Raw genomic sequence first — 71,415 nt, forward strand, 5'->3', positions numbered from 1 at the left:
TGCAACTTTTAAATATAGAAACAATTCAAGTTTAAAAATAAAACCCAAGACTAACTTGTGACCTGCAATGGAGTCCAATTCCACCCCCTTTTTATAGATGAGGTAACTGAGGCCCAGGGGAGTGGCCCATCAGAGGCCACACAGAGACCACCATCCAGTGCCATTGAGTGGTTTCTGGGGCACCTGTGCTGTCAGCTCTGATCAGGAGATGGCGTCCGTGACAGCCCGCCCGCAAGCCCCTGGACCCCAGCCCAGCTCCTCGGGTCTCATGCAATTCGCCTCATGGGACTCTGCCCTTGGCCTTCTATCATGTCCTCTCTGGGGTCCACGTTCCCCAAATCTCCCTGAGTATCTGTTCCCTGACATGACCCTTGCGGACTCCAGAGTGGGCCAGAACATTCTGAGCCCCTGCTGGAAGTTGGGAAAGGCTGCCTGCCCTGATGTTGCCAAGCCCTTCCCACATGCCATTCCCCCTGCCTCTGGACATTCTGCCCTTCGCGGCCCAGCTCCACACAGCACAGCTGACACTCCAGAAAAATCTCATAACACCGAATTAGGAACATGTCAGCGAAAGGGGAAAATGAGATCATGGCCACCCTGCCACCTTCCCCGGCTGGCTAAATCTGTCAGCAGGCCGTCAGTCGTCAAGCCCTCCCTGACCCCTCCTGCGTGTCCAATCGAGTGTCCGAGACAGGGGCATGGGACGGTTAAGTGAGGAGATGACACACAGCCTTGTCAAACCAGAGGAGAAAGTCGGGTGCCAAGATGAGCATTGCAGACACTACGGGTTTGGTGAGCGCCGAGAAAGGGGTGGCCAAAATAAACGATGGCTAGCCGAGAAAACGGGCCTAGAGCTATCTTGAAGACTGGATAGAATTTGTATGGATGGCGAGGAGGGGAGAGGACGTTCAAGGCACAGAGGTGGGGCAGGGTGTGGCATGTTGGGAGACAGCAGTGGCTCGGTGGCTCTTGGGTGAGGCCCTCGGTCGCTCTGACTGCTTCCTCATCTGCAGACCGGGGCTTGGGCTGGATGAGGCCGCCGTTTTCTTTCCCCTTCAGCAGAAAACCTGTGCTTTATTCTTTCAGCACCTGGCTTATGCCTAACATCTACACTCGGAATGAATGAATGATTGACCGAACAATTTAACTAAACATCAAGCCAATGAGAAAAGGAGAACAGATACCTGAATAAGATAATTTAGTATTTTAAAGTTTTCAGGGCGCTTTCCTGTCACCACTGGTGTCTTCCCTGTGACAGCCCTGGAGGCGGAGAGTGTGGGTTTCATTGGTCCCACCTGACAAGTAAGGAAACCGAGGCGTGGAGTGTGCTCGGTGGATCAGCGACGTCCCCGAATGGCGAGTTTGGGAAGGAACTGAGCCCGATGGCTCTGCCCTGCTGGGTTCCCCATCTCGGGCACCTGTCGCCTGCAGTGAGGGTGCCCTCGGTCCTGCTACTGAGGTGGTGGGGACGGTGCCTGGAGCACTTACCAGAATGAACTGGTGTTTGAGGTCCCTGTGAGCGGCCTGTGGTGGTCTCTCACTGTGTTCTGAACTCGAGCTGGGGAAGAGGAGTGCTGTTTATTGTCTCTCCAAAACCCCAGCAGAGATGTTAAGCAACTTGCTCAGGTAACCTCAGGCTTTACCTGGGGTCCCCTGGCAATCAGCCGCCTACTCTTTCCAACTGGAGGAACCCTGTCAGAGAGGAATGGGAGAAGTGGGAGAGGGGGCCTGTGGGCTAGATGCACAAGATTGTTCTCTGGTCATGTAAGTTTGGGAAACGACAATGGTTTAAAGTTCTGTCAGGTTCTGTTCTGCAGGACTTATCAGAGCCATCAATCACAACTACACTCTGGATCTCCAAGTGGAGATAGATGGAACAGGCATCATCTTCCAGACTTGTTGGGCCACATGGGTGAATGTGAGGGTCTCAATGCCACTGTTGCCCGTTTGGGGAAATGTTGCTGCAGACGCCCACTTGATTCTGGGAGGTGGCATGGTGGAGTGGGAAGACGGAAGGCTTAGCTTCACCACAAAGGGCTCAGGTGCCTGTGGAGGAATTCCTAAGCCTCTGTTCTTGCATCTTTCAAAAAGAAATAGTACGTTGATCTCATCGTGTTGATGAGGATAAAGTGGGATAACAGATGCCACAACAGATCCTTCATTACACAGGTACCCAAAGAGGTGCAGGCACTGAGAGATTTACAAGAAAAGATCAATGGAGAAGTAACCATTCAGTTGACTACAGGATTCTCTGAGCTGCAAAATGACCCACCAGGTTTCTTTAAGTTGCAAGCCCCTGCTGGTCTCTCTCCTTCAGGCTGATTTAAACTAAGGTACAATTTAAACTATTCTGACTTATCAGAAATGCGTCTATTTATAAAACAAAGCTGAGGTGTGTAATTCACCCCATGTTCCTCAAAGGCTCCTTATAACCTCCGGGGCTCCAGTCGAGGTGCCCGGGGAGCCCCACCCGGGAACTCAAGCCCTCTGCCTCTAGCTTCTCCGTTAGTTTTCCTGCCCCGGTTCCCCTAAATGAGTTCCTCACAGACTCAGCCCCTCATCCCCACGTGCCCAGGCAAGTTCACGCCCATCTCCTGCTGCCTGGGATTGGCTCCTCCTTGTGACAAAGATGGCTGGTTCCTGGTTCCTCTGGGGATCTTTCTCCCCATGGCCCTTAGTGATAGAACTGAAGACTCTATTCCCCAGGCAGGCTTGCTGGAGGCGGGTGTGGCCACGAGTCCAAGTTCTGCCAGCGAGATACAAGGGGAAGTGGCGTGTACACGTTCTGGGTCATGCCTGTCCTTGATGGAAATGGCGTTTCCTCAGCTTCCACTTTTCTCCTTTCCATAGGCCGAACTCACGATATGATGGCAGGTGCTGGAGCAGCTATCTTGGACCGTGTGATAAAAGTTACTGATTGAGAATGGCAGAGCAATAAGACGGATGGAATCTGGGGCTTCAAAACCATGAAACTGCCATGTTAGCCCTGGACTGCTTAAGTTATTATTGTCACATGGAGGAGAAATAAACTTCCAGTGGGTTTAAGCCATTGTTATTTTGATCTTTAGTTACAGCAACTGAACTGCTTCACTTTGCATAGCTACTTCTAACCATCCTTCAAAAGCTACCTGAGGGCCACTTCTCCCAGGAAGCATCCCTTGATTGTACCAACGATAGCCTGCCTCACGTACCACATTACCCATCCCAGAGCATGTTGCCTCAACCAAATCTTGATGCGCCGAATTCTATTTTATTTAATGTTATCACTCCAATATAGGGCATGGCACACATCAGGAGGCATGGAAAGACGGTGATTGAGTTGGGTTGTGACTGTCCTTTGTTCATGGTTGGTTTGATGTCCCTTTCACAGCATAGTACCTTCCAGACAGCCCCATATGCCACTGTAGGGCGGGGCCGGGTCACCGACCTCTGTCGCCAGCGTCTATGCCATATAACACTCAACTGAGACTTACATGTTACCAAAAGAAAGTGCTGGGGAAATAAGGCCAGCCAAGGCTGGTGGGGTGTGGCGGGGGCCGGTCCCGGCGCCGAGCCTTTAAATACAACCTGATGTCAGAGAACTCCATGACATGTAACCCAAGAAAGGGCCTGCTATAATCGGATTCTTCCGACGTGGAAAAATAAGGCAGGCTGACTGCCGCCACCACGGAGAGGCGACAAATGTTTGACCTTGGGTGTGGGGATGACTGACTGATTCCTTGCTGTCACAGGGAGAAATGCACACCTGTTCCAGCTGGAACACAGTCAACCCCAGCCAGTCGCCTTCAGATAGACCAGCTGGAGTCCTGAAAGAAAAAAAATGGTTCATGCTAGCTGTTATACAATGAAGCCATTCAGCAGCTGCCCAAGATGGAATAGACTGCCTCATGAGGTAGTGAGCTCCCTGACACTAGAGGCAATCAAGCCAGATGGCCGCTGGTGAGGATGCTTTAAGGGAATTCCAGCCTTAGGTTGGGGAAGGAGTTTGTACTGGGTGGCTTGATGTTTTGTGATACTGTGATTTTTCAGACTGCAGTGTGAGTCTCCTTTCTATTGGCTTCCTCTCAACATTGCTCCCCACAAGCCTGCCATAGTGCCTTAAGTTTGACTATAAGAGCTTTATTCATCGGAAGTAACGCGTCAGGGTCTCCTGGAGATGTCTGTTAAATACAGGGGTGCTACCTAAGGTTCTAGCTGTTGACTCTTCCTTGTCAATTCGTTTAGCAGCCCCTCCCCTAGAAGGCTGAATGCAGGGGGTCCTGGGGCACTGGACACCACAGCAGGGGCTCTGACCATCCAGGAGCCACCATGAAGGCAGAGTGTGCTTGGGGCGGGGGGTGGGGTGGGGAGAGAGCTGAGGGTACATGAGGACCTGAGAAAGCATGTGAAGTGGCCTGGAGCACCATCTACAACACTGCCCTCCAGTTCACAGGTGGCCCTGCCTGGCCCCAACATCTGCACAGCACCTTCCACTTCCCAGAGGGAGCACTGGACTAGGCGTCCGGAGACCTGGCTGCTGGCCCTGGCTGGCCCAGTCCCTGGCAGTGGGTTTGGGTGTGTTGCCGTGCCCCCCTGCAGAGCTCAGCTCATTCCACCGCCCAGCAAGAGGAAGGAGTGCTGGTCTCTGAGGGCCCTTCCCCCATGATGGGGTCTGAGACCAGGCCCGAGGCATCAGGACAGACTTCAGGGTCCCCCAGACCTAGTTATGAAACTCAACTCTGCCTTTCCTGAGTGGTGGGACCTTGAGCAAGTTGCCTAAGCTTCCTGAGCCTCAGTCCCCACCTCTGCAAAATGGGAACAGTAATGCTTGCTTCGAAGGATGGTCAAGAGGATGAAATATAAGATGCCTTGCACAGCGCCAGGATGGGTGTGGAAACGGCCATTATTTATAGCATCGTTTTGTTGGTTAATGCCTCAGTGAGACACAGCGGCCTTCGCCCGTAAAAGGCAAGAGGCAGCAGGATTCAGACCCAGTTGCCGGAGTTTGTCATCTCCCCAAGAGAGCCAGAGCCAGTTGCTCTGAGCTCCTGCCAGCTCGGACACTGGCCTCTTTCTTCCTTCTGGCACCCGTTCAGAAGAACGCTTGGCTACAATGGGGGCTGTGCCAGGAGCTGCAGGCATGGGAAGCCTGGGGCCCCCCTCCCAGCATCCTCTCCGCTCACTGGTCATCCTCCCAAAGTGGCCCCCACTGGCGGGGTCTCTGTGTGGAACCAGACGTCATGGTTGTCATCCTCCCCCACGCCCTTCCCCCACGGCCCCTCTACCCAGAGGTGGGGTGAAGCTCGTGGGCTTAGGGGTCAGGCGGCTGCGGGCTTGAAGGCCTGCACTGCCACTAACTGCTGGGTGCCCTGGGCTGGTTACTTCGGGTCTCTGAGCATCAGTTCCTTCGTCTGTAAAATGGGCATAAGTAGGACTACTTCTCAGGTCCTGTGGAGGTCTAAATATGTACGCAGTGCCTTGCGTGTCGTAGGTCCTCATTAAGTAGAAATCGCCTTTCTTTCCCTCTTTTCTGTAGCTTAAAGCATTGCTTCCAGGAAGGATCAATGTTTTTTTCCAAATTTTATTTTGCTGTTTTTCAAACCTAAATACATATTGCAAGACAACAAACTCCTGTATATTTTTCACCCAGGTTCACCAATTTAACATTTCAGCAGTTTCGCTTTCTCTCTGTTTATCTACATCCCTATTTCTGTCGTTATGACGGCTCCCTCTTCCCTTAACTGCTTCAGCGTGCATTTTCTAAAAACAGAGACATATTCTCATAGAACTTCATCAACGAATTCAGGAAACTTAACAAGGATGTAATATTATTAGCTAATATGCAGTCTATATCCAAATTTTGCCACTTGTCCCTACAGTGTCCTTTAGAGCAATTTTTTTCTGGTCCACCGTCCAGTCTGGGCCCAGGCCTTGCACTGGGGCGTCGGGCTCATTAGTCTGGAACAGTGCCTGCATTGTCTACATCTTCTGTGACTGTGGCATTTGTGAAGGTGCAGCCCAGTTACTGGGCAGAACGTCCCTCCCCGGGGCCCTGTGACATGCTTCCTCCTGCTTAGACTCGGGCCGTGCGCTGTGGGCAGGAACATCGCCAAGAGATGCTGAGTCCTTCTCAGTGCAGCTTATCAGGACACGTCGCTGGCGATGTTCATGTTAGGCTTCCTTTGGGTGAAGGTGGTGTCCATGAGCTTTCTCCACGGCACACATCCTTCCTGTTCTGTGGGGAACGCGGTCCCATTTTAACCTGGGCTCTCCAGTCAAACCGAGCTGGGCTGCGTCTGGGCTTTAGCACTCACCAGCAGTGTGGCCTTGGCCAAACTATCCAGCTTCTCTGAACTTCTGAAACAAAGTTTGTATTCCATGTCTCGGCGATCGGGAAGACCCACCCAGACGGAAGGCAATAGCAGGAAAGGAACCCAGTGTCACTGAGCTCAGAGAGGCAGTTAGCGGCAAGAGCAATTTTCTCCTGAAAGGCAGACAACCCTGGGAACAGAAATGGACTAGCAAGGTAGACCCATGGCCAGGAGCCAAGTGTGGACTTCGGGGTCCTGCCAATCTGGGTTTGTGTTCCACCTTCTCCGTGAATTAGCTGTGTGGCCTTGGGCAAGTCAAATGACCTCTCTGAGCCCCAGTTTCTTCCTCTGAGAAAAGAGGCTAATACTGAATCTCTTACAAGGTCATTGTAAGGAAGATAAGATTAATGTGTGGAAAGGGCACCGCCCTGTTTCTGGCACGTGGTAAGTGCTCAAACACCAAGTGTGAGCACGGACTGCCCAGGCCAGGATCTCAGTTCTAATGTCACCTTTTTAGGAACACCTTCCCTGACCATGGCTCTCCCAAGAGAGAGTCAGGTTTCCCTGAAACACTCTTAGCATCACGTCCTCTCACACTTAGTGGGACCCTAAGTTGGTGTGACCTTCCTGGAGGACACTTGGACAAACAAGGATTTTTTTGGTCAGTGTTTTTAGTTGTAGACACCAGGATCCACTCAGCTAGCTTAAGCAGAACGGGATTCCTTAAGGAGACTGGAGAGCTCGCAGAATGATGGGGAAGGGGAAGGAACACATCCTGGGCTGGGCGTCCAGGGCCGAGTCCCAGAAGCACCGCGCAGAGCTGGCTGCCAACAGAAGTGCTGCTCCGCCTCTGTCAGAAGGCTCCAGAGCAGGAATGACCACCACAGCTCGTGGCTCCGGAACCGCGCCGCTTCGGCCCTGATCTGCACTGGCAGAACGGTGCTCCGGCCCCTGCCTGCGCCCAGGACCCACCCGATCACGCTGGCAGAAGTTCATCTCATTGACAGAGACGAAATCACAGCTAGAATCCACACCAGGAGGGAGGCCTGGTTTCCAGCTGTTCACTACCTAGACATACCAGAAGGAGGTGAAGTACGTTCTGAACTAGCCAATCCACCACAGCAGGAGCCATACAAACGTTCAGCCCTTTGACCTAGCAATTGCTCTTCTAGGAATCCCTCTGAAGGAAATAATTAGGGAGATAACCAGCATTTGTGTATAAAGTGGAGGGAAGGAAGGAGGGAAGAAGGAAACAAAATCCATGAACGGGGGGTTGGTTAAATAAATTTTGGAACATTCATGTGAAAGAATTTTTGGTCAATGAAAATGAGGTTTTAGAATAATTTTAGAATTTGCAATAACATAGTATTAAGGAGAAAAGACAAAAAACCAAACTATATGTACAGTATGATCCGAGTTTTGTAAGAAGGGCACCTATACGCAGAGTACAATATTGAAGGAAGTACCCCAAAGACGTTTATCTCAGAGTGACCAGGACCACATGGATTTTTAAACTTTCTTGTTTACACTTTTCTATAGCATCTATGTGTTCTGCCAAGAATATGCATTACTTTTTACAAGTATTTGTTTTAGAAATTGAAGGATGATATAAGCACAATGAGGTATACTCATCCCTGACTCACACGCGTACACACACGTGCACACTCCCCCACATGCACATGTATACACACATGCACATGGGCGCGCGCGCACACACCCGCCTCTGCCTTATGTAGAGGAGGCCTGTGGTGAGGATAGGTCATGTCTGGGAGGTGTCCAAAGTGCAGGCTTGGAGCTGCGGTGTGAGGTGGGGGCAATAAGGGCTAACAGTGGATCAGGGAGGACGAGGACCAATTTCAGAGGGTGGGCAGGGGCCACCTCTGACTTACCTGGATGGCAACATTTATTCCATACCCGTAGACAGAAATTGGCAAAGGGCTTGAAAGCAGGCCGTTCACAAAAAAAGGAATACAGACGACTTTGAAATAGATGAAAAGATACCCAGCTTCAATCATAATCAAAGAAAAGCAAACTAAAACAAGAGCAATTTTTCACTTGCCAGCTTGGCACAGATCACCACGTTTGATGAGAATGTAGGGTGACTGGCCTGGAGGGAAGTGGGCTCTGCCCCGCCCTGCAGGGTGAGCCGTGGTATCTCTCAGAGGGGAGAACGCATGTGCCCTTTGATCCGGCCACTCTGCATCTAGGAATTTGTTCTCAGACAACTGTGCCTTGCTCATATGCAAAAGGGGGGTGCACAAGGGTCTTTATTGCGGTGCGGCTTATCTTAGCAAAAGATTCGAAGCCGAGTTTTCAGTAGGGGTCTGATTAAATAAATCATAGTCCATTCATATGATCAAATATTGTGCTAAAAACGAGTAATCTCAAAGATATATTTATAAACGATAAAGTCAAGATGAAGAGTGAAGTATGTAATGTCCTACTTTCGTAAGGGACAACCACGTACGTGTATCATTTGATATGTAGCGCATTTCTGGTGTCCCTGGGGAGGGAGATTGGGGTGAGCAGGGTCTGAGTTAGAGTCAGTAGTCGTTGTTCATAGTTTTGCACTGTTAGGTTATCTATTCCTGATCACGTTCATGTGTTGCATTTTCAATTTCTATATAATTAAAAAGTGAATAAATACTCATTGATTAATAATTGCACTAGAAAGCCACAGAGGCATTTGGATGTGATGAGATGAGCCATAGGGAGCCATGGGTCGTCCTTGAGTAGGGGAGTGCAGCCTAAGAATGGTGTTTAACAGGGAGGACCCAGAAGAATGACGGAGAGAGGCTGAAGGCAGGGAAAGGAGCCTAACCAGCCCCACGAGCTGCCGCATCAAAGTTGCTGGGCAGGCGGGCTGCACCCAGGGGAGCTGCGGTGAGGGACAGACGGAGGAAGGGTTACTCCCTGAGTGGCCTCCATCATCCCACTCAAACTGGATGATTTTCTCTGTTCCGCCCCCTATTACATCCCACAAGCTTCCCAGAGGATTTATGGAATAATTCTCAGCCTTTCAGCAGCACAGAGAGTGACTTTTTTAACCACAGTCTCTCAATTCATCTGCAGGGTTACTGTCCCTTGTGCTCCCCTCTCTCACATCCCCTGTGCCCCTGGAATCCGCAGAGCTGGCTCCTACTCTACACCCAGCCTCTGCACACCTTTTACTCGGCTCTGGACTCTTAGCCCACGCTGCTCCCCCCGCCCCCCTACAGTAGTTCCCCGTTCCGGCCTTCAGCTGGCTTGGCCACGCCAGTCCCCTAGGCTGCTGTGAGACAGATACAAATGCCTTCTTCCCTAGCCAGCTCGGCTAGGCTCCCAGGGAGGTTCTGATGGGTCTCAAGCCCCAGGAAGAAAGGCGTTTTGGGGGGAGTGGAAAGAGAGTAAGGTTTAAGGGGGAAGGAAAAAAACCTGTCCTGCCTCATCACACCTTAATCAGTGTACGTGATAACGAAATATTGTTTTAAATTATTTTCCATGGAATAAAACAGATGCTTCCGGAGATGCCCCAAATTGATCCACTTATGCCGTAGTCCAGGGTTTCTCAACCTTGACACTGTCGATCTTTTGGGCTGGATAAGTCTTTGTTGTGGGGGCTGGTCTGTGCATTGTAGGATGTTTAGCAGCGTCCCTGGCCTCCACCCCACTAGATGCCAGTAGCACCGCCCCCTCCAGTTGTGACAACCAAAAATGCCTCCACACTTTGCCAAATGTCCCCCCCGGGGGCAAAATCACCCCTGGCTGAGATCCACTGCTGTGGTTTCATGCATTCCCTCACAGGGTACCATGTGCCAGTGGAGGGCAGGCGCAGGTGCCCCTTGTTGGTCTTCACCTAGAGTCATCATGGGGAGTTTCCGGCACTACGGGCAGGCAGGCAGCGGCCGGCTCGGCACCCTATAGTCACCGCACAGAGACAAGCTCTACTTTTCCGCTGGTCCCCTCTCAGAGCGCTAACCTGGAAGAACCCAGGCCTGAACCACTTCCAAAATGCTGAGACCCTCCACCTCCGTTTAACCAGATTCTTTTTGGTTCTTGGGTTTTTTACCCAGAAGCACCAGCTTCTGCCTCTTAGACTCTTTTATTGTTTGGTCTGCAAGGGCAATAAAAAGCCTCAAAGGGTTTCCGGGACATCAAATAGCTCCTTTTAAATTAAAAAGAAAGCAAGGGGGAGGGGAGACCTCCAACCTTTGTATTTTGTTACACAAGTGAATTAGAACATCTGGAATATGTTTCCTTCTGGCTGGGCACTATTTTAAGACATAGGGAGATTGTCCTTAAAATATTTCCCGGCCTTTTATGGCTGCCTAGAGTGTTAGAGGAATTGGTCTGTGTGTTGCCGGTTGCATTGGGTGTGGCCCAGGATTCTGGAGGAGTCGGTTGGCCTGTAAAGAGAAACCCTGAGTGGCAGGGCTCAGGACGTCCAAGAGGATGGACATTGCACCGTGGGCTGGAGCCGTCAGGGGAGACTGAAGGAGCGCAGATCCTGGACGTTCTGTAGTTTGCAACACTGTCTGAACATGAGATACGCTTGCAGTTCTCTGAGTCTTTGCTCAAGCTTTTCTCTCTGCCTGGAAAGCACTACACCCTTTGTCTACTTACTGTCCCCCTTAGTCTTCCAAGTGCACCTCAAAATTTCCCCTTCTTCTTTCCTAATGCAATAATCAGACAAGTGAGAAAGATATGTATAGGTCTATGTATGTATGTGTGTTGTATGTTCGGGGGGGGGGGTGTGTGCATGCATGTATATTTCATTGCAATGTGGTTTGTAGTGAGGAAATGTGGAAATAGGCTAAAACATACAGTGACAGGAGACTAATCAAATAAATTACAGTATAGTCATATGATGAAAAATCACTCAGTCATTAAAAATTGAAGATATAAATGGCTATTGACTGGACAAGATGAAAAGAAGTTAAAAACAGCATATATGATCCTATGTTTTTTTAATATATTATACAGGAAGGGTTCTGGGAAGAGAGCAGGGTAGGAAGCACCAGGAATCTGTCTGCCTACCTAGACAATCGTGCTGGAAGAATCTGTACCATGATGTACAATAATGTAACTATTTTAGAACTCTGGGGTCTATTGAAGGGTGGCAGCTTCCAGGGGAAGGTTCCAACCATAAACTACTGTTAATTGTGGTCAATTTCAGCTCTCAGCTGGTAGCAGGTACCTATCCCTCACCCCTAGCTGCATGGCAGGCTGTTGTGCATATGTTCCAGGAGCAGCTTGCATGCAGCTTGTGGGAGCCAGGGTGGGCAGTAAGATCATGTCCTCAACCAATAATCCAGCATCCTGCAAAACTGTCCTTCAAATATGAGGGAGAAATTCATATATTCCCAGGTAAAAAAAAAATCGAAATATTGGGGACCTGTGCCATGATTGCTGATTGCTGCTTCTGATCACAGAGGTGCAAACACAGAGGCAGGCAGCCGTTGTTACTGCACCTCCCCACGTTGTTGCAAGCCCCTCCAACTGCAGCTGAATGACCCCCAGGGGATTTAAAGGGCCCAGTGCCTTTTTCTCTCCCCTTTACTTTTATTCCTCCCCTTCTTTGGGTACAGACATTAAAGACTAGGACATTCAAAAGCAACTGCATTTATGGGGGAAAGTAGAAAGTCACAGAGCATACCCAGGAAAAGGCATAGGTTCTGAAAAGACCTGAGAAGACTTTAAGTTTATACCTCAGACCGATCCTCATTACAGAGACAGCCTACAATAATTAAAACAAAACCAGTAAACCTGGGGGGGAGGTTGGCAGGCAGGGATCTGATTTCCAGAGTTACCACATTATTAGAGTTAAATGTCCAGTTTTCAACAACAAAACAATCACAAGATATGTAAAGAAACAGGAAAATGTGGCCCATTCAAAGGAAAAATATAAGTCAACAGAAACCGTCAGTGAAAAATGCCAGCTGGCAGACCTACTAGACAAAGGCTTTAAAACAACTGTCTTAAAGACGCTCAAAGAACTAAAGGAAGATATGGAGAAAGTTTTAAAAAACCATGTATGAATAAAATGGAAATGTTAATAAAGAGAAAACCTAAAAAGAAATTCTAGAGCTGAAAAGTACATTAACTGAATGAAAAATTCACTAGAAGGATTCAAAGGCATATTTGAGTAGGCAGAAGAAAGAATCAGGGAACCTGAAGATAGGACAATTGAAATTATTGAGTCTATGAAACAGGTGGAAGAAATATTGAACAAAAGTGAACAGAGCCTAAGGGACCATGAGATGTCATCAAGCACACCAACATGTGCCTTGTGGGACTCCCAGAAAGAGAAGAGAGAGAAAAAGGGGCAGAGAGATTATTGGAAGAAATAATGGCCAAAAACTTCCTAAGTTTGATGAAAGACATGAATATAATCATCCAAGAAACTTAACAAACTCCAAGAGGAACCCAAAGAGACCCATGCAAAGACTTATTATACCCAAACCATCAAAAGACAAAGACAAAGAGAATCTTGAAAGAAATAAGAGAAGTGTCTCCTCACATACAAGGGATCCGCAATAAGATTATCAGCAGATTTCTCATCAGAACCTTCGTAGACCAGAAGCGGTGTGCTGATGTACTCAAATGCTAAAAGAAAAAAACCTGTCAACCAAGTATCCTGTATCCTTCAAAAGTGAGGGAGAAATTAAGACATTCCCAGATAAACAAAAGCTGAGGGAGTTTGTTACCGCTAGACCTGCCCTGCAAGAAATGCTCAGGCGAGTCCTGCAGATTGAAATGAAGGGGCGCTAGATAATAACTCTACATTGTGTGAAGAGATAATGATCTCAGTAAAGGTAAATACGTGGACAATTGTAAATCTAGTATTATTGTAATAAGAGTTTATAACACCGCTTTTTGTTTTCTACATAGTTTAAGAGACTAATACATTAAAAAATATTATTAGTCTAATAGCTAATATTATTGTAATTTTGGTTCATAACTGCATATTATGTTTCCTATGTAATTTAAATGACTAACTCACTAAAAAACAACTACTAGTTTATGTTTTTGAATACACAATGTATAAACACATAATTTTGTGATATCAATAACTGAAAGGGGTAGTGATGGAGTTACAAAGCAGCAGTTTTTGTATGTTAATGAAGTTAAGGTGGTATCAACTCAAATTAGAATATTATAACTTTAGGATGTTAATGTAATCCCCATGGTAACCACAAAGAAAATAGATGTAGCATATATACAAAAGGAAATGAGAAGGGAATTAAAACATTTCACTACAAAAAAAAAAACTAAACAGAAAAAGAAGACAGTAATCCAGGAAATGAAGGACTGAAAAGTTATAAAGCATAGAGAAAATAAATAGCAAAACGACAGAAGTAAGGCTCATTATTAGTAATATCATTAAATGTAAATGGATTAAACTCTTTAATGAAAATACAGAGATTGGCAGAATGGATCAGAAAACATGATCCAATAATATGCTGTCTCGAGGAGACTCACTTTATATCCAAAGACACAAATAGATTGAAAGCCAAAGGATGAAAAAAGATATTTCATGCAAATAATAACCAAAAGAGAGTATAGGGGTGGCTATATTAATAAAAGTTTCAATATATCAAGTAGATATAACAATTATAAACATTTATGCACCTAATAACAGGCCATCAAAATATGTGAAGCAAAAATTGACAGAATTGAAGGGAGAAATAGAAATTCTACAATAATAATTGGAGATTTCAATACTCCACTCTCAACAGTGGACAGAAAACAAGGCAACAGAGGGCTTAAGGAAAACAGTAAATGAACCAGGTCTAAGACACGTATGCAGAACACTCCACCCAACAGCAGAATAGGCATTCTTCTCAAGGGCACATGAGACATTTTTTTAGGATAGACCATATGTTAGGCCACAAATTAAGTCTCAATAGACTTATAAAGATAGAGGCCACACAGAGCATCTTCTCTGACCACATCAGGATGAAATCAGAAATCAATAGCAGAAAGAAAACTGGAAAATCCACAAATTTGTGAAAATTTACTTACACACTCTTAAACAACCAATGGATCAAAACAAAAATCACAAGGGAAATTAGAAAATATTTAGAGACGAGTGAAATCGAAAATACAGCATTCCAAAACTTATCAGACAAGTGAAAGCAGTGCTAAGGGAGAAATTTATAGCTATAAATGCTTACATTAAAAAACAAGAAAGATATCAAATCAACAACCTAACTTTACAACGAAAGTAACTAGAAAAAGAAGACAAACTAAACCCAAAGCTGGGAGAAGGAAAGAAATAACAAAGATTAGAGCAGAGATAAACAAAATAGAGAATGGAAAAACAATAGAGAAAATCAATGAAACCGAAAGTTGGTTCTTCAAAAAGATCAACAAAATTGACAAAATTTTAGCTAGCTTGACTAAGAAAAAAAGAGACGACTCAAATTACTGAAATCAGAAACGAAAATGAGAACCTGACTACTGATTCTATAGAAACAGAAAGGATTCTAAGACAGTGCTGTGAACAACTGTATGTGAATAAATTGGATAACCTAGATGAAATAAACGAATTCCCAGAAACACATGATCTACCAAGATGGAATCACAAAGAAATAGAAAATCTGAAGTGACCTATAACATTAAAGGAATTGAATCAAGGTGATAGGGAATCTCGGACAAGATGCACACTGACTGATTCACACTGGCTGATCCCTGGAGGCCAGACCATGAAGCAGAGAGGCCTGGACCTCAGCCAATGCTGCTCCCTCTCTCACTGGCAACGGCTCCACAAGGCTGGAGGCCCTTCGAATCCTACTCTCCCCACTTCTTCCAGCCCCAGTGTTGGCACCCTGCCTATGCACAGAATAAGCAGTTCTCTCTTCGGTGTGAAATGAGGTGAAACCATACATTTCTCTAACCCAAGCCCTGGAGTTCCCCATTATTGATGGACCCACTGGAGTAAAGCATTACCCTTTCCAGGCTCATCTTTCCAAAGGCACATTCCCCGGGAAGGGAAAGCTCATTAATGCCCATGGATGACCGTGTGCATGACCTGAGCTGTTGGTTGGTTCTACTCCCTGCTCTGTCATGAGGAATCTGGGCAAGCAGGAGCCCTGGTACCTGGAGTCAGTTGACAGAAAGAGCATGGTGGGGGAAGGACAAGGTGAGAAGTAAAACTCTACTGATATCACAACTGGATCAGGCACCAGCTCTGCCCAGGACCTTGCCTCCTGGAAAATCACAAAAATCCCAGACCATCAGCCTGAAAGCCCTCTTGGGTTCAACATCGTTGTGGGACAGAGGAGGAAATTGAGAATCACAAAGGCAAAAGAGATTCCATGGCTGTCAATGGCAGAATCTGGACTAGAACCTGGGTGTAATACACCCAGCCTAGGGCTTTGCTTTTTTCCTGAAGTATTTCCAGAATTCTAAAAGCCTAGAACAGCAAGGAATATTAGAGATCATCTAATTCAGACTCTTATCAAAGATGAGTATGTTCTAGAACTCCACCAGTTCAGATAACAGGCCTGGTGCTCTGGCCATCTCTGTGAGATCTGCATACAGATGGCAGTGGATTAAAAATCTGACCAGGGTTATTGAGGGTCTACCACAGGCCAGAAAGTCTATATTCTAAACTATCTTTTGAAAGCCGTTATTGTTGTCCCCTCTTTTTGGTGGAAGACACTGGGGATCAGAAAGGGTAAGTAATTTATTCAAAGTCATAGAGATAGTAAATTGAGAATATAGGATTTTAACTCAGGCCTATGAGTTCAAAAATCCTTGATTCTTCCACTAACTCATCATGGGCTGTGTGTGCGTGTGTGTGTGCGCGTGCGTGCATGCACGTGTGTGTGTGCATGCATGCATGCATGCATGTGTGTGTATGTAGAGAGAGAGGGAGAAGGAGAGAGAGAGAGATGGTTTGAAAGAAAAACGGTGAGTTCTACCCTCTTGCCATCCCTGATGATGGGAGAGAGAGTGCTAAAAGGCCAATTGTACGGTCGTCAGTCTCACCCATCTGTTAGCATTAGTCCTTGCTTTCACTGACCGTCTTTCCAGGCTAGGTCAGACTCTCCCATTACATGTCCACCCTCAGAGTACCTGCCTTGTCCTTCACAGCACTTATCATAGATCGATTCAGTTACCCATGTAATTATTTATTCAATACTTCTCTCCCTCAATAGACTGTAAGCCTCCTGAGGGCAGGGACTGTGTCTGTCTTGGTCACCACTGTATCATCTTGTATCTAGCACAGGGCCTGCACCAAGTATGTGTTCATAGTATTTGCCAAGCAAATAGATGAATGGTTGGTTGGATGGATAGGTGGATGCGTGGATAGATACATGGTCAGATGCATGGATGCTTGGATGGATGGACAGATGAATCTCAGCTCACTGGAAACCTGAGCTGTGCAATGACCCAGAGCCCTAGGCCTGGGCTCTTGGCTGAGAGTCACAGCAGACCAGAACTCTATCTCTGTTCCCAAACCCTGCTGGGGTAGTAAGTCACCCAGTTTCTGAAAACCATATGATTCTTCCCACAATGAGGCTGCCCAGAGGGGCCCGCAAGCCTCAAAGAGCACCAGGAAAAAACTGTTCACACGCACAGTGACTGCCAGCCCCTTATCGTTGCTGTTTCTTTGATGTGCTCTTTGTGAGTCAGAGCTGCTGTTGCCTCAGCGCTGTTCCTGTTTCAGCAGCACTCTGACATTTTTAAAAGAAAAAGGTCAGAAGCAGCGGACTCTGTCTTTGGGCTAAGACTGCAGACAGCCCTTTGATTTGATTACTCCTTGATTTGATTTTAAATGGACTTGGGGTTAAAGGGGACAAGGATGTCAAAGAGAAAATGCTGGAACTCTCCCATCTACGGCAAAATGAAGAGAAATGCTCCAGGCCTTTGCAGGAAACCATCCCCAACTTCCCCTTTTCTCTATAAGATCCACTGTATGTACGCTCATTCGGCTCAGCCTGGGGTCTGGCTGTTTCCAGACCCATATTGAACTTTCTCACTTCCTTTCTTACCTGCATATTTCCTCTTGCCAAGAATGCCACCCCTTCTCTCATCTTCACTGCTCGCATATCCAAGTACTGTGCAGCCTTCTGAGCTCAACTCAATGGCTTCTTTCTCCACTAAGCCTCTTCTGCTCACAAGAGCCACCAGTCTCTTGCCCTGCCTGCTCTCTCAGCTCTTGTAACATTCACCGTCCATGTGACAATTACTCATGCTACTATCTAATGATAATGTGCATTTTTGCAATGTTCTGTTACAATTTAAAGGAGGAAAGTTATGGTGTCTTCGGGACAATGGCACTCTTGGGGACAAAAGAAAGGAACTGGAGTCCATCTCAGCTACTGTCTTCCTATCTGATCCCAGGGAAGTTATTACTCTCAGTTTGTTCATCTCTAAAGTTGGAGTATTTTTGGATAGTTTTGAATATCAAATAAGATAATGGTCACAAAGATGCTTTGTCAATGTACAGTGGCATGCATATGTGAAGAATAATCAGCACCATCATCTTCTTTCTCTCCATCATTTCCAGCATCATGACCATCGCCATCATCGGCATCATTACATTGCTACCTCTCTTCCCACACATACACGTGTTGTCTTCTAGACTGGACTGTGAGCCTCTCATGGTTAGAGACTTCCCTCCTTCTCCACCTAGCACAGGGCTGGGTACACAGTCGGTATCCAATGACTGTTTCTTAACCAACGGATAAAGTCAGAGGAAAAGAAATCAAAGGGAGAAGGTTGTATTTGACAAGGATGCCTTATCAGAGATCCTGTTTTCTTACTTCCTCTGTCTGAAAAAGAACAAATGGAACGTGAGGACATTACAAAAGTCAGCAACCTCCCTGCCTAACAAGGATCATCATGGACATTTTTTGTCATGGTCCCCAACAGTGCCAGGGCACTTCCCATCTCATGGTCTCATCTAGCCTTCAAGAGGGTCCTGAGAAAGGGGACGGGGAAGCGCAGGTACATTAGCACCCCATTCGGGAGTCAAGCAAAGTGCAGCTCAGCAAGGCCAAGGCTCTCACTTGCTCCAGGGTGGAGCAGCGAGTCGTTGGTAAAGACCTGCCTGGGAAGCCGGCTCCTGACCCTTGGCACCTGGCAGGGAGGCACTCATTCCACTGAAAGAGAATTCCCTACCATTACTTGAGGCAGGTGTTTTATAAATGTTACATCATTTATTCCTCAGAGTGTCCTTGCAAATGACCCATCATCGTCCGCATTTTTTACGTGAGGAAACTGAGGCTCTGAGAGGTGAGATGACCTGCCTAAGGTCAGAGAGAGGAGGTGGGGGCTGGCTCTTATTTCCCAATAGCGGCTGAGCACATTCTAGGCATGTGGGCTGAGCCTATTGCCAGGGTGTGAATCTCTCCTCTGTTCTCTGGTTCCCACATTCACAGGAAGTTCGGGTCAACCACATCCTGCCACGTCCTTGCAAACGAGATAATGATCCCCACCACCACCATTCTCTGTCCCACCACAGCCCAGCCCAGCCCAACGAAGGCAGACGGGCTGCCTTTACTCTGTTGACAACAATTGAGTATCAGAGCTAAAAGAGGCCTAATTCTATGCTCCTTGGAGTGTCTTCCTTCAGAATCATCTGGGGCAGTTGTTAACAGTTCAGAATCCCCATGCCATCCCTGGAGTTTGAAACAGTGGCTCCAAAGGAGGGGCCTAGGAACCTGCATTTTTGACAAACACCCTGAGTGATTCGATGAGCATTCACGTTTGGGAAATCACCAGTGCAACCCCTTATTTTAACAGAGTGAAGTTGAAGCCCAGGGAGGAGAAACAACTGCCCTCTGGCCCCAGTAGTGTGGGATTTGCTGCCTCTTCCACGTGCCTGTTGCATCTGTTACAAGGGACCACGGAATGCTATCGAATTCACACTGTGCCCCTAGGGAAGCAGGTTGGGACAGTTAATTAAACCACCTTGGGATCTAACACATCCAGCTCCATGTAAGCAAAAGGAATGATGCTTTGTGAAGGGTGAGAAAAACATCGGGGGATCCTCCAGAAGAACCCCATGCGTGCAAGGCAGAATCCTCATCAGACGATTTGGAAGCTGCCTTCTTGGAGTGATTGGCCTCCAGTTCAAAAGGATTAAGCCTTTAGGCCAGAAGAAGGCAAACTACCGCCAGCGGGTCAAATCCGGCCCCTGCCTGTTTTTGTGAAGTATTATTGGAACACAGCCACACCCATGTGTTTATGGCTGCTTTTGTGCTACAATGGCGGGGTAAAGCCTCAAATATTTCCTATCTGGCCCTTTACAGAAAAAGTTGGCCAACCTTTGCGTTAGCCCATCAGTGAACCAGCAAAGCTTTGCTCCAGAAGGTCTATGCCATTCTCAGTCCCGTATCCCCATCACCTAGCAGCGCGGTGCTTGGCATAGAGTAGGCACTAAAAAACATTGTTGAATGAATGAACCATCACAATGAGCTAGTTTAATTCCCATTATACAAATGAGAAACCCATAGCTCTTAGAAAAGTTTAGTATATAGTCCAAAGTCTCAGAGTTAGAAAGTGCTAGAATTAGAATTTGTCTTGATCCAAGGTACAGTATTTTCCCCTATAAACTTGAACTATGGGTAGGGTAGAATCTTGCCAGAACTCTGCAGGTATGGGGCCTTGGGTAGATCTTTGGAAGAAGGGGCTGGATCACAGGGTTGGGAAAGGTAGGAAGGCCCTAGGATGAAATAAAGGATGATCTGAAGGGACAAGAAGAGCCTGTGCTGCTGGGAAAATTGTTACCTTGAGAATATATTAAGCTGATTCATACTACAGTGTTAGCTTCTTTCTGGACCTGCTTTCAGCTTAACTAAAGGTGAGTAATGGAGCTTTTGCACCTGGAGGTGAAGGAGGACTCCTCAAGGAGCACAGAAAGGGGAGATGAAAGTGAGCCAAGCACACGTACCAGAATTCAACTCAAAAGGAGCCAGGCTCTGGTCTCAGAGGTACTGAGTCACTGGGGGTATTCGCAGAGAGGCTGGGCAGCCACTTAGCAGTGGGGCTGTGGTGGACGTGCCTGCTCCAGGGCGAGCCTGAGCCTAGTGGTCATGAAGCCTTTCCCAGCTCTGAGTTCTCACCCTGATTATGCAGCTTGAGTCAGCCCTGACACTCTCCCCTTCTAGTTCACGGAGAGGCATTAAAGGTACAGGACAAGCTCTCTTGAATCTGATGAGATCCAGCTTTATCAGAGTCACTTGGCCAAAACAGTCATAGAAAGTGGAGAATCAATTGGTCTGGCTGATTGGAATTCTTTGTTATCTCTCCTAAATAAACCATATCCACAAAGTATGATCGACAATTTCTAGTGTCTGTTTTTCAAAGTGGACTGAGAACGTAAAACTGAACGCCAGACTGAGTTTTCACAGTTTTTTCCTCTAATCTTGACAGTTATCTCATTACACTTAATTCACCAGAAAGTCATTTGGCTATCACATGTATTGAGTGCAAGTACTCAACTTAGCATGCAAAGAAGCAACTCTATTTTTCTGCACTCATGTTTCATCGCATTATAGAATAATTAAATCCATTCTTTAATTAGAATAATACATACAGGTTCCGAACAAACACAGATAACACTTGGTAAGCATAAACAGTTCAAACGATAGGAACAGACATACCTGGAAAAATTGGAGGGTACCTGATGGCTTCAAGGGTTTGGTGTGTCCTGGGCATGGGCACAGCGCTTGCTGAGGGGCACGGAGAGCCTCCAGCAATCTGGCAAGTTGCCTAATGGAAGATTGGCTAAGAGGGGTCTGCTATTTAACCACACATTTGCTGCAGCCCTTTGTCATGTGCAGAGCACTGCCCTGTGCAGCCCCCTGACCCTCTGAGGCAGGCAGAAAAGATTTTCCTATAGAGAAAATGAGGATCAAGGACAATAAGTGACTCTCTCAAGGACAAATATGCAGTATTAACTCCTTGTGTCTGTACTGCTTGAGCCCAGCACAGAGTGGACACGTGAAAAAAAGTCCACTATTTTTGGGACAGAAATAATAGAGCTGGGCCCAAATCCAGGGAGATCTCTGAGCGCCCCAGTTCTTCCAGCCCACTTATAAAGCATGTGCGAAACGCACACGATATACCAAGCTCTGTACTTGGCTTGGGTACCAAAGATGGAGCCTGTTACTTCTCATCTGTTTAGAACCTTGTGCTTTCTCATTCTTGCTCCTCTCCCCACCTCTCCCCTGGGGAAAAGAAAAAGCCAAATCCTTCTGTCTCCTTCGGTGTCACTGTTAGATTCTCTGCAAAGTGGCCTGGGGAGAAACAATTGAGCGCAGGAGGATGATGCCAAAGCTCTCCAGAGGAAAGGTCAGCAGTGTCCCCCACCCAGTCTCACCTTTGCCCCCTGAACCCCGTGTCCTACTTCTAACTCCAAGACTTCCCATACTTATGCAAAACATCCTAGCTGTCTCCCCATGAGCTTGAGGGGAAACCCTAAACCTCAGAGTGAAATGAAGGGGTCAATTTGCCAGAGGAAATTAGACACAAATAAGCCTGGGGTGAACCGCTCAGCCAAAACTGTTTCTCCGGATTAGTCACAAGGTTACCCACTCACGAATGTCCCTCCCTGGCTCCCCCCGCAACCCCGGTTAATCTAGAAGGCTGATCTGGTTCCAAGCATGGCCAGAAGAACAGGGCCGAAGAAGGTTGCTGAGGGAGGGACATTTACCAAAGATACCGCAGCGACCTTCCTTCCGCCTGGGTGGGGCTTCTCTTTTCTTTTAACCTCCCGCTAAACTGCTCCTCGGCACCTCCGCTTCCTGCCAGTGCTACCAGGAGATCTTTAAAAGTTTAATAGGAGGGAGTGGTGCCCCCAACTCCATCTTCACACTCTCAGGGAAGGCAGCAATGGTCCTGTGGCTTAGTTCTCAGCAAATATTTATTGAAGCCTCTTTTCTGCTGGGTACACATTTACCATAGAGCTGATGGTTAGTAAGGCAAAGATATCAAATAACCGCTAGATAGTACACTTGCTGACGGTGGGGGTTTGCGTCTCTTTGATTCAGTGCTGTATCGTGAGGCCAGGAAGAGGCCTGGCAATAATAGGCATTCAGTAAGTATAAGTTGAGTGAATGGATGACACAAAGAATTGCAGGTGTCGCACTGAGTGCAAAAATTAAACATGCCCTGGTCTATGAGAATGTGTCCCGGGATTTCTAACCTCCTTTGGGTCCAGGGAAGGCTTCTTTGCCAAAATGATGACCTGGCTGAGATCCACAGGGTGAGTAGGAACCAGCTAAAAGAAGGAGGAGTGGTGGCAGGAAGAATAGTCCAGGCAGAGGGAACAGCATGGCTGAAGGTCCTGAGGCAGGAGGAGCAGAGTTCCTGAGGGGAAGGAGGTCTGTGGAGCTGGAGGATGGGTGGGAAAGGAGGGTTGGGTCAAGGTGACTCTGGAGAGGACAGCAGAGCAAGCCTGGTGGGCTGAGGAGAGGACTCCAGATTCTTCCTCAGAACAAAGAGGAATCGCTAAAGTGCATTCAGCAGCAACCGACGTGGTCAGACTTGTGTTGGCATCACAAGTTGAAAGGCCACTGGCACAATATGTTTGGGAGTGTCTAGGTATACACAACAGTGGGAGCTGGGGAATTCACCTCAGCTGTGGCTGAAGGTGAAACTGGTGTATTTTCCGTCTACTACAGGCTTACCTTCACATCGCTACGTAATGCATTTTATGCCGCAAATACCGATGTTGCATTACTGTGAGCCAGACGTCATCCTAAGTGCTTCACAAACATTCACGCATTTAATCCTCACAATGGCTCTGTGATGTTGGTGTTATTATTATCCTGTTTAAAAGAGGAGGCAACTGGGGTGGGGCGTTCAACCCAAGACAACAAATGGCATTACCAGAGTCTTCCTCAATTCCTGTGGGGCACAGAGGGCTCCAGAGGGCTCCATTGCCCTACGGAGAGACTGGGGAGAGGCTGGCCTGGAGTTGCAGTGGGGGTGACTTAGCTCAGGAAGTCAGCTGTCAGGAGATCCAGCCACAGCGGAGTGGAGCCTGGATGGCAGGAAGAGAAGGAGGCCCCTGCCAGGGCCACAGCTGCAATCCTGGCAGCTCCCACGTAATCTGAGGGATCCCTCACTTTCTCTTCCCCTGGATCATCTGCTTCATGGCTCCCATAGCTGCCTCTTTCTTGGTTGACACCCTCATTTTAGCAGAACCCCCCCCCCCCCCCCCGTTGCATTCTGAGACAGAGAGAGTAGAAGGCAAATTTGGGAGGAATTTGCATTTTAAAAATGTCTTTAGAAGAGCCGGCCCGTGGCCCAGTGGTTAAGTTCGCACGTTCCGCTGCAGGCGGCCCAGCGTTTCGCTGGTTTGAAGCCTGGGCGCGGACATGGCACTGCTCATCAAGCCACGCTGAGGCAGCATCCCACATGCCACAACTAGAAGGACTCACAACTAAGATCTACAACTATGTACTGGGGGGCTTTGGGGAGAAAAAGGGAAAAAATTAAATCTTTAAAAAAATAAATAAATAAATAAAATAAAAATGTCTTTAGAGCTTCTGCTGGATTGTTATTTGGCTGGGCATAAATTCTACAATGTAAATCACTTTTCCTCAAAATTTTGACAATGTGGCTTCTTTGCCTCTAGGTTTCAGTGCTGTTGCTGAAAAGCCCGCACTTGCTTAACAGTTTGTCTGGGTATAGAATCCTAGGGCATAAATCAGCTTCCAGAACTGTTGAGAAACCCAAAGCCATCATGTACCCTGATCTGTTAGACATGTCTTGCTTTTGTTTTGTTTTGTTTTTCCCATTTTTCCTTTCTGGAAGCTTTCAATATCTTCTCTTTATCCGTATTCTGAAATTTCACAATAATTTGCCTTGATGTGGGTCTTTTTGTCATTTGCTGTGTGAAGCATGTGGTGGGTTCAGACAGGGAAACGTGATTTCAGTTCTGGGAATTTTATTTTTATAAAATTTCCTTGCATATTGCCTCCACTGTGTTTTTTCCATTTTTCTCTTTTTGGGTTTCTTACTATTTGGATGCTGGAGATCCTAGATGGATCCTCCAAATTTGTTCCCTCTCTTTCCTATTTTCAATCTGTTTATCCTTTTGTTTTACTTTCTGAGAGGTCTCCTCATGTTCCAAATGTTGCATTATTTAAAAAAAACTTTTTTGGTCTGCTCATTTTAACTTTCAAGAGCTCTGTTTTATTCTAGGTGGGATCTCCCACTTTTTCTTTTGACATTCTGTTTTTGCTTTTTGAATATAACGCCTTCTGTCTGTCTGATGATATTACTTATAATGTTTTGAGGTCCATTCATTTCTAACGTGGGTCACTAAGATCAGATGAAAAGCTCTGTGGAGTGGAATGTGGCTTCTCAGTTGGTGAAATTAACTATAAGGTCATGTGGGGAACTCATCATTTCGCTGAGGGACCCCCAACCATCAGGAATGTCCCCATTTTGTAGATGGAGAGGAATCGTCACTGAGAAAATAAGCAACTTGCCCAAGTTCACCCCCCTGACTGGGGTAGCTGAGATTCCAGGCACAGACGCTTCGCTCCAGAAGCAGTGTTCTGAACCCCTGCTTAGAACTACGCTACCCCTCAGAGCAGCAGCAGCTGATATCTATTGCTTTCTATATCCCAGGCACTGTTCTAAGCCCTAAAAACATTAAATTAATTTAATCCTCACTACAGCCCTTTGAAGAAGTTACTATGACTAGACCCATTATTGACAAGCAATCTGAGACACAGGGAAGCTAAATACCTTCCCAAGATCGTACAGCTAGTATGAGAGAGGACACAATCCTAAGCAATCAGGACCCAAGCTCCTCTCTGCTTAGTCTCCCAGAGACTCAGTTTCCCCATATGAAAAATGGCAACATGATCCCTAATTCACAGAGTGCCTTCGAGGATGAAATGAGAGAACACATGTGGGAAACGTGTTCATAATAGAACCTCTACAAATGTTATTTTCATTAGAAAACATTTTCCTCTCTGTAGGATTCAATTTCTTTAAACAAGAAGCTACAGTTTGGGGCTCGCTAAGGTTTCGCCTACCTGTGAACCTCCACAGTTTGAAGAACTGGGCTGCAAAGTTAGGGTGGGCCCACCTCAGAGGAGTGAGATGGGGTGGGAGTCGGGGTGAGGGTGGGAGGCGTCAAGACCTGACGCAAACAGATAGAGGAAGAAAAAGTCAGGAGGCAGGAGTGAGTGTGACATGTTCCGGACAGTCCCATCTTCCAACTTGGGCGCAGAGCATCACTTCTGTGTTCCCAAATAGCTGTGAAGTTCAAATAACAGACTCCAACTGACACATGAAAAGGGACACATGTAACCACTCACAGGCCAATTAATATCGGGGTGGGGAGAAAGCCATGGGAGGGGGAGGCCACTGGGGTTGAAGTGAGCAAAAGAATGATGGCCGTGCTTCCGGCCCTCCGGCTAAAATGGGCTATTATGTGTCATCAGGAAACTTAAGAAGGGGGGAAAAACAACCTCTGATCAAAGCCCCTTTTGTCAACTTCTAACAGATTAATAGATGACAGATTTTGCACTTAGAGCTCCACTGCAAGGTCAAGGGCAGTGAAACAGGGCTTGTTGGGACCTTTTTCTTCTTTCGTTCAGCTGCTAGCCTGCAGAACTCATCATTCTGACAGCCTGGCCGCCTGAGACAGCTCTAAGGAGGCCTGCCTTCCCCAGGGCTTTTGTGGGGGAGAGGCAGGGGCTCCTTTGCACAGCCTAGCCAGGCTCGCCTCCTGCCCACAGCCGCTTCCCTGCTCAGACTCCTGTTGGGGGTTCCTCATCCTTGGAGCCTCAAGCTCCTCATGGCCTTGCCCCCAATTCCCCGTTTATGGCCTCTTAGTGGCCTTCCATGGACCACAGAAGGGAGACACACTTCTAAACCTGGCTTCCCTCGGTGATTTGGCCCCACCCCGTTACCCCAGTGCATCTACATGAATCACACTGGATTGCTTGTGGCTCCTCGAACCCCCCCTTGTCCTTCTGCCTCCGTACCTTGGCCTTCTCTGCCACCCTTTTTGTCTTCCTGTCAACTTCCTACTCATCCGTCAAGGCTATGTCAGTGTCAACTCCTTTGAGAAGCCTGCTCTGACCCCCTGCCCTGCCCTCCCAGCCGGAGGAGAGACTCTAGCCTCTGTGACTCCCAGACTCACTCTTCAAAGAGGCAGCCTTCTGCGATTACCTTACTGTAGGATCATTACCTACTCATAGGCTCTTCCTCCCCACTTGGCTGTCTGCAGAGACCCGTGTGCTGCCTGGCATGGAGCAGGTGCTTCCTGTTACATAGAGGTGGGTGTGTGTTGGGTGATTCACCAAGGTGTGAAAGATTGTGGAGGAAGACTCTAAGGTCACCCTAATGATCCCCCAGCCCTGGCAGAACCTGTGACTTGCTTCTAACCAACAGACTATGGTGAAGGTGATGGGATCAGTCCCATGATTAAGTTACATTATATGGCAAGGATGATAGGCTGTCAACCTCATGATGATGTTGCTTTATGTAACACTCCATGCTGGCAGACACTGGAGGGAGTGACCCTCCTTGCCAGCTTGATGAAATAAGCAGCCACGATGAAGAAGCCCAGTGGTAAGGAACTGTGGGTGGGCAACTTCCGGGACCTAAGGGCAGCCTATAGCTCACAGCCAGCAAAATCCAGGGCCCTCAGTCATATAGCCAGGAGGAAATGAATTCAGCCAACAAGCTGAGTGAGCATGGAAGTTGATCTTTCCCCGGTCAAGCTTCCTGGGGAGAATGCAACCCAGCCAACACTTTGATTGCGGTTTTGTGAGATCTTGTGTGGAGGACCCAGCTAAGCCATACCTGGTCTCTTGATCCACGGAAACTGTGACACGATAAATGTGTGCCTCATTTTAAGTTGCTACATTTGTGCTAACTTGTTACTTAGCAGTTAAAAACTGATGTAGAGATCATTTTAAAAGTGCATTCTTTGGGGTCTGGAAGCCCTAAATAGTCCTAAGGAAATTCAGTTTCACTCTTATCAGGTAATATATTGGCAAGAAATTTTTGTCAACCAACTCAAACCAAGACTTCAGAGCAAGGGCCTGGAGAGTGACAGTGGGGTCAGGCCTTGGAGGAGAGAGACGTGGCAAGATGAGAAGCCACAGTCAGACAGGGAAGAGGAAGAGCCTGGATCTGAAAACAGGTTCTGGGGCTCAGGCTCTGCTAATAATCGGCTACCAGTCTTTGGGCAAGGCAGTTCACTCCGGGCCTCCAGGATCTCACATACAGCCGTGTTATGAACGGTTTGAGTTTTACAGCTTCCTCTGGATCTAGCATTCTGAGTCAACGATGGTTCAATTTTGCCAGGGAACTCTATATTTCAGAGTTTAGTCAATCTTTCACTTTTCATTCAGAATAAGTTACTTATACTTTCAATAGTTTTAGGATCTCTTATCATAAAAGATACATATTTACTAACACCATTAAAAAAGAGAGAGAGAGACCTAAATTGAGTTAGAGGAGGGGACAGAAACCCATACCAGAATCCCAGGCTAAGGTCGACATCTGCTTGCCTGGTTCCCTCCCCCTCCGCATGTTTCCTATAAGGGATATAGTCCATGTGCTTGGGGAGGGGCTAATATTGTCCCTCTTCCCATCTATAGGGATGGTCACATGGCCCATATTTGGCCAATCAGAGTACCCCAAGTCTCTGGCCACTGGGATTGGTTCAGAAATGAGCATCTGTGCCGAGCAGGACCAGTCAGATTCCTCCAGTAGGACTTTGCTGACGGAACTGGTAGAAAGATTCTCTTCCTGCTGGACTTGCTGAACTCGCAGACTGTGTGTTTGGGGCTCTGATGGCTGCCCTGTGGAGAAAGCCTGTCTGAGATCTAGGAAGGGAGCCCTGGTAACACTGAACGCCTGAACCCAGCCATCTCTGAAGCCGTCTGCACTTACTTGACCTGATAAATTATCTTTTTATCTAAAGTAGTTTGGGTTGGGTTTCTGCCACTTGTAACCAAAAGAATCTTAGCTCATGTAGATAGTTATTTCAACTGACCATATAATTTAGCCCTGTGTCTCTTGGATACCAAAACAAAAGGGAACCACATTGCATCAGAAGCTCTCATCCTCTCAGACCTGAAAGGCCAAGAAAGAGAACCTTTTCTCCAGCGCTTGGGCCTTTTTCTCATGGTCTTTCCCATTGGTGGGCCAGAGCACCATCTTCCCCAGCTGCTTCAGAAATGACGCAGAAACATTCCTCATATGGCTGGTTGCCTTTTGGACTGAGCGTCGACAAAAGACCAGCCACAGAAACCGAGCGTCAGTCAGCGCTCACGAAGACCTCCTGAGCTTTCAACCAGACAGGCAAACGGGCCAGGAGGCTTGGGGTCCAGCCATGAATTGCCTCTGGCCCCTCTTCCCGTAGCCTCCGCAGGAGCATCTCCTCCAACTGCCGGGCTGAGGTTGGACTCCAATCCGTCATCTCTTTGGTTGGAAGGTTGGTGTTTCCTTGCAAGGGACCACAAAGCCATATTACATTCAAAGTTAAATAAACAAACGTTTGAATCTGTGTTTTATTGGTTCCATACCATCTGCCATCTGGTTTGGGGGAGCAAGGAAAACTGTGGTTTTGTTGGTTTTGTGTGTGTTGTTGTTGTTGGTTTTTTGCTTTTTTTTCTTTTCCCTGTGAAAATTCTCTAAGGTTGAATGCTGGCAGCAGTACTGGCTGGTTAAAAGCCACCTACTTTCCCACGTCTTAACTTGCAGCTAAACGTTGGAGGCTGGTCTGGGTCTCCATCTGCTAAGCAGCCTGTTGTGTGAAAATGAGATCTATACATACGCAGAGCTCCACAGCCTGGCTTCCAAGATCTAAAGAATTGTTACAGGCGAACCGCCAGAAGCGCTTATTTAATGTCGACAAGCTGCACCCAGACCAAAGGCTAGAGCAGGGCATATGGAAGAGGAACAGAGGAAACCTGGTGTCTGAGCACCCCGGGCTGTCAGGAAAGGCAGCTCCGCCTTCAAGACTCGGGTTGCTAGAGATGTCAAGCTTGTAATCACTTGAAGGAGAAAATACGCCCCAGACCCTGGGTGGGAAATATGCCCCAGCCTGCCTGAAATCTTGAATCTGGAAAATGCAGTGGTTGTGGGGGGTGAGAGGGGGCACATTGCATGGTGGGGGTGTGGTGAGGGCCAACAGCTCAGTGTTTTCTGTTGGCCCAATGGAGCAGCTTTCAAGGGGGAGAAATTTACTCTCAAAGCTTCAATTTCCACGACTTTTAAACCAGGTCTTCAGCTTCCTCATCTATAAAATAAAGTCAGACTTGGGCATGGGTCACAAATGCACATGGCACAGGGCCAAGCAGGTAATGAAAATGAGTGAGGCCGGCCAGGTGGGGACCAAGGAAAACATGCTTTTAGCTAAAGGGTGGCAAGGACTCACTGGCTCCAGCGATGGTGGGCATGCAGTAACCCAGCCCAGTGGGGCCAGATTTTTCATGTGAAAATATCCAGTGTTTCAATGATGGCAGCTATTGCAATTTCTGAAAAAAATTCCAATCAAATGAAACCTGTCTGCAACCCGCATAAGACCCTCAGGTCTCCAGCTGGTGACCTCGGTGGAAGAACTCAAGGAGACAGTCCGTGGGAAAGGTCAGGGACGAGGACCGTCTCTCTCCATGATGAAGGGCAGGAAGCCCAGTCCAGGCACACTGGTCCTGCTCTTATCTGCACGGGCCGCGGATGACACAGAGGGATTCTCCGGGCACTGGATCCTCCAAGTTTGGTACACAGAGGCTGGAAGGGTCCTCCTCAAGAGGCCCTCCCTCGCTAATCCTGAGCCCTAGCAGGTGGTGAAATTCCAGTGCCAGGCCAGCCATTCCTCCCAGCCCTTACTGACACAGTGACTACTCTGGGCCTTTCCAGCTCTGGGGGTCCCTGGTCTCTCAGCTGCACCATTCATTGGTGGGAAAGAAATGAACTCTGCCGTGTGTGCATATGACATCCTTGCTGCACACGCCCTCCGGGGCCCTGCAGTTTGGTCCCCTCCCAACCACCCTTTTATAGTATCATGAGTTAGCAAGTCGGTGACCTGCACAAAGTGAGACACAGCCATTTAATCTCATGCCAGATGTCTCCTCACTTGGCACGATGTGGGACAGTCCTCACTGTCTCAGCAGCCAAAGAACTTAGTCTATTTCTTCTGGGGTTTTTTGCTGTTGTTGTGTCTTTTTTCTAATTGAGGTGTGAAAAACTCGGTTCAGTTGAAGTCTCCGATAAAGAAACACAATTCAGATTTCTTCAGTGATAAAATCTGGATATTTGTATTTCAAATAATGTGGCCCAAACAAAGCAAATTCCTCCTTTTTTTCCTTCTTTGGCTTAATAAATATCATTTATTCAGTATGAAATCTTTATACTGTATGTCCCATGTGTTAAGAATAAATGTACATTAAATCTTGGTAAGACGTTAAGGGAAAAAAAAGCAGGCAGGAGACCTGCCTCCCAGCAGCCGTCATCTTGCTCAGGGTCCTGGTGAGCCATTCAGTCCTCTGAGCTTCACTGGCCTCAACTGCCACGCGGATAAGAGGGTGCGTGGAGGGCCCTCCTGCTCCACCTTCCTGCAGAGCAAGCAGTGTGGTGGGGGAGGGGGAGAGCACAGGGGAGGAAGGGAGGCTAGCACGGAAAGAACTCCATCACCAGAACACCACCGGCCAGCAGACTATCTGCCTCACGGGCAGGAACAGTGTACAGAATCAAAGTCCACTTCTAGAAACATGAATAGACCGTGAGCTTGTGGGAGCAGAGAGTAGGTCCTGCCATCTTTGGGCCCCAGAGCCTAGCGTGACACTTGCGCAGAGTCTGTACCCAGTCATTGCGGAATTCACTCACGTAAGAATCAACTGGAACAGACTGAGCTGGCATTTCACAAAGCCCTTCCCCGCATTGAGCCTTGTAGCAATCTGTGAGGCAGGATGGGGCAGGCACTGTTGTTCTCCAAACAGAACAGGGAAACTGAGGCCCGGCAAGGTGAAGGGGCTTGTCAAAGGTGGGTTGGTAGAGAGACATCTAGATCCCAGGTCTCCCACCTCCTGAAGAATGATCTTCCTTTCTGAGCAGTGGCTCTCAGTGATCGTCAAGCCTCCTGGGGGCAGACGGTCTGAAGTGAAGGTGCCATCCGAAAGACCTAGAGATAAAGAAAATAACTAACTAGCTGGTTTGGTGTTAAATCAGATCCAGACTTACACCAGCTTCTAACATAGAGGTAATATCAGCCATCAAAGATTTAAGAAAATCCCTGGGAGATAAAATTAAAATGAAGAGAATTCTATTACTTACTTTATTTTTTTTCCCTGTGATTACATCATTATTTGATTTTTCCAGGGGCAACACCCCCACGCTGCTCCCACTCGTATGAAAGATGCACCCCATTAGCACTCACTGTGGTCTGCCCGGTGTCTGGCTGGGTCCCAGAACATCTTGGCATGTTGGGCAGGTCAGAGAGAGAGGCCTGGGCTCCCCAAGTCACGTGAACCCCAGGGCCAGTGAAAGGCAGGTGACTGACACGCATGCACACTTGCACGCATGCGCGCAGGCACTTACGCAAAGAAAGGAAACCACATTCGGTCTGGGCTGGCCCCAAGCTGAGGAAGAAACTTCGAAGAGTGACTACCTTACTCAGTAAATCAAGATGTGGGATTCAAACCACTTCCTCCTCTAGCTTTGTGTTAGGAGCATCATATACCTGCTCTTGGGGCATGCTTACAACCCTCGGAGGGAGGAGTCGCTACCGCCATTACACAGATGCAAAACCCACTCAGACGTCAAGTGACTTACCCACGAACACAACTAGCAAGAGGCAGTGCTGGAATAGGCATCCAGATCTGCTTCACCTACTAGAAGAGACCTCCCTGGACTCTACCCTCCAAGGACTCCTGGATGCTGAGGTCCGTAGCCCCTGGTCCATGGAGATGTCCAGGCTGCTGCCCAGAATTGAACCATGGGCCATTTCCTGTGCTTTCATCTGACCCATCAATTCCAGCTGAGTGTCTGGGACAATCCCCACCCATTTCCTGGGCTCATTTCCCCAGAAGGAGATTCTGTAACATCCTCTAAGTGCTGTGGCCTTTCATCTAGTTAGACACTCCCTCAGGGGCTCAGGTTAAATTACAAGGCCCAGATGTACATTTCAGAGAACATCCCGCAAAATCTTTGGTTGGCTAACAATGAGACCTCTTTAGGCAGAAGGCCTTTTCTATCATTCAAGCCACTGCCCACCCCTGCCTACCCCTGCCTGCTCCCTCCCTCTCCCAGATGGAAAGACAGGAGTCTTGGGTCCTGAGGTTGTGGGCTCTTTGGGTTAGGTGTCGAAGTCAATGAGCCCCATTCAATCTGATCCCTGCTCTGCACTCCCTTGGGGGGCTTAGGCAGCCTCTACTTGGCCATCTCCTGCCACGGGGAGCTCACCACCTCTCAGATAATCTTGCAATTCAGGCAACACTGAGCTTTGGACGTGCTTCCTCAAATGAGCTGGCATCTGCTTCCCTATTCATGAGGACCCACTCTTCTCATTCTTCCACTTGGGCCACACAAGAAAAGGCAAATGGCTCCTCAACACTGTAGCCACACCTTGCAGCAAAGGCAGCAATTTCTAGTCTTAGATGTAACTCTAATCTCTCTACACACTTGGGTTAGTCACGTCTCTCCTTTCTGACCTCAATGTCTCATCTGTAAGATGGGGAAGACTGGACAGAGTGCCAGCTAACTCCCCTTCCAGATTTGTCCTTAGGACTATGCCACGGAAGGCTTGGGCAAGGACTTGAGGCCCCTGAAAGCCAGCATTATGAAAACCATGAACAGCATCTGCATTCCTGGTTCCTGATCTGGTATACTGTTTCCACCCGTGGAGACAAAAGAGCATCACCGAGATGTAAACGCAACCTAAGATGAGGAGGACCACCCCACAGCTGAAGGGGAAGTGACTAGTTGTGGTTCAATAAGTTTCCATGAAGAAAGAGAGCTTGTAGCATGAAGGCGACCCAGGAGGAGAGAAGGAGCCTGAGCTGAGTGATAAAAGACAAGGATTGGTCCCAGCTCAGTCATCAACTAGCTAGCTGATCTTGGGCGTGTTGCTTGACCTCCCGGGTCCTTGACCTCTTCCTCTGCTAAATGAGAGACATTGGAACAGCTGATCTCTAAACTCAAGAAGTCAGAGAATCAATAGGAAACATAAAAGTGGGCCAAGAATATAGCTTGGAGTTTGATCAGCTTTAGTAAAGCTATCCACAAGGCTGGTGGGCAAAGGGCACCACACAAATATGAATGAAGCTCTGAGAGGCTGGAGACCACGTGTTTGTCCTCTCTAAAGCCTGGTGCCTGGCCAAGGGAGGCCCTTCCTAAAGAGGGGAGGGTTCAAGGGCTGGTATGGCAGAGACAAAGGCTGGAATCTGGGTCTAGGCTCCCCCATTGCTTACAAGGGCCTTAGGCACGTCGTGTAACTTCTCCAAGCCTCGGTTCCCTCATCCTTCACACAAGGGCCATCCCTTCTGTTGCACGAAGTTGTTGTGAGGCTTAAAAGGATTAAATGTCTGGCACACAGTAGGAGTCCAGCTGCAGGCTCTGGTCGAAGCTGGTCATCTGTGTGCCTGCATGGAAGGAATAAGCCTTAGTGAAATTCTGGAACCTTCTTAGTATTTAGCAGCCTGTAAGGACCTTGATCCTGCATCTGACTCAGAAATACCTCTCTCTCTGTCTCTTTCTCTCAGACACACACACACACACACACTCATACACACACACGATAAAAGAAAGAGAAAACCACAGTCAGCCTGGGGTGTCCCCAGGCAAAGGAAAAACGTGCAGAACAAGTACCCGATGCAATAAATCAAACTGCGGAATCCGAATCTGAGCCAGGGTCCAACCTCTAGCTCCAGTTGCGTCAGAGGCTGGGCCGTACTCTCTGTTCCTGCAGCCAGCAATACCCAGAGGTCTGGCCAACTCCTCAGGCCGCTCCCGAGAGGGTCAACCCCTTCAAGGGAGCTCCAGAGGGCCCAGAGTGGGAGGGAGAGAGGAGAACCAGACTGCTGGCCACTGGGATGTTTAGCTTAGCTAAGCCAAGAAGATAGCCATAAAACCTGGCTGTGGCAAACCGCCCTGATTCCCAGAGTGTTGATGTTGGAAGGGGTTGTAGAAAGACATGGAGGTGTGTGCGCAAGAGCCCCCAGTGGGAGGTGGAGACCCAGCTGTAGATGCGCCTCAGCCCCTAATTGCTGGGTGCTGACTCCAGGTGAGTAACTTCCCTTCTCTGGGCCTTGATTTTCTCATAGAAAATGAGGGGCTTAGATTACTAGAGAGCCTCTAAGAGCCTTTTCTGCAGGGTGATTTTGCCAAATTTCTCTGATATAGTTTAACTAGTCTGCTTCTCGCTGGGATTCAATTCATTTCAAGAAAGCAGTTACTGAATCTTAATTGCATGCCAGGCACTTGTGCTGAGCTCGAGTTGGGCCAAGAAGAAAAGACATGGTTCCCATTTTGCTGCTGCCAAGGAGCTCACAGTCTTATGAAGGGAAGCATATATTTAATGAAATGAGTATAATACAAGACAAACACATACCATAGCGGCAATCCATTCTCCTGGGGAGACTGGGGAGGATTCCACAGAAGAAAAGGACACCTGAGTGAGAGTTTGAGAGATGAGTAAGAAGTTTCCAGAATACTGAAGGCAGAGGGTACAACAGAAATCAAATCAAAGGGAAGTATCAGTGGATATGAATATTCATCTTTGTGGTTGTAGCATGGAGAGAGATGGAAGGACATGAGACTGGAAAGACAAGCTGAGGAGAGAGCATGCAAGATCATGAATAAGAGCCAAAGAATTAGTTCTTCATCCCGTGGGTAATGGGGAGCCATAGAGACGAGTTCCTGGGAGAGGAGTGACAAGATCAGATCTGTATTTCAGAGTGTCCATTTTGGCAGCCATGTAGACCCCTGGATCAGCAAACCACAGCCCTGGGTCAAATCCGGTCCACGGCTCTTTTTGTACGGCCTGTGAGCCAAAAATATTTTTTATAATTTTTTACTACAACTTTATTGAGATATAATTCACAAACCATATAATTCACTCATTTAAAGTATACAATTCAATGGCATTTAGCACACTCACAAAGTTGTGGAACCATTACCACCATCACTTTTAGAATATTTTCATCTCTTCAAAAGGAAATCCTGTACCTCTTAGCTATCACCCCCCCACCCTCTCATCTCACCCTCAGCCCTACTTCCTGTCTCTATGAATTTGCCCGTTCTGGATATTTCACATAAATGGAACCTATAATATATGGCCCTTTGTGTCTGGCTTCTTTCACTTAGCATAACGTTTTCAAGGTTCAACCATATTTTAGCATGAATCAGTATTTCATCGCTTTTCGTGGCTGAATAATATTCCCCTGAATGGACAGACCACATTTTGTTTACCCATTCGTCAGTTGACGGACATTTGGGTTGTTTCCACCAAAGACGAATATACCACGTGGACGTCTGTGGCTCACAAAGCCTAGATATCTACGATCCAGCCCTTCACAGACCTCATGCAGGCCTTGGAGAGCAGGGCAGCAAGCCTGGACGTTAGAAGCCAAAGTCAGGGGCTCTGACAGATCCCACCTGAGAGAGGGGGAAGGAAACATTGGGTGGTAAAATCAACTGGACTTGGTGACTAATCACATGTTTGGGTGAAGGAGAGGCTTATTGAGGAAAATTCATTTACCATGAAGAAACTGAGATTCAGAGATGGAGTAGTCTATAGTGAAGACATTGGCTGATGGCAAAGCTAAGCTGAGGACCCAGTTCTTCTCTTGAATATAACACACAGACTTGTGAGATTTCTGAGCATCCTTAATGGGGAAGCAGACTAAACCGGTGGCCTCGACCTTGCTATATGAGGCTTTCACCACTAGGCTAACCAGCCACAGGCATGCATCCCACAGTGGTGTGTTGCCTCATGAAAACCTGACAGTGTCTCCTGGAGCCACCTGGCATGTGAATGTCTTGTGTGTCCCTCAAAACACCTTTGCAGGCTTCTCCTGCTGAAGTCCCTTCCTAACAGAGGAGTGGATGGGTCCCCCTCTGCTGTCTTCCTCGACCATTCCAGTCCTGCCTCCAAATCTGTGAATCAACGCTGCGCTCATCACGGTGCTGAGGCACACCTCTGCTCAGGTACACAGCAGATGTGGCCGCAGTGCTGCTACCAAGGTGGCCTGGGAGAGCAAGACTTACGGATGCCACAAAGCTCCCAGGCGTCAGGCCAGTCCCCCAGGGGTGCTGATGAGCCAAGACAAGGGGTTTTCTCTGCAGTACTTATCTCTGATAACTGTGCCTTCCAAGCTCCTTCAGCTTCTCCGGACTTCAAAAGAATCCAAAATCTAGCTTGGCGAAGAAAACTCTTCCCCACCATACCTCTCCAGCCACACCCGCTCCTCCCATGTCTGCGCTCTGCTTCTCTCACGCTTCTTGTTCCCCACACTCCCCAGGTCCCTCTCCTGCCTCTGAGCTTTCCTTCTCCCTCTCTTAGCATCGTCCTTCTCCATGGACTTCTTCACCCAGAAAACTCCTGTTTATCCTTTAAAACCCATTCAAATATTTTGCCTCCAGGAAGCCTCTCCCTCCAGCTCTTGTTCATATTTATTGGCCACACTGAATTGTGATATTCCTGTTTTTGTATCTTTGTCCCCGACTAGGCTATGCCTTTTGTCTGTCTCCAGGGGTTTAAGGGAGAGCCAAGCCTATGGTCTGCACCCTCTAAATATGTGCTGGATGAGTGAGTGAGCTGGCCCATACTCTTTCCCCTTGTCCTTCAGTTTCAAGAGGGATTTCATTCCTGAAGCCCCTCTGGATCTTTGAGAGGAAGCCGCTCCCTGCCTGTCCTTGTTCCCTTCTATTGATCCTGGGATTTATGGCACTATTGTTTCCTTTTATTAGGCTGTAATGGCCTCCGTTAAAACGTGTTACATGGAAATAGGCTAATTAAGTGTGTCAAATAAGTCACCATCCCACAGAGTGGCCTGCCCTCCCAGCAGTGCTGTGGGGCCACATGGTGGAGGGAGGCAGACAGGGTACAGGAACAGCATGTGTTCCTTACCCATTTCTCAGAGCAGTGGAGGCCCCAGCCTGTGTCTCAGGCCTCACCCCATTGCCCTGGGCGCTTCCTGAAGACAGTGTGAGATGCCATTCCGAGCAGCTCTGTTCACCCGTACAGTCGGAGTTGACAGCACCCACGTCGGCAAACTTGCTTCCTGCTCCTCTGCCTGTGCCTGGTCCGGGTCCTCACAGGAAAGAGGAAAGAGCTCACGTCTCCATTCCAGAGGAACTTCTATTAGCGAGCCGGAGATGATCAGACTCTCATGGGAAACCTGTTTCATCCACCTCTCTCTGTTTCCAATCCAGCCACACTTCCCAATCCATGTGTGTTTGCAGGAAGCCCAGCTGGCAGGACATGCTCCAGTCCTCAGAGGAGAAGAGCCCGCCTTTTGAGGCATTTCCCTAGGCCCTGGGGCTAGTGAAGACTGGACTCCAAGACAGTTGTGTTTTCTTTCAGACAACACTGATATCATTCTGGGTTCTTCTTGTCCATGAGGGAATGGAGTATTTGATGAGATTCTCATAAGAAAGAGCGCCTTGAGAAAAGGGACTTTAACTCATACGACAACTTTTCAGTTCTGTTGTACCATTTGTATAAGCCTCGTCATCTGCTTTGCTGAGTCCATTCTTTAAGGAGCAGCTGGGTCCACTGCCTTCTCCTTCCTTGGACTTCTGAAGATGAACTGCCTGCATCAGCAAGTCTCGAAACACTAAGCCAGTGGGATGATGGTAGGATTCTGTGCTCAAAGAAGTTTGGGGGACGCTGTGTTAGCAGTTAGACAGGCTCATTGACTGCAGGACTTTGCAGGGCCCTCAACATGCTAATGCACATTATAAATCTTCAAGAAAAGTGGGGCAAGTCCCTACTTTTTATGACCCCTCCTCAATATTAGAATCATATATCCTTGCCCTTAGCTGTGTGACTTTGCAGTCCCTCCCACTAGATTAGGCCACATATATTTCTAGTTCCCACTGATGTTCAGCTTGGTCATGCGACTTACTTTGGGCAATGGAAGGTGGGTGGAAGTGGGTGTCTCAGAGCTGAAATGGTAACAGGCATGGCAAGTGTCTGCTAGTCTTCTCTCCCATTTTTGTCACTGCCATGAAAAGCGCACACCCCCAGTAGCCATTGTCCCAGAATGCAGCTGGTGGAGAGACTCAAAACCAACCTATAATCTGAAGTAGGGTTGCCCCAGGCAACCCCTAGGTCCAGGAATGAGACGGCAGCGTTGGGATGGTTGGTCCCTTAGCAATAACTGACTGTATGAGTTTCCTACTGCTGCTGTGACAAGTTACCACAAACTGAGTGGCTTAAAGCAACACGCATTTATTCTCTCACAGTCCTGGAGGTCAGAAGTCCAAAATCAGTCTCACTCAGCTGAAGTCAGAGTTGACTGGGCTGGTCCCTTCTGGAGGCCCCAGGGGAGAACCAATGGCCTCACCTCCTTCAGCTTCTAGTGACCACCTGTATTCCTTGGTTCATGGCACCCTCACCATTTTCAAAGTGTATCACTCCAATTTCTGCTTCTATTATGACATCACCTACTCGTCACTTTGACCCTCCTGTCTTCTTATAGGGAACCTTGTATTTACACTGGGTCCACCTGAATAATCCAGGATAATCTCTCCATCTCAAGATGCTTAACTTAATCACATCTGCAAAGACCTTTTTGCCATACAAGGTAACACCCCCAGGTTCCAGGATCAGGACATGGATGTATCTGGGGTCCATGATTCAGTTTACCACACTGACTGATACAAAAAAGGATAAAAATATATAGGATTTTCCTAAATTATTTGGAATTTTTTTCCAGAGAGCATCTCAGAATATCTCCTCCCTCCTTCTGAGGATACCACTTTTGGAAATTGGGCTCTCCCCCTGTAATTTGGCATTTCTACTGCTAACCTGCAGTTATTGGTAAATGGATATCCCAGCCATTTTCTTTGCTTGGAGTTCTCCTACTTTCCTAATCTGTAAATAGGGAGAGCATCAGTCTGTCAGGTCTGAACTGGTGATGGAATTACATGAGATCATTTTGAGCATGTCTACACTGCTTAAACATAACTTCTCAAAAAACAATATTTGCCTTCTCTGCCTGCCTTTGCTGGAATGAAGAGAAACTACGTCATACACATAATTGACTACACGGCCGGCAGTAAATGCTCTTTGGCTGATGGAGGCGCGGTCTCCCTGATACCTCTATCCCTGCATTCCACCCTCTGCCCTTCCTTCTGCAGTGTTAGGCAGGCAGCATGCATGGGTCCTGTGTCTATCTGCCCTGTTGTCCCCTAATATGTGGAAGTCCCTGGAGGAGGCAGGCAGGAAGTGTGTTGCATGAGTGAATGAGCCTGACTCACCACTCAACGGCCGTGTGACTTTGGGAGTGTTCCTTGTTTCCTTGGGGCTTTGGTTTCCCCAAGAAACCGAACAGCTAACAGAAGGCTAGACTAGGGGCCGTGTGGCCTTTCCCTACCAGCTCTGAAACCCTCGAGTCTGTGACTCTCCCTTTCCCCCCCATTTTGCTCAGCACAGTCTCTGGGCCCCACTGGTGCTAAATAAATGTTTGGTGAGTAGCACACTGGCACCCTTTTTGTGCAATCTTTTATTTTGCGTTTTAGTGGGCTCTTTAAACCAAAATAACATTCAAAGACCAAAAGAAAAAATGGCAAATTGCTCAGACTCCAGAACAGTTCACTGGGACATATTCATGACTATTGGGCCTTTCTAGGGACCTCGAATCGCGCCCCGTGAAACTGATGCTGGGAAATAAATGCCACGAGTGAGTCCTGTGTCACCGGGAGAATCACAGGCTGCAAACCCACTGGAAAGCTCTGGGCCTGAAACCTACAAAACCCTGTAGCAGGGTCTTTTCACAGACGAAAGAAAGATCTATTTTGCGAGAGAAGGATGACCAGGAAAAGGGTTAAGCCTAAAAGTTCCGTTTCGTCTACTCTGCCTGCTCTAGAATCTGGGATAATTCCTGTCATTAATATTTTAAGCAACTAATTTGACATTTTTCCATTTAATTAACTTGCATACATATGAGAACAGGGTTTTGAGAGTACCATGACATTTAAACAAAGTCATTTAAGTTCTCCCATTTCTGGTGGAGTGCTGCTTTTTTCCTTGGTTGTTTCTTTTTGCTCCATTTCTGTTTTGCATTCCTGATTCTAAGGCTGGCTTATTAGCTCAGGGAAATGACCAGATTTCCCAAAGCAAATGTCGCACAGCCTCAACCCAGGTGACGTGGGTGGGCCTGGAGCTCTGGGCTTCGTGGGGCTCTTTTAAACTCGATGCTGCTCTTTTCCATGACTTTTTACAAATGGTGTTTCACTCAGACCAGGCTCGCGTCACAGGCTAACGTCTTCCTGTTGCCACACCAACCCCGGGTGGGAGTGGAGGAGGGGCAGCGGGAATGCAAAACATTCATCAGATGTAACCATCGCCAGGGAGGAGCGAAAACAATAGCTCCGTGAGGATTTTCTCTTCCAAGTGACAAATAATTGCTGTCATATCATCAAATGATTAAGAAATAAAGGAAAATAGACAAATGGAGTGTATCTATTGAGGGATGGCGTGGGGAGGTTGGGGAGAGACTCACTCATGTTCCATAATTGAAAAATTGCACCCTAATTAGCTCCCACCCCAGAGAATTCATGAGTTCTCTGCGCCATCCAACCTGCAGCTTGCCAAGTCCCGAAACTTTAGCCATTAAAGTTGACTGCTAGTTTCAGAAGGGGCTGTGCGTCTCCAAACACATTCAGAGAGGGAGACTCTTCAGCTCGCCCAGCCTCCACAAAGTATCCATGACTTCATACTTTCATCTGCCATAATTCATCACAGATCATCTCTGCCTATCAATGGCTCCAGCTGCTCTCCCCAGATGAACCCGGGCACTCACGTCTCCAGCTTATCGTTGGTGGCCAGCCCAGCCCGGCCCAGGCGCAACACGGGAGCCGCATTCCCAGGATGCAAAATGGCACCCCCTAATCCCAGGCGTCACAGGGGAGAAGGGGTCCTGCATTGAAAATAAAATCCCAATGCAAACAAAGCTCAAGACTCTGGAGAAATTCCACGTCTTCATGTCCACCCACACTCAGGATCTTCTTTGGGGATTTCTAATGAGGCTGTCAGAGACTTGATGAAGAATTGTGCTGTAAGAGAGGCATGTCCCCTTTCTCCTCCACTCCCTCTCCCTGGACCTGGGTTTAGATCCCAGCTCCATGACCTCATTAGCTGCATGACCTTGGGAAAGTGACTTGGTCTGTCTGAGCAGGAGTTTTTGCTTTTGTAAAATGGAGGTGAGAGCACCTGGCTTTCAGGAATATGATGGTCCTTGGATGATGCCATATGTAAAGGATGCGTGTCCGGGTTGCTCGCAGGGCCTCTTGATCCTTACAGGTAAAGGGGGGATAGTAACACCCCCTGCCACTAGGGTTTTAGTGAGAATTGAGCAGAGAATGCATTACACATGTGTAAAGTGTCTTGGATGAAGTTGGTGCTCAGTATATACTTGAATTGATCTGCATCATACATAATTGGTTCATTCATTTATTTAATCCATCAGCTAGTAGCTGTTAAATGACTACTTATTCTCAGATACTTTGTGTATATAGGATATACAAGGGGGACTGAGACAGACGTGATTCATGCCCTCAGGAGCTTACGTTCTAGGGGAGACACAAGGAAAAGCAAATTCTAAAGACACACACAAGTTGTATAAAAACTTCTATTAAAAAATAGCCAAGAACACAGATATAGGCTAACAGTTGGGTGGTGACTTCTAAATGAAGACCTAGAGGCTAAAGAGATAAGCATGTGAGGAATGATAGGGAAAAGCATTCCAAGCAGAGGGAACAGCATAGGACAAGCAGAATCTTAAGATATTGCAGGAACTGAGAAAAGGCCATGAGTCAGGGTAAATGCTGCTAGAGCACACAGTCCCAAATCTCAGTGATTTCAGACAATAAAAGTTTATTCCTCAAATAAGGTGTTCAGTGGGTGGTCTTTCACTCAGTTATTCAAAACCCAAACTCATTCTAATTAGGTGCTCTGCCATCTGCAAGGTCTCCTTGGAGTTGTCCATTATATCCTCTGCACACAGCCAAGAGCAAAGAGAAAAAGCTCCTGGGACATTTGGGGGCCAAGCCTGGAGATGGTATATGTCACTTGCACTCATATTCCTTTGACTGGAACTCAAATATATGGTCCCGCCTAACTTCAGAGGAGCCAGCTTTGTGCAAAGGAGGACAATAAACAGGTGAGGAGAACACATAGCAATTTTTCTGCCTCGCAAAGCAAGTCATGGTAGGTAGCATGGCATGAGATGAGAAATAGATGGCCAGGTGGCACAGGGTCACTAAATCAGGGGAAGTGTGAGGTTCACGTGAAGAGGAGGAGAAGGCATTCCAGGGTATTTCTTTTACTCTAGTTTGGATTTTATTCAATAAGAACAGAAAGCCAGTCAAATCAATGACACGATCTGATTTATATCTTAAGAGGACCCCTCTGGCTGCGTGAGAAGAACACATCTGCAGAGGGCAATAATGGCCTCTTGAAAGGCCCTTGGATTAGGGTGATGAAAAAGAGCACGGACATGGAGAGACGGTGACAGATGCAAAAGATTTCAGTCCCATTGGAATTGGTTTCAGTCTCACTGGCCAGCCAGCGTGCAGGCTCCTGCTGACCAACTGGTGTAACAAGCAAGGCTCCAAAAGATTAGAGAAAACACAAAAGTACTGGGCAAGGCAGGTGGCTGTGCAGAGTGGAGTAATTCCAAAAATGACCACCTGGGCCAAAAGCTGGGGGTCTGCTTCCCTGCTGGCCCTCTGGCCCGGGGCAGCAGCACAGCCTCTCCAAGCCCTCCACTGTGGTGAGAGACGTTAACCTTCGACCAGGCTGGATGCCACTGGTCCCAGTGCAGGTGGCCAGAGGGCAGCTGGGAGGGGGTGGACAGTTTGCACAGAGCGTGACCACTCACAGAGCACAGACTCCAAGTTGTTCCACTTAATCCTCCCAACTGGGCTGGGAGGCCGAGTGACTGCTGATCTCATTTTACAAAGGAACGGACTCGGGGAGCTCCTGTGGCAGGATCTGTCTACACTCACAGGGAGACCAAAGGGTGATTGTGGGTCTGCCTGGGTCTCTCCGCAGTGCCTGCTTCGGGCCAACACGGCTGTGGCCTCCCTGAACCGGATGCTGTCCAGTCCCATGGGGTACCAGTTGTCCCACTGAGCAGTGCCTTTGGACAGGCCATTGGCTTACAAATCTGGCTGATCTTCGGAATTATCTGGCAGCCTTTAAACACACACCATCCTGACCTAACCGAGATGTACTGAAGCAGAATCTCTGAGTGGAGGGGGACCTAGTGGCTGTATTTTTAAAGTCTTCCCAGACACACAGTGACACGGGGCTCCGAGCAAAGCACTGGGGCGTTGTCAGCATGTGCATGGTGGGTTAGGTGAGAGTCCGGGAGGAACAAATATTAGGTGATGAACCAGCGACCGAGCCAGGAGGAGAAGCCAGCTTTCCTGCCTGTCTTGTCTTTTCTCCGCAGGACTGTCCTGACGTTCTGCAGAAGGCTGTGGGAAAATCCCTCTCTATCAGCAATCTGAAAATGTCAGAGCTGGGCAGGAGCTCTGAGGTTATCTTCCCAACCCACTGGTTCCCAATTGCCCCCCAGACCAGCTGTGTCAGAGTCACATGAGGTGCTTGTTACAACACGGCTTCCCGCCTCCCTCTGCACCTACTGTATCAGCACCGGCGGGATGCGACCTTGAAATCTATACATTTTAAAGCATCTCTGGTGATTCTGATATCAGCCATGTTTGGAGACCACTGATCTAGCCCTCCTCATTTTACAGTTGATAAAACTGAGTCCCAGAGAGAAGTGATTCACCTAGGATCACTTAGCCTGGAAGCCAAGTTTTCTGGCTCAGGCTAGAGCTCTTTCCACTACCCCTCACTCATCGGAAAGCCCGGCCACGTGTGGGGGCAGGAGGCAGTGGTCAGCCAAGCGCAGCGGCGAGGGACCATTATGCTGAACGAGCTGCCTCCGAGAGACAGCTAATTAGCTGACTGCAGCCGGTCTCCTTCCCCTGTTATCGATGCCTCCTCTCCCTTCTCTTCCTGGTCCTTCCCCTGGCTCATCCTAACATGATCAATTACTCACAGGAATAAATTATGCACACCCCCTACAGTCTATTAGGAAGTCAGCGGTGCGCTGGCTCAGGGAGCCAGCAGGCAAGACAGACTGTCTGGAGTGAGGGCCAGCGGGAGGGAGAACGTGGGCCCAGGGGGTGGAAGAGGGCCTTCGTGGAAAAGCCCCAACTCTCCAAGCAACGGTTGAACTGTCTGGGCCCCCAGAGATGGACTTTCAGGCCAAACTTGGAAATGACCTGCGGAACAACTGCTGCTCTGCTCAGGCTGCAGTTCCGCAGGCCGCCCACCTCCCCAGCCGCGCGCCACCCACCCCCCACCCCCACCCCACAGGAGGCCTACCTCTGACACAGCTGGAACTAGAGCCTGCTTCTCAGAGCTTGATGTGCTCACGAAGCCCCCTGGGGATCCCCTTTCAAGGGAGGTTCGTATTCAGGAAGGCTGGGGGCCTGGAACTCTGCATTTCTGGCAAGCTCCCAGGACATGCCAATACTGCTGGCCTGAAAAACAAGGGCTAGAGATGAGTGGCCGCCAGCCTGCTGACTCGGAGGCTGTATCCGGGAGAGCCCCTCTGCCTGTGCTGTCTCCCTGCCCGCACTGCTCTGCCCCTCGGACCTGCTTAGGAAACTCCTATTCACTGTTCACATTCCGGCCTGGACAACGCCTGCTCTCTCAAGTCTTCACTGACCCCCTCCGGCCCCAAGTAGATGTAGGGGAAGTGACACCTTCACTGAGCCCTGATCACACTCTGTACAGCGATACGTACTCTTTGGTGACAGTAGTTTGTCCGTGCATCCCTCGATGGCCCGGGAACTCCGTGAAAACTGTGCGGAGCCTTTCATCTCTCCATCTCCAAGCCCGAGATGGCTGTTAGCCCCTAGGCACTAGAGCACCTGAGAACTTGTCGAAGATCCCTGAAAAAGTCTGAGGCCCCAAAAGTTATTGGATCCAAAACACGAAGGAAAAACTTTGCAATAGAAATTAATAAAATTTTAATGAAACATCTACAAAACAAATATTACATCAACCTCATTAATAGTTTCACTAAGTATTCATAAAAATTCATAAAAATTTCATTATATTTGAGAGCAATGTGCAGGTTAGATGTTCTCACTTTGCAAGAATTCCTGAGTACCTCAATAATTGCTGAGAAATCAAAACCAACCCTAAATTGAATGAATTACTTGTAGCCAAATAATTTCAAAAGCAAAATTATAAAGATAATCCTTTTTTTTTTAACAGAAAAGTATATACTTAATATGGAATATGGGTGAATTTCAGTATGTTTAATATGTCTGAGGTGGGGCTTCCAAAGCAAGTGTATCTAGGTCTTAGAAAGTCTGGAAGTTATCTTGATGTCTGGCTGGGGGGAAGCATGCAATAGACTTCTGAATGATGGACGAATAAATGGCAACCCAAAGTGTACCTGAAAAGTGTAAAGGGGGGAGGGAAGAACAACAGACAGGAGAAATTCATAAAATGGAAGCCAAAGTTTTAAGACAAAGGAAGTCCTTGTGAGCAAGGACTCCGCCAAGTCCCAACTGGACAGAGACAGGCGATATCGCCCCCTACTGGCTGGAGGAGTCCTGTAGGGTCCACATACTGTGGCTTCATTAATCCATCTGTCATTGTTGCTTCTCCAATGCCAAGAACATCAAAGTCCCTTGGAATTGCCTCAAAGAGAGAAATCAGTGGTCCCTGAGGATCAAGACTCAGCCTCTCCTCTGGGAAGGGGGCTCGAGGGGAGCTTTATAACTGACTCTGTGTCAGACATCCTGAAACGGATCCAAACCCATCTTGAACCGATTTCTACCTTCCTCCTGAGCCACCTCTTGGTTAACATGTTCCATATGTTTCCTTCTCTGATGGAAAATAGGCTTTGCTTTTATTTCAAAGGGCATCATTGAAAAGTCTGGGGGACAGGAGTTGGTTCTAACACAAGCAAGATTTGCGGAGTTCTAAGGAAGCAATCAGAGATCAACGGAGAGATTTATGTACAAGATGTTCACTACAGCATTATTTATAACAGTGAGATTGGACGCAGCCTAAACGCCCAGCCGCAAGGGGTTGGTTAAATAAATTCTGATCTATTCACACAATAGAAGACTACAGAGCTGTTAAAACTTGTGTTTTTGAAGATTATTTTATGGAAATAGCCAACCGTTAGTGAGCCCTTCGTAGGTACCAAGTGGTATTGTCAGTGCTTTACAAGTAGAAACTCGTTTCTTCTCACAACAATCCTATGAAGAAAGTATATTTGTATTCTCTCCATTGGACATACAGGAAACTGAGGCACAGAAAAGCCAACGTCACACAGCTCAAGGCATGCGTTGAACTGGCCCCCAGAGCTGAGCTGTCAGGCACTGCAGGATGCTGCCTCTCTCTAACAGAGGCTCCTTGAAATCCTGAGCCATGGGAGCAGGGGAGGGAGCGGTGAATTCCTTCCTGGGTAGACCGCTAGCTGTAACGAAGGAGGGCGGATCTGAGCTGCACCCCGAGAAGGATGAGGTCTTGGCCAGGCAGCTCTCACAAGGAGCATTTCTAGAGGAGGAATGAGCCCGAGTGAGATTCCAGAACTGGCAACATGTTGGGGGAGATCAGAAAAACCCAAAGAGGCAGGGGTGGCTGGCCCATCAGATGCGCTGTAATTGTCCACTGAAGACCGCCAAACAAACCACAAGGGACTGCGCAGAGGCCCTGTGGTGTGCGCCAAGGCGGGGACAGTAATAACTGAAACTGGTCATCTCACTGAGCCCACCTGGACACCATGCTGAGCGCTTTCTCCAGGTGTCTCATTAAATCCTGAAGACCACACCTCTCTTTGAGCCGTCATTATTCCCACTTCACAGGTGAGAAAACTGAGACCCGGCAAGAGTTAAGGAACTTGCCTGAGATCTCAGCTGGTAAGTAACAGTGGCTGGAGTTGAACCAGGTGGTGCGGAGGCCAATTTCCACATCCTCTCTCCTGGGGGGTGGGCTGCCACAGGCAGGGCTAGGAGCTCATGTTCATCGCCAAGCAGCGGATGCTGTTTTCCGTTCCATCTCAGCTGGCCTCCTTTGCTGTTCAGGGAAACAGTTCTACATGAAGATGATAGCAGAGCCTCCTGGGTTTATGAAAACCCCGGGAAGCCCCGCTTGTGGTGACACGTGAGAAGCGCAAGGGGAAAGCTTCCTCTGTATTTGGGGAAAACAACCAAATGGCCTCTGGTTCCTCAAGCTGGTGGTGTGTGAAGTCCAAGGGAAATGTGAAGCAAACGAACACCGCAGGCCCGCCCCGGGTCCCGGGCTGCCAGCCCCTCGCTGGCTAGCCTCCAGCCCTGGCGACTCACCTGCTTCCTCCATGAGCTGCCACCTCCATGGGCTCTGAACCCGCTCCCCAGGCCTGTGGCAGAGGGGCCCAGCCCTCCAAGGCCCTACCCACCAATGAAGACAAGCTCCTCTCAGACTCTTGCTTTTGCTAAGTTCACCGTCCACAATAGCAAACATAGGGATTTACTGAGTTTTACTTTCTCTGTCTCTGTCTCCCTTCCTGAAGAGGTCAATGGAAGTCCCTGTGGATTCTGGCTACCGTGCCTCCTGAGGGGAGGCTGGCCCAAAGGCCCTTTGACTGACCCTACTCCTACTCTATAAGGGTCTATATAGAATAAGCAGACTTTGGGGCCAGCACCCCTCCCCTAATAACCACCCCCCAACACACCCACAGGGGTGGGCTCTGGAGCCACGCTGTTTAGGAGACACCCCGTCTTGGCTCTTGGGCTGATGGGATCACAGTGCCCCCTGCCCCGAGGCCCCCAATCTGGCACCTGGGCTCAGCCAATCAGACTCTCCCCTGGGAGATCAGCGCCAGGACCAAGACCATCTCCTCAGCCTCTAGGGGACATTTGGTGGCAGGAAGTAGGAGGAGGGCAGATATGCGCTATAACAGAGAGAGCTGGCCAGAAAATCAAGAGAAGAAAAAGAGAAGCTGCGAGAGAGGAGAAGAGCCCTAGGCCTGACGGCAGTTCCCGAGTCTAGCTCCTCAGAGGTAGGGCCGGAGTTTTCACCCTTGGGTTTTGTGAAATACCGCCATCTCCTTCCCACAAGGCCATCATTTTGCTGGAGCAAACAGCTGCCCCTTGCAGCCAAATGGGCCCCAGCAAGGGCAGCCCCAATAGACCACCAAGGCTGGAGGAGCCGTCCCCGCAGAGGGCTGTTCTGAAGACCCTGGCGCTGCAGGAGAGTTCTTGCAGCTCCGGGCCGCATCCTCTCTGGAGCGTGGGAGGGCTGCACGGTGCAGGCTGCCCGCCCCGTCCCTGGGAGCTCAGTGGCACTCTGGACTTGCTGAATGATGGGGTCGACCTCAGACAAGCCCCTTTCTTGTTGGCATCTAGGACTTTTGCAATCTGCTTCCCCTTGGCCCACACACAGTTACCATATTGGGGGCAGAGCCTGGTAAATCCTTTCTCTTGTGAGTTTAATTCTTAAATGGCTCCCCACTGCATACGGGATAAAGTCCAAGTTCCCTAATACAGCGTTCAAGTTCACTGTCTACCTCCCACAGCTTCATGACTCCCCATTTCAGCTTTTGTGTCTTGTTTGGAGAAAAGGCTCTTGCTTCCACCTCCAAGCCTCTGCCCCTCTGGTCCCTCTGCCCAGAACGCCCTTTGCTTCCTTCTCTGCCTTGCTAACTTCCACTTGTCTTTCAGGAAGTCTCCGAGTTCTGCATTCAGTGCTTCTGGGACACCTCTAACTTCCCAGGCTGGGCAAAGGGCTCCTCCACTGGGCTCCCACATCTTCTGAGCTCGCCTAGCCTATCAAAATCCAGACTGGATTGGGTTGTAACTGGCTGCTTCCTGGTGTTTCCACTACACCATGGACTCTACAAGGGCCGAGATCACAACTTACTCTCCGAATCTCCCCAGAGCCACATTCAGTATAAACAGGCCTCTATCCGCCTACCCACCCCATCTCTGGTTACTCCTTCCTGCCAACGATGTAGATTTCCAAGAGAATGCTCAGGTCCCCGTCCCTATTTTAAAGATGATGAAACAAAGCCTCAAGAGGTTCACAGTGACTCAAGGTCACATTGCTAGGAAGGGCCAGGGCCTGTATTAGAAGCCAGAACTGTCTGCTTTAAACCCTGTGCTTTTCCCACGACACCCACTACTGAGCTGGCAAACTGCCTTGGCCCTGCTCTGTGTTGACACCATGATGAGTTCATTCAAATGTGTGGATCCCATTTAGGGCCATCAACTTTTCTGAGCTCCAATAAGACTTCTAATCTGCACCCGGGGATCAAAATTTAGAATTTAGGCTACCATGGTTCCCTCATGCCCTCATGTGGATGGGTTTCGCCCCTCCTTGCCTTTGTGTGTGCTGTTTCTTCTGCCCAGGTTCCCCGTGAGGATTCTGTTCCTTGTCCCTGCTCCATCATCAAGATCCACCTCAAGTGTCCCCCTCTATCTGAAGCTTTCCAGGAGCCTTCCGGGCTTGTTGCTCATTGGCTGCTTGCGTTGTGCCCATTAAACCATCCATTTCTCTGTGACAGTCCCTGGCTACATTCTGGGCTTCATACCTACCCTTTTCCTCCTGTCTCTCCCCTACTAGACAGTGATCACTATATTATTCAGCTCCCAGCCCAGAACCTGGCTTATCTTAGGTGCCTAATTAAAGTGTGTTGGAAGGAAGAGGGAGGAAGGACGATGTTTGCAAAGCATTTCACATCAAGAAAGCCCACAGCCCCATGGAGGGGGGAACAAGACCTAACCCCGCCTGATTCCTCTGCAACTGCTAACAAAGGACTAGGGGCATAAGGATGAATCAACTAGCATTTTCTAACCAAATTCTGCACACCATAACTTTCTTCTTGTATTTGTGCTGATATTTACAAAGCACTTTTGAATGCATTCATTGACTTAATTTTCATCATAATCAAGACGGTCCTTACAATTTTTTGAAAAATTTGCATGGAGGAGCCACTAGAGTCAGCCTCTAATCCCAAGCCTTGCCTAGATGCAGCCTACCCCACAGCACGTACCCATGTCTGAGGTCAGAGACCTGCTGCCCAGACATATCCACGTACGTTACAGGCATCCTTCTCCACTCATGGTCCATACACAGCATGGTTATGTGATGCTTATTATGGATACAGAGAGTCCTTGGCCAAGAAATGGTCATTTGTTCCCAAGATCAATAGCCCCAATCAGATAGCTCATCCACTCCCCACCTTGTAATCCTTTCCTGTGATTCCCTCCCCTCTCCAGCCTCCCACCAGAGAGAAGGGCCCATGCCTTGCAAGTTCTTCGTGCCCCAGGGTGCAGTGCCAGCCCTTCTCAGATGTCGGCTGGCAGGCATAGCCAGCACCACATCCCTTTTGCCTTGCTTCTCAATTAGGCCTGCGTACTGCTGCTCAGGCTGTCACCCCAGGCCCTCCAGTTTCCATCAGCATGGCCATGTGCCAAGCCACCCTGATCAGTAACGTAGGGTTCCTGCCCCTGAGGTCTGCTCCGGAGAAGGCCTACCAGAGAGACTAAGACGGGGTCCCCAGGAGGACCTGCCATTGCTAGGGTCAGTCTCAGGGCTAGGGAAGCTCAGCAGAAGGCTTGAGGCCCAGAGGTGCACAGACACCGTTGGAGGACCCCTCCGCCACTGGGCAATGAACCAGCAACACCCACAGCACCCAACCACTCCCAGTCCACCAACCACCCCCAGGCCTGCCCTCCGTCTCTAGCTTCTCCTGGAACTTAGTGACCTCAGAGTGACCCTTCCCAGATGGCGAAGCTATAACATGACAAAGCTCAGAGATGGCCACCCCGCAGGAGCCTCCAGCCCTCCCTGCATCACAGAGGCTAACCCTCGGTCAACCGTCTCTTCTCTCAAGAGAGAAACCAGAGTGGCCGCCCCAGAGGAGGAGAGCATGCCATTCAAGACCTGAGTTTGAAACCTGGCTTTGCCACTAAATTGCTGTGTTTCCTAGGGCAAATGACCCCAGCTCTCTGGGCTTCAGGGGCCTCTCCTTCCAGGGAGGGTGCTGGCTGCATTGAGCCATCCATTTCCTCTTTTCTCCCAGTCCCCACAATAACCAGAAACCACAGTTCTGGGTTAGGGATAAAGCTCACGGCATGGACAGTAAAGCTTCCTCTGTTTCTGCAAAAATAACAAAACAACAACAAAATATCGGTGTCTGTATTTAGTGGGTGCTTACTCCGTGCCAGGCGCCATTCTGGGCAAGTTTACGCACGCGGTCTCATATCATCTTCACAGGGGTGCTAAGAGGTGCATGTTGTTGTTACCAATTTAAAGACGGAACATAAGGCTGAGAGAAATTCCCTGTTTTGCCCATGGACACACAGCTGGAAATGGAGAGAAGCAAGATTTGAAACTGGGCACTTCGTCTTCAGAACAAGGACCTTGCAGAACTCCATTCTTCTCCGCATCGATCTGTCCTGCTCAGCTTCCCCTCCCCATAGAACATTCGTAAAATCTGATCGCATACTTGGGCACAAAGAAAATAATTTTTTTAATTTAAAATTAGGGATTTTATAGGCCACCATCTCTTACTGTAATCCGAAAATTTTAAATTAAAAAATGGTAATGTGGCTGAAAATATTCTTAACTACTTGGAAATTAATAAACATACATCTAGGTAAACCACAGATCAAAGCAAATATTAAAACTGAAATTAAAAACGGTCTAGAAACAGATGAAAAGGGGAACATTTTATTCCAAAACCTATGGGATCCCAAAAAAAGCTCAGCTCAGGGGGAAATACACGGCCTGAAACGCCTTCCTTATTAAGGAAGAAAGACTAAAAATAAAGAAGCTGAACACACATAATAAGAAATTAGGAAAACAAGCAAGCAAAAAAGAAAGTATGAAATGGAAATTAATCAATAGCTGAAATTAATAACATAGAAAATAAGAGAAATGAAAAAAATTCCACAAACAGATTCTTTGAAACTAGAATTGGCTAAAGAGGCTGAAGGTGTTGCAGGGGCTGGGCGAAGGCCTCAGGATCCACGTGCGTGTCCATCGTGCCCAGCCCCAGCGGTCAGTCACACGGGCTCCAGCCCCTTGGTCCCCTGACCCCTGGACTGGTGGCTTCTTTCCACCTGGATATCGCTTGGCAGAGTCTGGCCGTTTGACTGCCCAACCAAGACTCCTTGGACTGGAGTCTTCAGCATTTCCTCCCCAAAATAAAGCTCTTACGTCTGGGCTTATTAGGCAAACGAGTCAGTTTTGTGTTTTCAGCAATGAAAGCTGCTGTGGTTTTGTTTTCTCTCTGTTGCCAGGAGTCAAGAGGAAGTCTGTGGTTAGACATCTTCGGGTGGAGACATACGAAAACATAGCGGCCAGAAATGAGCTCCTCAGATTCAGCTCTCCCAGCCCGAGAGAAGGAGCTGAGGAAACAACACACGGGAAAGAGAAAGCCACCAGCAAAGCTCTATCCAGACGGCAGCAGCACTCGCCTTTCCTCTCGGCCTTGGCCTGCCTGTTTCCCGTTCTGACCGTAGGATAGCGTGGATCCAGTATTCCTTCAAAGGACGAGGCAACCTAATTTGCTTTCACTCAAATCCAGGGACTGGATTTAAAAGATCCCTGTGAATTCAGTGCCCATCTCAGTCACGGAGCTGTGGTGGACGCTGCCAGCTGCCACCCTCTCTGGATCCTGGCCTCTCCTTCGTTCCCATCAAGACCCTGGATTTGTTCAGGGTGGTGGTGTGCCCAGCCACGAATGCTCACATCTCCAGCCTCCCGTTCTGGCCATTTGATTACGGTTCTGGCCAGTGAGTTATTGCATTTCTAAGAAAACTTTCACATTTCTAATATAGGTGCCAACTCTTCCTCCTTCTCCCTTCTTTTTCCTGCCTGGAACTTGAACACAAGACCCAGAGGTACAGCACCCATCTTGGGTTTACAGGTAGGGTAAGGATGAAGTTAGAGCAGAACCACAGAAAGGCCGGCCCTAGATGGCATTACTTCTGCGTGGATCAGCTTCCACCCTGCCCTGTACTACCCACCCTGGACTCCTCATGTCATAAGAAAAATAAAGCTTCAACTATTAAACCACTGTAGCTGGCTGCTCTGTTCCTTGCTGCTGGACGCGTTAAGAATCCCAGCTCTCGTAGGGTTTTCAAAACATTCTCACTCCACCTTCTTATTGGGTCCTCACAGACATTCTTCAAGGTGGATCAATGTCTTTCCTCTCGTTTTCAGATGAGGAAACTGAGGTTCTACAGCTATGAAGTGGGTCAGACAAGGAGTTAGGCCTGAACTCCAGAACTCTGTCCCCAGTCCATTGCTTTCGCCAAGAAAACCTTTCTTGCCTGTGAGCAATTCAAAGCTATCCTCCCCTGCAATACCTCCCCCCACGCAACCCTAGACACAAAGTGGAAGTTTCTCAGGAGCCAAGGAGCATGAAATTGATTTCAGTCCCAGCTTCTAGTGCCAGGAATAGAGATGATTGTAGATTTTAAAATCTATCAGTTTGAGTCAAAAGACCTCGGTTCAAGTCTTCCATCTCCCCTACTTGCTATGCGATCTTTGGGGAAAAATCTCTGAAAATCTTCCTGCTCATCAGCACAACGGAATGGCAGTTCTTCTCCCCCTGAGGCTGTGACGATAAATTCAGAGAGATATGATAATGTATGATATATGATAATAAGCTCAGAGATAGTAATCTCTGAGCACTCAGGATGTCAGGGAGAACACTTTGTGCATGATAAAGCGCTGATGTCCTTTTTATAGGGCTGTTATCATGATGACTTTGGTCTGTCTCGAGGCTGTGACACCTCCCCCAGCTCAGCCCTCCTTGTGGTTGACATGTAAATTACAGATATGCTTCACATGCCTTCGTGACCACTTGTCACCATTTGTCAACCTCAAGAGAGCTGAGAACATTGATCTCAAGAGACTATACTTTAGGAAAGGATAATGTCAGTGTTACAATACTTGTTTGTCCATTAAGCCAGGATATCTTATTTCATAAGTTCTTTACTTTCTTGGTGACCAAAATTTAACCGTTCTTCCACTTTCGGAAAAAAGTTGTATCAGACCGTGCTGGGGGCTCTCAGGGTTGGAGGGGACTTAAAAATCATCTGGTCCATCCTGCCCGTCCAGCCCAACCCATGCCCATTCAGGGCTGACCGCTCATGTTCACACTCCCCTCCCCCACCGAATCCCTGATGGGCATCTAACCGCCACTTGCTCACCTTAGAGACAAGGAGCTTACTGCCTCCCGAGGCAGTCCATTTCACCTCTGACCGTTCTCTGCTGGGACCTTCTTCCTCCAACAGACACTCCTTGGCAGACACAAGGATGTGTTCTTGGCAAACCTCTAATACTCTGTACACTTGACTGTGTAGGACGGTGACTACCAGAGTCCGTGGGGAAGGAAGGAGCCCACGTGAGGTGTCACCAAACAGGAAGTGCCATCTGTGCTGGATGATGACAGTGAGAGAAGGCATCAGTCAGCTGCCCTGGGTGGCTCCAGAGACAGCTTTTTGGTTCATCACGTTAAAGAACTCAAGAATAGCAATTGTATAGTTAATTCTGACATTCTGGGTATTCACTGGGATAGGCCAGGTTACGCTGCAGTAACAACCTTGAAATCTCAGGGGCTTAATATAAGGAAAGTTTATTTCTTGTTCGTATAAGGTGCAGCATGAGTTGGGAGATTCTTCCCCATTTTGCATGCCATCTGGAACACAAGGCCTCCGAAGCCACTACAGCAGAGAGAAAGAGGAGAAGTGCCAGCTCTTAACTGCCTCAGTCTCAACCTATTGGTCAGAATGAGCCACAGGGCCCCAACCTAGCTGCAGAGGAGGCTGTGAAGTGTAGTGGAGCACGTGGAATACATGGCGAGTGCTGTCTTTCCCACAGTCTGCCTCCTCCCAGTACATCTCAGGGTATGCCATTAGAGAAACAAGAGTCAACTCTGCAAAGAGGAGGAGCCCAGGGTAATGGCAATGAACCATGCAAGGTGATGGGTGCTGTACGGGTGAAGGAGGGCCTCAGTCTGCTGCCTTCCTGCAAAGGAGCTATCACATGGCAATCTGTGGTGGGGTTTGTATGCATGAGTGGCCAGGCTCTTCCACCCACAGTGACCATGTGCTAATGCAATGAGGACAAGCTTTGTACACAGAATGTTCTCAGCCTCCCCACCACCCCCCACCAAAAATGTGGTCCTTGCCTTACTCTGCTTCTCATCCAACTCTCTAAGAAGAGTTCTATCTTGGCCATCCCAGTTCCTAGGAGGAGAGGGAGAGACGGACAGCACTGGAGAGACTGGAGGAAAGGGGCAACATCCTGGCTTGCTGAATCAGATCCTGAGTCTTTTCTAGGGAAGAATTTGGGTCAGCAGTAAAGTGGAAAGAAAACTAAAGAAGAATGCAGAGGGGGAGGGGGAGGAGGGACAAGAAAAAGAAGACAGAGATGTTAAGTCCATCTACGTAACAGAGATGCAGTAGGACAAAAGAGAGGTGGCATGTCAGGCTGACTGGATGTCAGGAGGGTTTGGGGTGCTGTGGTAGAGACAAAGGTTCTAGAGATGGTGTGAAGCACACGATAATGAGATAGAGAAATAAAAAGGGACCTCATCCTTCCTCCCTTCTTTGAGAGATATGCATGAAGCCTGAAAACCCCTTACTTTCTTTTGCTTGCTGGATCGTGCTTCTTGAATGTGACTTAATTAAGAGACTGGATCACAAGGACTCCCCATATTTAGTCAGGTTACATTAATAAAAAATCAAAACAGAATGAGTAGCATATTCCCAAAGCAGGTAAGGCAGATGCATAAAAGTCAAGAAGAGGCTACAATTGCTCAGAAAGATACTAATATGCTTTGGTAATGACAAAGGATAAGGAGAGTGATACAGCAGCAGCAACAGCAAGGAGCCCCTCCCACCCTAGCCACCATGTCTGAGGCCTGGCAGGTTGTCAGGGCCCCTTTCCCACTGAGGTTTCCAGCATGAACTCCATTTCCGGGATGCAAGCTGACTTGGGGGTATCTCCTCCCTCCTCTGCTCATCGTACCTCCACTCATGGAGGCTACAGTGACATTAGCTCTGCTGGTTGCCGCCTCCCACTGTTGACTCATATGAGATTTCCTGTCAACTAAAAACCCAACATCTTTCACTTGTGCTGTTGACCCAGGTAGCCCACATCCTGTATGTGTCTGTGGGTACTCCGAACCCCAGTGCAAGCAGAGGTCTCTGTTGCCTTTCATCTTGGTATGCATCAATTTTGGCCCAATGTTAGTTTCGGCCCTGTTGAGGCCTCTCTCGATCCTGCCTCTCACCTTCCCTGTATTGCTTGTCCCTCCCACTTTCCCACGTGTTCCTCTGTGACAAGGCAGTTCAGTGCCTTGGGTGAATCAGTTCCCCAGCCTTTGGAGTCAGACCTAGCTGGGTTCCAAATCTCATTACATCAATGACTGTGGGACCCTGGGCAAGTCACTCACCCTCTCCCGGTCTGTAAAGGGATAATACAACCTATCTGACAGGGATCTGGTGGGGAGTAGACGAAATAATCCGTAAAGAATCTATGTAAAGTACTGGCCGTGGTTGCTGACACTTAGGAGATTCTCGGTGAATGTTCATCTTCTCCCACACCTGTAATTCCATTCTAGTCACTGACAAAGGTGTCAGATAAGATGCGGCCAAAGACAGAGTCCCTTGGCATACCCCCCATCGAGGCTGATCAGCTAGGCTGATGCAGCCAGATTCGTCCACTCCGTTTGCACATGCGGATATACTGTGGGAAAGAAAGCAAATTCTGTACGAGTTTTTCAAATAAAAGCTAAGATTTCCAAGATATTTCCTGTCTCTCACTAGCCTAGAAGCCTCAAAACTGGGTTCAAAGTCAGTCTCTGCCCTCCAGAAGTCACCGTACCAGACAAAAGTGGCCCAAGAGGCTATTTGGTTCCACAAAGACCGACCAAATCTCTCTTCGTGGTTCCCTCAGCATCCAAGGAAAAATCCAGCACTGCCAGCTTCAAGAGCTGCCTCTTCCCCTGGGCACACGCCCCATCCCCATCTCCTCCCCTGGCTCCAGGAGCTCTCCTGATATTCTGAAGGGATAACGGCAGCAGCCTGCTCACCCCCGTCACAATCGACAGTCAAAATTGTGCCTACTCTGACCTTGGCCAAGGGCCCCACTTCTGGGTCAGCAATGAAGAAAAAGTGCTAGACTTGGAGTAAGACAGGCCTGAACTCAAATCCTGCTCCCCCTCACCAACTCAGTCTCGGGCAAGGCACCCACCCCTCCAAGATCAGGTCTGCAACATGGCAAGTTGGGATAAGAGCATCTACCTCATGGGGGTTGGGGAAGCCATGGGGAAGGCCGGCTCCTCACAGGTCCTCACCCACCCTCCCACCTCACCTTCTTCTCTGCCTCCATTCCTCCAAAATGGTAGATTCTTTCTCCTTCTAATTTTTACCCCACAAAGCACAGGACAATGAAAAATAAAAATAGTTGGCTATCAGAAGACCTGGCTTTGAGTCCACCGAACACACAATGTGTTTATCAAGTCATCTCCATAAACTGTGCCTCAGTTTGCTCATCTTTAAAATAAGAGGGTTGAATTAGAGATTGATAATAACCTCTGCTGATTGCATGCTCGCCATGTGCCAGTCCCGTCATAAATGTCATTTATTTACATTAATTCAATACCCTCAAGGAGGCAGTATTACATGAGAGGGAGCAGGGCACAGTGCTCCAGAGCACAGGCTGTGAGCTAAGACTGCTTAACTCCATCTTTCTGCTCCCCATTCAGCTGCTTTTTTATCTAAGACAAGCAACCTCACCTCTCTATGCCTCAGTTTCCCCTCTGCAAACTAGGGTGGTTATGAAGTTTAAACCAGGTCATCCACACAAGGGCTTTGCCCAGGCACATGGGAAGTCTTGCCTGCATGATTAGCCCAGAGGCTGCAAGGTGTCAGAGACCTGCCCACGCTATAGAGCGCGGGGCCGTGCAGTTCCGAGTGCCCTGGGCCACTGCAGAACACTCTCTATCCCCACAGCTGTCTCGATGTTGACTCTGGAGCTGCTGGGCTGGTGACCTAGAGGAGAAGACACCCAGGAGAGAGGATATCAGAGGAGAGGCACTCATGAGATCCTGGGGAACAGAAGCTCCCCCCATGAACAGCAGACCACAAGACCCTAGCAGGCACGCCCACAGAGCGCACGGAAACCCCTCACCGCAGGAGCCATTTGCCCAGTCCTGCCAGCTCCAAGGCTCCAATCCAGAGCCTACCTCTTTGCAACCCCATTAGAAGCCTCAAAGTTAGTCTTTTGAGCTAATCCAATTCTCAGATTCTACATACCCTAAGCCCTTAATTTTACATCTGAGAAAACTGAAGCCTAGAAATGGGAAGTGACTTATCCAAGGCCACATAGTGACACTTTCTGGTGTCAGAGCTGGAACTGCACCAGCGATCCCAATTGCACTGCCTCTGAAACATCAGCCACCACAGGCTCAAGGACGTCTCCAACCTGAAGACACGTCTTTTTATCACAGAGACTTCTCGGAGGTGAAATTGCTCATTAGGACCCAAAGGAATGAATCCATGACAGTGACGCTTCAAGTGATGTGACCAGTTTGGGGGAACACCCAGGTATTGCAGTACCGCAGACAGACCAGGAGGGCAACTCACTTCCTTCCCAGTTCGAAGCTGGCCTGAGCCCCAGGTACAGGGCGAGGAGTGGTAAGGAGCTGGGAATGTCACTTACTCTATTTCAATTTCCACAGAAACCTCATGGGAACAGTAATATGAACCCCAGTTTGCAGAAACTGAGGTTTTAGGAGGCCAAGAGGCTTCTCAAGGCAGCCAGGTGACAGAATCAGGATCGGCCCTCCAGCCACTCCCTCCTGACAAGAGGACACCATCACCGGCAGCCTCCTCTGTTGTAAGTCCCTCTTCCTTCGGGGGCCTGGGCCACCAGACAGGGGAAGATAGGCTCTTTGCAGGTCAATAACAGTCCATTAGGAATCTTCTGTTTAATAAACCATCAACCTTAAATTATTGAAGGGATAGGAAAGTGCCAAGAAGATCGAGGTTGACAGGAGTAGGGAGGGGTGCAGGACGATAGAAGAATATTAATTGAATGCCCACGAGCAAGATGTTCTTGGGTGTGACTGTAGGGTTTTTATAGCAACCTCACAATAACCCACGTCCTCCCATTTCACAGGGGAGGAAACTGAGGCTCAGAGGGGTTTATCACTGCCAGGCGTAAACAGCCGTTGAGTGGAGTCTAACTTAGGTCAGGCTGGCTCTTTCCTTGGCACCATGCTGCCCCCAGGGAAGCCAGGAGGAGGATGGGCAGACGGGGAGGAACTGAGGGGAGGGCGCGAGGCAGAGAGAGCTAAGGCAGATGCAGAGAGAAAGCAGGGCGGGAGGGGAGAAGCCATAGGGCTGAGGTGGGGGGACTGGCAAGTCCAATTCTTAGGAGTACCCTGTTTCTCTCATGAGCTTCACCTTCCCTCTGGCCATTTTCAGCAACCTTTGTGACACGAAGCTGATCCTTGGAGGAGAGAAGCCGATGGGGAAGGAGAAACTGAACAACCTCTCTTCTCTCTGTTTCCATTTCAGCTGCTACCCTTCCCAGCTGGCCTAGCCAGTCAGTGCTTGCTGCTCTTGGCTAAAAAATGCCCTTCCAGATGCCAGGGAACATTTTCATGATATTCATGTGGGAATAGAAGAACAAAGAAAAATAGAGCCAAGGTGTCCGGGTCCAGCCATCAAAATCCATGATTCTGAAGACTTTAGGATGCATCAGATTCAATTTACCAAAATAATTCGCTGTCCACAGAAGAGACACCCCACAAGAGAGTGACAGGGGACACAGCAACCCCTCCCAAAAACCCCTGGCTGCTCAGGGATTCAGGTGGGGAGCTGTTGGGACGATCAGCCAGGCCACTGTGCCGCATCCTTCCGGGCCCCTCGTCCTGGAAACCAAGAGGAAAAACTACATATTGAAGGCTTTGCTGGCTGCCTACATGAAGGACAGGAAACCGATCTGGGTGGCATGGAGGGCTGTCCCCCTGCCCTCAGAGCCCTCCTTTAGGAGAATTCTCAGGCTCCCACCCAGTGTAGCATGCAGAGTTTGCCCACAGTACATGCTCAATAAATATCAGTTGAATGCCTGAGCAAACGCATGAACGACCATGTAGTAAACTGACTCCCCAACCATATCAGTCAGCTCGGGCTACTGTAACAAAAACCATCAACTGCGGGGCTCAGACAACAGAAATTTATTTTCTCACAGTTCTGGTGGCTGGAAATCCAAGATCAGGGTCCTGGCATGGTGAGGTCCTGGTTAGGGCTCTCCTCCTGGCTTGCACATGGCCGCCTTCTTGCTGCCTGCTCACATGGACTTTCCTCAGTGGGTACATGTGGAGAGATCCCCTTCTTTTTATAAAGCCACAGTCTTATCGCATTAGGGCCCTACCTTTATGACCTCATTTAACCTTAATCACCTCCAAAAGACCCTATCTCCAGATACAGCCAATTAGGTGTTAGGGCTTCAACATTCAAATTTGGAGGGATATTCAGTCTATAGCACCAACCAAGGAAGGAATTTAATTATGATGCCATAAAAGGCCTTCAGCACTTAGCACTCCTCTCTAGCAAACCTAGCAAAGGCTTCACCTTCCTTCCTCCACCTGGGAACCCCTTGAACCCCTTAAAGAGTAGTTTTGCTCTCTTAAGGTTACTGTGGCCAAGCCATGGTGGGGTGGTACTGTTTTCACGGCTGGCAGTGGGAGCCTGGAGGGCTCAGCAGGCTTCCTGCAGAAAAGGGGCCCAGGAGTGATTGGAGAGGCGTGGATCCCCTGGGCTGCAGGAAGAGCTCTGCCTGAGATCCCTGGCCTTCTCACGTCCTGCCACTCTGCTGTGAGGCCTTGAGACGCCTCCTCTCTCTGGGCTTCCATCCTGCTATCTGCAACATGAGGAGGTGGACTGATAATTTCTAGGAACCTCCCACTGCTCTCACTTTACCTGATCCTAGGGAAAAGCAGCTTTAGAGAGTCAACAGGAAATCAAGAGGGAAGCTAATGAAGAGCCCCAACTTCATTGCTAATTACTGAGACACCTTGGGCAAATGGCTGAATCTCTGAATTTCTCTTTCTCCATTTGGATATCAGGATTATAACAATTACCTCCTTCGTGGGGTTTCCAGCATCACCGTGATAGATTGATTCATTAAAGGCCCTGATTCCTCACCCCTCCCTGTACCCATGACCTTCACCTGTGACTTTGTAATTCCTGTCACTACAAAGAGGTGGAGTCTCTCTCTTTCTTTGGTGCAGAGTCAGGCCGTGTCACCTGCTTTGGCTGATGGAATATTTGCAAATGTGAGGCAAGCAGAAGCTTGGGGAAGCACTTGAATGGTTGGGTTTGCTTGGCTCTGCACTCTGCCATCACCATGAGAACATGCCTGAGCTAGCCCAGTGGAGGATGAGAAACATGTGGAGTGGAGCCAGCTCACCCCAGTTGTCCCAGACAAGGCCAGCCAAAATCAACCAACAGCTAACCTATCTCCAGACCTGGAAAGAGCTCAGCCAAGGCCAGAAGAACTCCCAGCCGACTCGTTAAATCAGGAGCTGAAAAATGCTTATTGTTTGAAGCCACTGAGTTTGGGATGGTTTGTCACACAGTATTGTTTTGGCAATCAATAAGTGGCACAATCACAAAATAGCACACAATAGGTACACAATCTGTGTTTATTTCCTCCATCACCCTACCCACCCCATACTGTCAGAGGCAAGCTCATTTCTTAGAGAGAGAGTTGGGAGACATCGCTCGTGGTCTTGGTGCATTTTGAGCTTCAATCTCATTGTTACTCTCGCTTAGGATTGATTACAGACGCTGACTGCTCAATTTTGATTAAATACTAAATCATAAGCTGCTTACAGAATGCCTGCAAAAAGCTGACATTTATGAAGTCCAATAAACTACTTGTAAGAACAGGAGTGCTAGAGTGGGAGAAAAAAATAAAATCTCCATCCAAACAAACATCGGTTGACGGCAGACAGATGGTCAGAGTCCCTTACTTGTAAACTAGAAAAATTAAGATTTGGCAAGGGTTGTCTGAAAATAACTTGCAAACATCAAAGTTTCCCCTTTCTATGCTGGTGTTTTTCTGGGCCCAACTTCAATATTTTCACAGGCTACTGCACGGAAAAGGTGTTGCAGGCCTCCGCGTTGCTGGCAAGGAAAGGCTAAGAAATACCAGCAACGATTTATAGGAAGCAAGGTTGCCAACATCCCGAAGAGTGAGCGTTTAACAGCCAGCAACTGCACATTCCCATAAATCCCCCTAACTCAGCATCAGGCCTTCCGTTAATCTGCTGAGGTGTGAGGGAAAGGGAAGGCAGAATGTTCTAACTCGATTTTCCACTCGGATCGGCTTTCACAGGGGTGACTGTGAGTTAATCTTAAGGGGCCAGCAGCAATCTTAACAGAAATGGAATTCAGCCTTAAAACCACAGGGCAGGGCTCTCCTCACCTTTGTTAAATCAAGGAATGAGAGTGCTAAGAGGGGCTTTGGCTCAGGCTCAAACAAGCCCCTCAGGTCCAGGCGAGACGCAGGCTGTGGCTGCCCTGGTTCTCATTTTGTCCTGGCCTCTCGGTGACCTCAGAAGGGCTCAGAGAGTGAGCGTGCATGCCGATGAGGTGGGCTTGTGCACTTACTTGGCTGTGCACAAGGATCGGCAAGATGACATAGTGCCAAAGATGGCCCATGTGCCACCCCTTGGTGGCACTGCCCCTGCCACCTCAGCTACACAGCTTGCACACAAGGCCAAGCCCTCCCAAATCACAGAATTTGAGGCCCCTGCTGGGAGAGCAGCAGTGTCCCACGGTAGAAAGATTGTGGACTTTGGGCTTGGGAACCAGACCTGACCGTGTCTGCCTCCTCCTGGCTTCATGGGCAAGACCTTCAGCCATGCTCAGCCTCAGGTCTCCATCCTCCATCTGGGGAAATCGTGTCTACCTTGCAAGGCTATTAAGAGTGACATGGACAGAATGTGAAAGAGACAAACTCATAAGCAGATCGTTGCAATGTATGATGAATGTGATGATTACGATATGCCCAGGGCATTATAGGAACACAGAGGACACCTGGCCAGTCTCTGGTGGTTGGAGTGTGCAGGGAAGGCTTCCTGGAGGAAGTGATGCCTGAGCTGAGTCTTAAAGGTAGAATAGGAGTTAACCAGCAGAAAAGGATAGGGAAGGACATTCCAGAAAGAGAAGACAAGGTGAGCAAATTATTGCCAATCAGCTTCTTTTTGGACCCTTCCAGTGATGGGTATTTGACGGGTATTCTGTTTGAACCCCTTCAGTGACTCACAGCCTGTTGAAGAGCCCATTCTAGCTAAGACAGCTCAAGCTATTGAAAAACCCTTCAACCATAGAGAGTCTCTCTACGGCTTCCACCTACTGGCCCTATTCGCTCTACAGGGCATACACTGCAGGCAGCTCTTGTGTCTACTTCTGCAGGTAATAGGGTCCAACCCTATCAGGTACTGCTTATGCACCAGGGAGTGGAGTCTGCACCAGGGAGTGGAGTCTGCACCATGCAGCCTCCTTTCCCTACCTCCATCATGGCCCAACATTCCAGAAGAACAGGGGTCAGATCCCCGAAGATGCTCGATGAACCCATCTGGAAAATAAATGACCCTGAGATTGGAGCTGAACTTCAGGATGGAGGGCCCAGCTCAAGGTGGAGGGTCTGGCTCAGCTCTGCCTCCAAGGACCCACGTAAAATTGCAGTCTGAAGCTCGGACTGGCCAACAGAGTCTGTGGCCTCTTCAAGTTGATGGTCAAGAGGAAGCGAGGCAGTGAGGGTGCATGGCTCACCCTGACCTTTAGGGTTGGCTCCCAGCTGAGCTATGGGGAAGCCCCAGGCAGCATCCCTCAGCGAGCAGTGGGCAGGCCAGCCATGTCTGGAGTCCACATGCGACGAGCATCTCAAGGCACGCCTGGCACGCAGGAAGGACGCTGCACATGTTTGTACCGCTCTTCCTACCTTTCAGAGATGGAGGAGGGAAACCTGCGTGACTTACAGGGCCCAGGAAACAATGCCCAGCCCTAAACTGCTCCCCCACCTGCCCGCCACAGACTGAACTCCACGGTGAGTTGTCCCTTTGTACAATACAGACAACAAATCTCACAAGCAGAGCCAACGCAGGGCCTCAGATTCCCCCCGAGACAGTGGAAATAACAGTGCCTCTCTCACAGTGTTTAACTCTTATGACGATTAGATGAGTTAATCAATGTGAAAGCACTTGGAAGAGGGCCTGCCATGTAGCTCTATACACGTGTGTGTTAAGATTATTATTACTACTATTCCAGGTACTCAATAAACGAGTGTAGCAGAAAAAAAATAGTTGCACTGTGATAGCTCAGAGGGAGCCCTATGATTTGCTTATTTACCATGGACGTGAAAAACACAGTGAAGTCTAGCTCTATGGAAAGAGAAAGTGTCTCCTCCGCTCACACGACTCATGCGTTAGTTCCAACTTGAGGGCCACGGGGATCAACTCCCTCTCTTTACTTCTCTGGAGAGCTGCTCACTATCGCCAGAAGCAATGCAATGAAGGAGGACTGCCTGGCGGCAGGAGATTTCCATTCGAATCCCAGGTCCCCTGGGCTCTCAAGGCTCTGCCCTCCAGGGGCCTCATCAGCCTCCTGCGTGAAGTGACAACTGTTGGCCATGACCACAACAATATTTAAAAACTTACATACTACAATTCACCTTCCGAATCCCTCAGTAACATCTCCTAATTAATCACCCAGTGTACTACATTCTAAATTAATTAAATTAAAAGTAATTAAATCCAGGAAATTGAAATTAGTCTGATTAGATTAGAGGCACATCTAGTGACTGTGGTGAGGGGTGCCATGTAAATTGGCCAATTTCGGTGTAGAAAAGATAAACTCAAATTACAAATAGGCTATTAAGAAGGAGAGGCAAGCCTGACGAAGAATGAGTCAGGGTTGATGCAATAATGTCATCAGTGAGAATAAAAGCAACGACAGCTCGGGCTGCTTCATCAGGGCTTCCCTGTGCCGAGCTGCCTAGTTGGTGCCCGCAGAATCCGTCCAAAGCAGATGCTAACGTTATCCCTGCTCAACAGGAAGGAAGACAGAGGCTGTGCTGTGTGGAGGATCGCGCTAGAAACCTGTGTGGTTCGACTCCGGAGGCTCCTCGAAGCGCTCTCCAGCCAGCCTCCCCGATCTGTATGCACAACTGACTCCTTGGGCTGGATAAAGGAGAGCGTTGGATGGGGACCCCCACACCACTCAGCACAGTCTGCCACAGTCTAGTGCTGCGGTCCTCTCAGACTTTTATCCTCCCGTGATGCACATGACGGACAACATTCACACGCACACCACACTCAAGCGTGGTCCAGGCCAAATATGGTCATCAAGAACTGTGAGGTATCCAAGATTTATCCCATTTGCAAGCCAACAAGTCAGCTCACCATAACCTCATGCAGGCAGCGGGAGACACAAGTCTCCCAGGTCAGAGATAAAGGATTTCATTACTCACAGAAATGCAAAAAAGCCAGAATAGCAGCCTCGGTTCCCCCAAGCCCCAAATCCCACTAGGCAACATGGAAAAGGCCAGATGACACCTGCACACCCAGTGGCCTACCTTACAAGAGAGAAACCCCAAGCTTAGCAAAGGTGAATCATTTATAAGGAACAGTGAGCCCGGCCCTCTGCTCCAGAGGGGGGACTGTCTCCTCCGAGGCTGTTTGCTGTACAACATTCTTGAAAAGACAGTCCAGTACAAAGGTAGGCAGTGCCTCTGCTCACAGAGCATGCAGAAACTCCAAAGACCCGTGGAGAATTGTCTCCCAACAATATCCACCCCTTGTTTTGAGTGTCAGCTTCTGGCGAAATTTTCCCTTGAGTACACCACTGCACCAGCTACTCTGATTGATTTGACCAGCAGAGTGTGGGACTAAATTTGTTCAGTTAGTCTTATGCAGCATTCAATTAAGGAAACTACCAACAGGTCTCCAAGTGGCAAGATGAGGCCAACCTGCCGTATCGACCTCAGCCGTGCCCTCCGCAGAGTCCTGAGCCCGGCCGTCTGAACCGAGGCCGCAAACAGTCAGGGTCTAGCTGAGAAAGCCAGGGGGTTCCACCTTACCTTCTGTGCTGACCTTTCCACTTGGCCCACGACCCAGGCAGAACAGGACATTTAGGGCCTGCACAGGCTCTGCCTTCCTTGCCCTGCCAGGATAAGTCTAGGGCAATTCTATGATCTACAACAACCCTGGTCAGTGAGCTGAGGCTGAAATGAGCCTTCCAGGGCCCAGGTCGAGGTGGGGTCAGCTAGAGTTAGGGGCAGATTCTGCACCAACTTTTCTAAGTGGAGGAGTCCCATTATAGGGATAAATGGCCACAAGGTACATACGACTAATGAGCCAGTTATCTATCTGGGAAGCTCCTCCAAGTAGCTGTTGTCATCTGAGGCCTCGGCGATCTACCAGTGGTGTTTACTCAGGCACTTGAAGGTCTCTTAAGACCACTTCTATGGTGCGGTCATTGTGTTTTCAGGAGGCAGACAAGTTAGTGTCTGGCTTCCATACAAGAAGTACAGTCCCAGGGGCACATACAGAGCCCCTAGAAAGAAAGTATTCTTTATAATCGTTGGGGTCTCCCGAGTGGGACATGCATCAGTCAGGGAGCACAGTTGATAGTGCCTCCAATGGCCCATCGATGGGTGGTAAGCCGTAGATGGAATAACCAGGTCTAGTCTAGTCCTTGATTTTGGAGAGACTGCCTGAGGGCAGCCCATCCAACTTGTTCTGTTCATCCACACCCCTAGTTGAGTGACATTCACCTGCCCCATGGAATGATTGAGAACACCTATGAGAATGGGAGCGGGGGAGACATCCAGAGGTGCTGAAAGGTGTCTTGGCTGGGACCATCCCTGCTGTTCCCACACTCCTCTCAGTATGGTTAAGGGAGTGGGGACCAAATCGTGGTCAGAGCTGGCTGGCGGGCGACAGCAGACCCAGCAGCGCATTAACTTTAAGGCGCGTCCACTGTTTGGGATAGCTGCACCAGGGCATTTTCTTTTGTGAGTAAACCTCCAGGGATGGTTCTGAAAGCAAATCTCATTAATGTCCCTCTCTGCCTGGTACCTCTGAGTACAACTCTGATGCATGTCCTCCCCAGGGGCTGGGATTTTTGCCCTCCCTCGAATGCCATTCCGGTAAATAGAACATCACCCTTTTCCCAATAAGCTACTCACTCAGACCTACAGTCCAGAAGGTTCAAGTGCAAGAGAGTTTTCAAAAAAAACCACAGAGACTCATTATAGCTCCCACCTTGGCCCACGTGGGCCACCGTAGGGGGACTCGAAGAGCCATGTACTCATCCAAGTGTCACTAACCTAATGTGCTAAGATCACGGCAATCCAAAAGAGAACCCAGGTGGCCGAACCAGAGTTAAATCTGAATCCCAACAGCCCCCTTGGCCACCCTGGGGCTCCTGTTGGGGAAGCAAAGACACATCATGCCCAGGATCAGTCAGGACAGAATCCTGAGTTTCCAAAATGGATCTGAGTATCCCCCGCCCCACCTACCCCTTCCGCCCTGATCATTACTCAGGAGGCAGCCAAGGGCAGATGATTCCTTCCTGGGTCAGCAGCTCTCAATGGCCAGACTGCCTGACTAAGGCGTGTGGACGAGCGGGAGGTGACGGAGGCAGTCAGCAAGGAAGGGAGGAGGGAGGGAGACAAAGGAGAGACCTAGCTCGCGCATGGCTACGAGTAACAAATCCGCCTCCCAGAGTCCCATCTACAACCTCTACATTCAGGTTACTTCCCAGATTTCCCCAAAACAGTGGGAGGAAACTCAATTTACGGACCCACAGTTCCTTTCCGATTGTTTCAGCAGCACAAAGGAAAAACCTGCCCTAAACATGAAAGTCTCTACATCTGTCAAGAGAGGAACCACGTGCTGTTTTGAGATGACAGTTTTTCCATCTTCCATCCATCACGGGGTCAAGCCCCTCCTCGGTCCTCCTCACCGGCAGCTGGCATCCAGCCAGCATGCCACTCATTCGAAGCAGCTACAAGGGCCCCAAACAGCCCAGGCGAGTTTCCCAGATGGCTGCTTAAATGTGATACAAAGGTACATCTTAGGCTTTCCAGAGACAAGTGTGCATTGCATATCCTTCAAGGAAGCCCCCGTGATATTAATTTTTACAGCTGAGTTGATAACAACGCGGCAAGAGAAAACAATGAGGCTACGTTCTCTGGCAATCCCTGCACCGCTGATGGTGCAAATTAAGAGCTGCGTTATAGGGCAGCTCACTGTAGGTGGTCAAGTTTGCTGTTCCTGTCAGCTCTGCTTGGGCAAAGGGACCATATCCCACCTGCCTCAGGTGCCCCCCAAATGCCTAGCCTGGCGCAGGCACGCTGCTGTTTAGAACAAGGAGCCTAAGCTAGTAAGGAAAGCAGATGCGGGTGCCCGTCTTTGAAGATGCCAATGAGACTTTATTGGGAGCAGGATGGAACCGGCAGAAGTATGCCTCATCTCTGTTAGCTCCTAACCAACAATTAGCCTGACCTTTTCCTCGGAAATTACACCAACTGCAACGTCCACTGCTGTTTTGCCTAATTTGCTTCTCTGCTGGGGGGGAAACAAGTCCTGAAGAGGAATAAAAACAGCTGGTTCTTTCAACCATCAAAGGCAGAACTGGACGCTATATGGTGATTTTCAGGGCAATTCAAAATTAACTTCAAATTACCAAGGGCTGACTCCCTCCCTGCCTTGCTCTCATGCTCTCTCTCTCTCTCTGCCTTTAGCCTGACTTTGTTCACAAAGCAGAACTGTTCCCAGCCTCCCTGTGCTCTGCTTTGAAGCCAGCCCATGTTTTTCCACTTCTCCCCTTCATCCCTCTGGGCGGTGGTTTCTGCCCCCTCCACGGGAATCAGTGAGGAAGCTCAAACACCAACCGTTTGCTTTTTCCAGGAAGAGGCTCCAAGGTGTCAACGTGCTTCCCGGCCAAGAGACCGCCTCTGGTGCGTGGTTGCTGGAGATTGTAAGACATCAGTCAGGTAGGGCAGCCTCGGGGGCCCTGCTGGGGCACAGCACGCGGTTCTTAAGCGCTCCCCAGACAGAGAAGGAAATGGCGGAGAAAGAAGAGGAGACAGAGAAGCAGAATCGTGCCAAAGAGATGGATTTGGTGGTCCATTATTTCGGTAATGCTCATTGAGGGCCCACAGTTCTTCTGGAGCGAGTTCCAAGCCCACCTCCTTTACGAAGTCTTCTCCCACTGCCTCTGCCCCCTGGAGCTCGCTCGCTCCCCTTCCTAGGAATTCAGCCTCACTGCCTGCCCAGCGCCTTCGTTCCAGGCGCACCCAGCCTGCTGTCTGTTAGGAGCTCTGCGTGTGTGAGAACCCCAAACAGCCTGACGCAGCCTGGAGTCTCAGTGAGTGTCATCCTGCCCCCATCCTCTGCCCTGTCTCCCCTCCTAGAAATAAGCTCCAGGCCAAAGGGACCGGATCACGCTCCAGTGGCCCCAGTGCCTTGCCCAAGTCCTCCGATGTCTTAATCACAGTCAGAACCCAATAACTACTTGTAAATTGGATGATGGTTTCCTTGAAACATTGCAAGAGCTTGTTTTTCTACTTTAATAACCAAAGAGAACACACATGTTAAGAATGTTTCCAACCTCATCTCTGTTCCTACTTGCCCCAAGCCTGCAGATCAAGTAACCAAATTTCCCTTCAGCATTAGACCGAAGGGTTGGGCAGCTTCTGGTGCAATTAAAAATTCAGCAGTGAAGGGGCTTCTCTTTTCCACTCTCTGGCTAACACTCTTGGAGGAGCTAGGGCAATTTACATCCTGCCGAGTTACCCTGCTCTACGCTTGGTTTGGCTATGCTGTAGCCAGGTCAACGAGGGCCCCAGATGGCTCTGCGATCCTGAAAACAAACCATGTGAGAACTTCCCTCAAAGGAGACACCCCACCACCGGGTCTATTTTTGCTCAAAGGTAGCTTTGATCAGTTGCAAACAGCCCCCCAGGCTGCAAGAGGGGGGCCTGGCCCTTTAAACCAGGCTAAACTGATGTCGCCAGTAAGAATTTAACTAGGGTGATCAGGGGAGGCCTAACTATTGGAGCTGAGGCTTGAATGACAGGACCATGTCATGGCTGGTTCTGGGGAAGGTCATTCCAGGCAGAGGGAACAGCTACTGCAAATGTTCTGGGGCAAAAATGAGTTTAATACGTTCAATGAATCAAGAGACAGCCAGTGTGCCAGAATATGGTGGTTCAGGGAAAAAAGGTTGAGAGGAAGACAGGGACCCATTGTGTGGGGCCTCACGTCCCACAGTAAGAAGTTTGGAATTTAAGTTCAACAAGAAGCAATTAAAGGGCTTTACTTAGGAGGGTGATATTTTGAGGTCATTCTGGCTGTTTGTGGAGAATGGATGACAGGGCAACCAGCCTGGGAACAGAAAGCCTTGTTGGGAAGCTGGTACAGCTGACCGGGAAGACTTGCTGGCTTGGGCCGGAGAGCTGGGTGTGGAGGGAAGCACAGATTCAGGATACGTGTTCGAAGTGTAGCCAATAAATCCTACTGATGGATTGCGATGTGGGGAGGGAAGCAAAGGGAAGAATCAAGGATGACTCCTATGATTTTGTCTTGAGCAATGAGGTGGATGCCAGTATTACTTACAGGGATGGAAACACTCAGGGAGGTTCATAGCAAAGCTTCTAGCTTGGCCGAGGTGATCAACACGGGGGAGCTACTGTCACTTCATCACTACTGCAGTGGAAGCTGCTGTGTTCAGCTCAGATCCCCTCTTCAGAGCCAATGCACCAGTTCTCCGGCTGGCAGGAGGGTCATAGCTCATCCTCGTCAAACCCGCCTTAGACGGCAGCAGACCACGCTCCCCAGGTTAC

General features: G+C 48.7%; 3 long non-coding RNA genes across 4 annotated transcripts; 1 reads left to right on the forward strand and 2 right to left on the reverse strand.

Annotated features, from left to right (window-relative positions):
* Positions 1–1,086: 1,086 nt before the first annotated feature.
* LOC139083706 (uncharacterized) lies at positions 1,087–3,045 on the forward strand. 2 transcript variants are annotated; one of them, XR_011540617.1, is made up of 4 exons: positions 1,087–1,302; positions 1,818–1,918; positions 2,170–2,333; positions 2,851–3,045. It is a non-coding gene; the product is annotated as an uncharacterized lncRNA (long non-coding RNA). The 2 variants fall into 2 exon arrangements; XR_011540618.1 differs by lacking the exon at positions 1,087–1,302 and having other exon boundaries at positions 1,818–2,042.
* Positions 3,046–30,504: 27,459 nt separating this feature from the next.
* LOC139083707 (uncharacterized) lies at positions 30,505–31,770 on the reverse strand. Its single transcript, XR_011540619.1, has 2 exons — positions 31,548–31,770; positions 30,505–31,395 (listed from the first exon to the last, which is right to left on the reverse strand). It is a non-coding gene; the product is annotated as an uncharacterized lncRNA (long non-coding RNA).
* Positions 31,771–39,928: 8,158 nt separating this feature from the next.
* LOC103556569 (uncharacterized) lies at positions 39,929–54,852 on the reverse strand. The gene is made up of 5 exons (XR_546239.2): positions 54,690–54,852; positions 47,388–47,559; positions 45,266–45,423; positions 44,842–44,999; positions 39,929–43,922 (listed from the first exon to the last, which is right to left on the reverse strand). It is a non-coding gene; the product is annotated as an uncharacterized lncRNA (long non-coding RNA).
* Between the last annotated feature and the right edge of the window lie 16,563 nt (positions 54,853–71,415).

This window comes from Equus przewalskii, chromosome 1 (genome assembly GCF_037783145.1).
Source record: "Equus przewalskii isolate Varuska chromosome 1, EquPr2, whole genome shotgun sequence".
NCBI lineage: Eukaryota > Metazoa > Chordata > Mammalia > Perissodactyla > Equidae > Equus > Equus przewalskii.